The 72,089-nt window shown below is 42.1% G+C and overlaps 1 protein-coding gene and 1 pseudogene across 1 annotated transcript; both read right to left on the bottom strand.

Annotated features, from left to right (window-relative positions):
* Positions 1 to 23,595: 23,595 nt before the first annotated feature.
* On the bottom strand, positions 23,596 to 23,713 carry LOC124723651 (annotated as a pseudogene).
* Positions 23,714 to 30,090: 6,377 nt separating this feature from the next.
* Positions 30,091 to 68,560, bottom strand: LOC124777088 (innexin inx7). The gene is made up of 3 exons (XM_047252370.1): positions 68,066 to 68,560; positions 53,172 to 53,423; positions 30,091 to 30,901 (listed from the first exon to the last, which is right to left on the bottom strand). Exons 1-3 carry the CDS (start codon positions 68,558 to 68,560, stop codon positions 30,416 to 30,418), a joined length of 1,233 nt encoding a protein of 410 aa, XP_047108326.1. The 3' UTR covers positions 30,091 to 30,415.
* Positions 68,561 to 72,089: the final 3,529 nt, after the last annotated feature.

The following is a 72,089-nucleotide window of genomic DNA, read 5'->3' as shown; positions in this document are numbered from 1 at the left end:
GATGGAAGGTCTTCTTGGTAACCAGGCAGGAATGCTGACCATTACACCACCGCAGCACTATGGCTAATGTTGCTGCATCGACTGTTGAGGAGAGCACTGGACGTGGGTAATCCGAGCAGCAATGTTAGCCATGGTGCTGCCAGCGTTCCTGCCTAGTAAACAAGGAGACCCAGGTTCAAGTTCCAGCTGCGGCATAAGTCTTAAATCATTTCTTCACATTCCCTCTTTATCGTATATATGTATTATTATTTAAGGAATATAAGAACATATAAAAGACTCACGTGAAAGAGTACTCAGCTGCAAGCTAATATTCTACATATTCTGTAAAGAATCGAGAGGTCCTCTTCTTTTGCTTGTGCGTTTGTCCCGCATCGGGGCGGTGTCGGCAGGACTATTTACGAATTTGGCATTGTTAACATAAAGGGTGGCTAGTGCCCTTCCTGTCGTCACCTTGCTGCCCCTCAGGACCGAGTAAGTGTGTCCCATATACCTGTGTACCCCAATTGTCTTCCCACGGAGTTAACGCGTCCGACGGTCTCCATCCGGGGCTGGCACTCCAACTCCCCGTCACGGAAGCGGCGCCTTAGCACGCACAGGCATCCGGACAGGTTAACGACTGCAGAGTTGCTTCACGGAGTAAGCAGTTTCCATAAGCTGTTTCAGGTTTCAGCAGGGATATCATAGTTATCAGCGTAAGTAAGAGCACGCTTATCGATGAGTTCACACGCTTTCGAGTTCACATGCTTTCCTGCCTGTACTTAACTGTTGCCTATACGAATTCCCAGAGCGATAAAGTGAGCGTGCAGTGGGAAAACAGTTCGAAGTTGGGCTCTCACGTCAGAACGAGAAAATACATTGCATTCTGCAATTTTATTAGATAAACTAAGTAATTAGTTGTGCCGAAACATGTAAATGAGATGGTTTTTTTTGTGAGACACGGGTTACTAAATCACGCCGACTGAGCTAAAATTTTGCAGGAATGTAATTTGCCCGGGTCAAACACAGGCCTACTGGTGTGTTCAGACTATCCATCACTCGACGATGGCGGTCATTCATATGATGTCACAATTGAGAACGTTTCAATTTTCTTTCAAGAAGACTGTTAGAAGGCTGTATGACTGGATAGTACGTGATCCTCAAAATAAATTCAATGCGATATACAGTATATGCAAGGACGATTCATATTATGAAATTATAGTAACGAAATTCAAGAAAAATTAAGGAATGATGACAAATCATACTTCTGAAAAGTAACATTATATGCTTAAGAAGCGTGTGGTGAGTCACCAAATAATTAAAAAAAGTGTATCTTACATGCTTCCTGTTTACGTCGTCTCAGCATTTACTGATGCAGAATATTAGATGACTGTAAACAAGTGGGAAGAGAGATCCAGAGTTTAAAGACATTTAAACAAAAAAGTGGTTTTTCATTTATTTAAGTATAAGTTTATAATCTATAATCAGTTACTACGCTTTGTAAACCAACCAAAACTCCATATATAATGCTAGAAGTCCGAAATTGGTATTTAATAAATACAGATTCTATCAATGCTTCATTTTAGAAATTCGTTCATCTTATAGGCGCTGTACAGGGATTATATATGAGTAACAAAACACAAATAAAAATAGTAGGCAGCGGACATAAAGTGGCTGAAATAAACCGAGGAGTTAGACAAGGGTGTCCCGTCTCATCCACTCTTTTCAGTATGTATATCGACGATGGAACCAAAACTTGGGTACAGACAATAGAACACTTTAAAATTAACGATGTCGATGTTAGTAGACTACTTTTAGCTGACGACCAAGCAGTTGTTAGAATGAAAATGACTTACAAAAAGCTGTCTTTGATTTAAGTAAAATAGCCAAAGAATGCAATCTGAAAGTCTCCATCACAAAGAGAAAATCAGTGATATTTTTAGGACCCCAGCCCATGCCAGTTAAAATTTTAACTTGCAAGCAGAGCATAGAGCAAGGTAATACATTTCAGTATTTATGGTGTATTATTACAAACAGAGCAAAACAATGAAATACCAAGTAAGTTATACCTGTATAACTGTTTCTATCGGACTTTACGCATAACACTGGGGAATAACGTCCACATAGATACACACGTTCTGTTATGTTATGGCTATACCAGCATTGCTCTATGGTTGGGTAAACTGCACGTTCAAGAAGAGAGATGAAAAGAGAACAGAAGCATGTGTAATGAATTTCCTTAGGTACGTGGCTGGATATACGTAATTTTATGTTTAAAAGAGAAATGATGACATCTGAGCTGAACTGAATATGCAAAACATAATTGACATAATAAAACAATATCAGTTAAGAGAGAAATAACATACACAGGGTGAGTCACTAATTATTACCACGTAGAATAACTGCGTAATTATGACAGGAGCTGAGAAGTTTGTGACACAAAAGTTGTATGGGACAAGGGGGGGCCATAATATGATGCTGGTTTTTTGTTGCTAGGTGGGGTCGTGTCAGAGATATTAAAGTCAACTTTGTTTTTTTAAATGGGATGCTATAGTTTGGTACATACACTCCTGGAAATTGAAATAAGAACACCGTGAATTCATTGTCCCAGGTAGGGGAAACTTTATTGACACATTCCTGGGGTCAGATACATCACATGATCATACTGACAGAACCACAGGCACATAGACACAGGCAACAGAGCATGCACAATATCGGCACTAGTACAGTGTATATCCACCTTTCGCAGCAATGCAGGCTGCTATTCCCCCATGGAGACGATCGTAGAGATGCTGGATGTAGTCCTGTGGAACGGTTTGCCATGCCATTTCCACCTGGCGCCTCAGTTGGACCAGCGTTCGTGCTGGACGTGCAGACCGCGTGAGACGACGCTTCATCCAGTCCCAAACATGCTCAATGGGGGACAGATCCGGAGATCTTGCTGGCCAGGGTAGTTGACTTACACCTTCTAGAGCACGTTGGGTGGCACGGGATACATGCGGACGTGCATTGTCCTGTTGGAACAGCAAGTTCCCTTGCCGGTCTAGGAATGGTAGAACAATGGATTCGATGACGGTTTGGATGTATCGTGCACTATTCAGTGTCCCCTCGACGATCACCAGTGGTGTACGGCCAGTGTAGGAGATCGCTCCCCACACCATGATGCCGGATGTTGGCCCTGTGTGCCTCGGTCGTATGCAGTCCTGATTGTAGCGCTCACCTGCACGGCGCCAAACACGCGTACGACCATCATTGGCACCAAGGCAGAAGCGACTCTCATCGCTGAAGACGACACGTCTCCATTCGTCCCTCCATTCACGCCTGTCGCGACACCACTGGAGGCGGGCTGCACGATGTTGGGGCGTGAGCGGAAGACGGCCCAACGGTGTGCGGGACCGTAGCCCAGCTTCATGGAGACGGTTGCGAATGGTCCTCGCCGATACCCCAGGAGTAACAGTGTCCCTAATTTGCTGGGAAGTGGTGGTGCGGTCCCCTACGGCACTGCGTAGGATCCTACAGTCTTGGAGTGCATCCGTGCGTCGCTGCAGTCCGGTCCCAGGTCGACGGGCACGTGCACCTTCCGCCGACCACTGGCGACAACATCGATGTACTGTGGAGACCTCACGCCCCACGTGTTGAGCAATTCGGCGGTACGTCCACCCGGCCTCCCGCATGCCCACTATACGCCCTCGCTCAAAGTCCGTCAACTGCACATTCGGTTCACGTCCACGCTGTCGCGGCATGCTACCAGTGTTAAAGACTGCGATGGAGCTCCGTATGCCACGGCAAACTGGCTGACACTGACGGCGGCGGTGCACAAATGCTGCGCAGCTAGCGCCATTCGACGGCCAACACCGCGGTTCCTGGTGTGTCCGCTGTGCCGTGCGTGTGATCATTGCTTGTACAGCCCTCTCGCAGTGTCCGGAGCAAGTATGGTGGGTCTGACACACCGGTGTCAATGTGTTCTTTTTTCCATTTCCAGGAGTGTATAATAAACACATAACAGAGACTGTAGTTATCAATAATATATTTTTCCTCACTATGGAACAGTCTGCCAACGATGGGATAACCTTTTCGATTCCGTGACTGTAGAAATCACGTCGTTTTGAGGCGAAGAACTCGTCAAGCCCTGTTCGGAGCGCATTTTCACTCGGAAAGGAAGTTCCTTGATGAGAAAGGTGAAAATCTGAGAGCGCAAGATCAGCTCAATAAGGTGACTGAGGGATGACTTCCCACCCAAACTCCTGTATAATGTCTTTTGTTAAGTCTAGTTTACACGACGACATTGGGTTGCGCCACTCCTTGCGTGGAATGAGTTGCACGTAAGTGGTTTCATACATGACTGTAAACACGGCGACACCAGTATACACTTCAGTTTCGTCGTTTTGTGGGTCCCGAGTCGTGTCTGAAATGAAAGTTTTGGTAGCTGCACATCGCACGAGTTGAGATGGAGTTAAAGTTTGTTGCGTGGAATCGCTGAATAAGAAAAAAATAAGAAACGTATTTAGATTCGTGACTGGATGTAGAAAAGACATCTGCTCGGTTGCTCAGAATCCTTGCTGAAATAATTTATAACGGAAGATCCCAGAAGTTCTTTTAATTATCTTAGAATGTCACCAGAAATGTTCACGTTTCTTCTAAATAGAGTTAACTATACGAATAAAGGTACTGTAATGCATGAAGCACTGTCGCCAGAACTGAAATTAAATATCATATTACGTGCATTACAATCGAGAACACTCGCCATGCTTTAAGGTACCAATAATTATTAACATTAACAGTAATAATTATTAACATTAGCAGCAATAATTATTCGAAACAGGCCGCATTAAGAAGAGAACGGTTTGCAGACTACTGTCTTGAAGAGAGATCTTTGCAGTGGCAATATTTCAAAATTCTAACATATGTGAATGGGGAGCACTGCAACGAAGTTTTAAATACACTAATATTGAATCAGCTTCTTGAATTTGCATAGCCTTGCCTCCTGTCAACAATTTTCCTTAAGAAAGAGTTGGCCAATTCGAACGATGGGATTTCAGTCTTGTAGACGAGATCATTACCACAGCTAGAACTACACTTGCTTGCATTTTTCTTAATTCAGTTGTATATGTGCTCCTAACTCAATAAATTTTGCCCTGCAGCTCAGATATTGTTAAGCCATCTATGTTGTCAGCGGCAGCAATATGTTGTTTATTTTTGTAATCAGCATTACTGAAATCCCACAAACACCTATGCAAAACATAGATATCCAAAACGCGAATGTTATTCTCCATTCCCCACTTCATATTTCAGTTTGTCTACACTCTACGAACACACATAACCTCAAAACTCATGCAACTAGTGTCGCTAAAGTTGGAACACGCCGAAAGTGTTTAGCTTCACCAACGAGGTGCGCAAACGCGCGGCGCGCATGCGCAGTGGCCGGTAGCGCAGTTGCCTGCAACCTAGTGTCGCCGAGTAAACTAGGCTTAGTGTAGCAGAATGCGGGCGGGCGTTATCATGGAGTACAATTACTTCATGCAGTCTTCCCAGTCGTTGTTCTTGGACAGCGACTGCAAGACGTCTGAGTTTTTTAGAATAAATGTCAGCATTTATGGTCATACCCCGGGGAAACAACATAAAGTCGCTGCCCCACCGGATGTATGACGTGGTTGATACGTGCAGGTCATTGTACAGGGGTTTCTGCTTTGTTTGGGATCAACCAATACTTTCGTTTTCTTATGTTAGTATAAGGACACCATTTCTCGTCACCAGTAAAGATACACAATGTGAATGGTCGGTGTGGACCACGAGCCAGTTGATGACGAGCAAGCAATAATTCACATATTGCCACCCACTGACTTTTGTGACTTTAGCTTAGAGTGTGCAGTTCCCATACACCCCATTTCCGAACTTTACCAATGCATGAAAATGTCGCACAGTGGTGGAGTGATCGCAGATTTCGAGTACAATGACGTGGATCGGGTTGTGGATTAATGCATCTAAACGATCTTCACCAATCTCTGAACGAGAAGAGTCACTAAGGTCAAAACGAGCCTTCTTAAATTGAGAAAATCATTTTCTTGACGTTCTCTGTCCAATTCCATTATTCCTACATATTGTTTAAGTGTATTTGGCTGCATCTGCTGCTTTCATCCCTATATTGAACTCAAATAGAAGAATATGTCGAAGATGGTCCGATTTCTCCATTTGGCACTCCATTTAATAGCGTCTACAGTTCCACTCATTATCTCCAAAGGGCAAAATAACAATGTGATAACTGAAATAGCAACAGTGAACTACAAATAAAAAATGGCGATCAATAAATAAATCCGTAACGTCCGCAAAACAGAAATGCTAAGAACTTATGCACCAACCTAATACGTCTTGATGATGTGTGTGTGCTGACGCCGCCCTTATTGCAAGGTGCCGTGTTCAAACAGCTCCACGTAAATTATTTGACGAAAACTCAGGCACCTGTCGCACCTCAACCGACCAGCTAAATCACCCGATCTTCTTGCCTTAGAGAACGCGTGGGTCTGGGTGGAACAGCGGATGAAAAGTAGCAATACACACCTCCGCAGTTTGATAGTTCAAGTGACTTGAGTTGTGTACGACATACCCGATGAAACCTTGTACTCTCCCTCCTCTCCGCGTCGAGGTTATCATCACTGTGGGCTGGTATGTCATACGATGTTACCGTGACAGATTTTTTCCAAGTTAATCATATTCTTTGTTTGCTCGTCATAACCACAGAGAGTCTAGTGCAATACAATCCCCTCTGTGTCAAAAAAGTAAAATCGTATTTGAAAGAAAGGAAAGAAAGTCAGAGTTACCGTTCCAGTGACGTTGAGATACCAGAATCTGAGCACTTGTTCAGTTGGACAACAGAGAGAGAAGACATGAGCCGTGATCATTATAGAAGGGTCAACCACGTTGCAATTGATTTATGAGATAAGTGGAATGTTTTAATCAGTCGCCCTGAAACTTAAAAACCTGTTTGAATTTATTTTATTTGTTTGAGATTCTGAGTCCTGTCAAACTACTGGTATGTGGTGGGGGCGTAAAGTAGCTAGAAGTAGACAAAGGAAATCTAACTGCGAAATAACAGAAGTACAACGTTGGTGTTTGTCAGGAAGTGTCTCTTCTGATGAATGAAGCGTCCAGAGAGATGTAAAGTTCTGAATAAAATTCATAACTGATAGAAAACAGCAAACTCATTCTTTGAATAAGAACAACGCAACTCTAATTTCCCTGTGTAGTAGTGAGGCTCAACACAGAATTATTAAATCTGCATAAATACCCCTCAAGCCACCGTACGGCGTGTGGCGGCGCGTACCTTTTACCACTATGTCATTTCCTTTCCTGTTCCACTCTCAAATAGAGAGGGGGGAACGAGACTGTTTATATTCCCCCTTATGATCCCTAATTTCTCTTGTCTTAATGATCCTTAAGCGAAATGTCCATTTAGGGTAATAGAATCGTTCTACAGTTAGCTTCAAACTCCTGTTCTCTAAATTTTCGCAACATTGTTCACCGAAAAGAACAAAGGCTTCCCTCCAGGGATCCTAATTTGAATTTCCGAAGCATCTCTGTAATACTTACGTGTTGTTCAAACCTACCGATAACAAATCTAGTAGAGCGTATCTAAACCCCTTTGATGTCTTCTTTTAATGTGAGCTATTGCGGAGTCCAAACATTCTAGCAGTGTCAAAGAATAGGTCGCACTAGCGTTCTACAAAATTCTTCCAATAAACTAAAGTCGACCATTCGCCTTCCCTCCTGCAATCGTCGCATGTGAAAGGGGGCTGTACAATTTGAAATGACGATTTTCAGTAAGTTTTGGCCATAAATGTGAAGGAAGGCGCGAATTTGATAAATGTACTCGTTGTTGTTGTTGTGGTCTTCAGTCCTGAGACTGGTTTGATGCAGCTCTCCATGCTACTCTATCCTGTGCAAGCTTCTTCATCTCCCAGTACCTACTGCAACCTATATCCTTCTGAATCTGCTTAGTGTATTCATCTCTTGGTCTACCTCTACGAATTTTACCCTCCACGCTGCCCTCCAATACTAAACTGGTGATCCCTTGATGCCTCAGAACATGTCCTACCAACCGATCCCTTCTTCTAGTCAAGTTGTGCCACAAACTCCTCCCCAGTTCTATTCAATACCTCCTCATTAGTTATGTGATCTACCCATCTAATTTTCAGCATTCTCCTGTAGCACCGCATCTCGAAAGCTTCTATTCACTTCTTGTCCAAACTATCTATCGTCCATGTTTCACTTCCATACATGACTACACTCCATACAAATACTTTCAGACACGACTTCCTGATACTTAAATCTATACTCGACGTTAACAATTTTCTCTTCTTCAGAAACGCTTTCCTTGACATTGCCAGTCTACATTTTATATCCTCTCTACTTCGACCATCATCAGTTATTTTGCTCCCCAAATAGCAAAACCCCTTTACTACTTTAAGTGTCTCATTTCCTAATCTAATTCCCTCAGCATCACCCGACTTAATTCGACTAGATTCCATTATCCTCGTTTTGCTTTCGTTGATGTTCATCTGATACCATCCTTTCAAGACAGTGTCCATTCCGTTCAACTGCTCTTCCAAGTCCTTTACTGTCTCTGACATAATTACAATGTCATCGGCGAACCTCAAAGTTTTTATTTCTTCTCCATGGATTTTAATACCTACTTCGAACTTTTCTTTTGTTTCTTTTATTGCTTGCTCAATATATAGATTGAATAACATTGGGGATAGGCTACAACCCTGTCTCACTCCCTTCCCAACCAATGCTTCCCTTTCATACCCCTCGACTCTTATAAATGCCATCTGCTTTCTGTAAAAATTGTAAATAGCCTTTCGCTCCCTGTATTTTACCCCTGCCACCTTCGGAATTTGAAAAGAGAGTATTCCAATCAACATTGTTCAAAGCTTTCTCTAAGTCTACAAACGCTAGAAACGTAGGTTTGCCTTTCCTTAATCTTTCTTCTAAGATAAGTCGCAGGGTCAGTATTGCCTCACGTGTTCCAACATTTCTACGGAATCCAAACTGATCTTCCCCGAGGTCGGCTTCTATCAGTTTTTCCATTCGTCTGTAAAGAATTCGCGTTAGTATTTTGCAGCTGTGGCTTATTAAACTGATAGTTCGGTAATTTTCACATCTGTCAACTCCTTGTCCACAAGAACATCGTCCTTGTATAGACCCTCTATATACTCCTTCCACCTTTCTGCTTTCCCTTCTTTGCTTAGAACTGGGTTTCCATCTGAGCTCTTGATATTCATGCAAGTGGTTCTCTTTTCTCCAAAGCTCTCTTTAATTTTCCTGTAGGCAGTAACTATCTCACACCTAGTGATATGCACCTCTACATCTATAAATCTGTCCTCTAGCCCTCCCTGCTTATCTATTTTGCACTCCCTGTCGACCCCATTTTTGAGACGTTTGTATTCCTTTTTGCCTGCTTCATTTACTGCACTTTTTATATTTTCTCCTTTCATCAATTAAATTCAATATCTCTTCTGTTGCCCAAGCATTTATATTAGATCTCGTCTTTTTACCTACTTTACCCTCTGCTACCTTCACTATTCCATCTCTCAAAGCTACCCATTCTTCTTCTACTGTATTTCTTTCCCCCATACTTGTCAATCGTTCCCTAATGCTCTCCCTGTAGCTCTCTACAACCTCTGGTTCTTTCAGTTTATCCAAGTCCCATCTCCTCAAATTCCCACCTTTTTGCAGTTTCTTCAGTATACAGTTCATAACAGTGGTCATACAGTGGTCAGAGTCCACATCTGCTCCTGGAAATGTCTTACAATTTAAAACCTGGTTCCTGAATCTCTGTCTTACCATTACATAATCTATCTGAGACCTTCCAGTATCTCCAGGGTTGTTTCATGTATACAACCTTCTTTCATGATTCTTGAACCAAGTGTTAGCTACGATTAAGTTATGCTCTGTGCAAAGTTCTACCAGGCAGCTTCCACTTTCATTCCTTACTCCCATTCCATATTCACCTACTACGTTTCCTTCTCTCCCTTTTCCTACTCTCGAATTCCAGTCACCCATGACTATTAAACTTTCGTCTGTCTTCACTACCTGAATAATTTCTTTTATCTCATCATACATTTCATAAATTTCTTCGTCATCTGCAGAGCTAGTTGGCATATAAACTTGTACTACTGTAGTAGGCGTGGGCTTCGTGTCTATCTACGCTGTTTGTAGTAGCTTACCCGCACTCCTATTTTTTTATTCATTATTAAACCTACTCCTGCATTACCCCTATTTGATTTTTTTTATAACCCTGTATTCACCTGACCAAAAGTCTTGTTACTCCTGCCACCGAACGTCACCAATTCCCACTATATCTAACTTTAACCTAGCCACTTCCCTTTTTAAATTTTTTAAGCCACCAGCCCCATTAAGGGATGTGACATTCCACGCTCCGATCCGTAGAACGCCAGTTTTATTTCTTCTGATAACAACGTCCTCCTGAGTAGTCCCCGCCCAGAGATCCGAATGGGAGACTATTTTACCTCCAGAATATTTTACCCAAGAAGACGCCATCATCATTTAACCATACAGTAAAACTGCATGCCCTTGGGAAAAATCACGGCTGTAGTTTCCCCTTGCTTTCAGCCGTTCGCAGTACCAGCACAGCAAGGCTGCTTTGGTTAGTGTTACAAGGCCAGATCAGTCAATCATCCAGACTGTTGCCCCTGCAACTACTGAAAAGGCTGCTTCAGGAACCACACGTTTGTCTGGCCTCTCAACAGATACCTTTCCGTTGTGGTTGCACCTACAGTACGGCTATCTGTATCGCTGAGGCACGCAAGCCTCCCCACCAACTGCAAGGTCCGTGTTTCATATATACACAGTTTAAGCGAATGTGAAATATAAACTTTCTTCTCTTTTACCTTGCTTGTGAGCAGAGCTCCTTATGGCTACAATGAGCCCCGCATTATTAATTTGTAATGTCGGCTACTAAACATCGCTTACATTTCACACTAATAAGAATAGAGACTACGTACAGATCCTGTTATGCTGCAGCTGTATTGCAGTCGCTGTGACTTTCTAGAACGAAGATGACGAAACGCGGAACAGTGCAGGTCAGACAGACGGGCCCTGATTGCTTTCTGCGAACACCGGCGGTGATAGTGAAAGTGTTGGCGGGCGCGGCTTTGTGTGTCCTCGGTCTCGGAGCCTAGGTCATATTAGCGCAGAGAGAAACCACACTCAAGGCTGCCGCGTTTAACGCTTGGAAGTTGGCGCGCATGCCGTTCATTCTAGCGATGTGTTTACTCCATTAGTGCCTTCCTTGCAGATTACTTCACATGCTCATCTCCCTTTGTATCAATGCACTTGTTGCCATCTTGATTAGTGAAATCAGTGACGAATCATTGCGTTATTGATTATTGTGGGAGCACTAGCGTTCGGACTGCTGCGGTCCGACAATAGGGTCTGTCAAAACCACGTATTCACTGCCATTGTCAGTTTCGCAGTTGAGGTACGGGCGCAGCGTCTGTAGTAATCGGCTATGGAATTTGTCGCGTCCACAAAGTGTCCTTCTAAGGCTAACTGCAACTTTTGGGTCGCTTCTAACAGATACCTTTTCAGTTACACTGAACATTTCTCTCGTAGACATTAGGGCCAGTTATATACAGACGTTTTACGGAAATGAATCACGACAAATTCTAGAGTCTCACGGATGTCAAATTACCGGTAAGACACTGCTAAAACATATTGTAATCTGATTGTAAACGCATAAATGATGACCGATTTTACACCTCTGTCGCACAGCAGATAAAAAGTTAAACTTTAGTTTTTACTTTTTCTTAGGTTTGTTTTCTCACTTGTCTAGATATTCTGTATAATACTTTCAAAAGTGTAATATACTGGGTGGCCCACTTAAACGTTTCAGCTCAGATATCTCTGGAACAACACTACATAGTGGAAAACGACTTCCACCGGTATGAATTTAAGACAGGGGCTCATGAAAATAAATAGTATGAGATATTCTAAAATGTAAGCAGATATTATTTTCAACACAAACTTATGTTTTTTAAATGGACACCTCGCATTATTTCTTACACAATAAATAACGTGAAAAATAACAAAAATAATGGCGTCGGTTACATCTACATACGTCAATTACATCCCGAGAAATTGCACAGCAAAGCTGACGCTTGAAATAAACGAAACGCTCTGCTATTGCACAGCCCAAGATGCAAGTGCGAACCCCACGTTGCTCGTAATTGTGGTACGACTGACGTACTATGATGCAACAAACGCTGTACTTATTGCTGTTTATTCTTTTTTTCAGTAGACTGGAAACAATGCAGATGTTCAGTCACACACAATGGAAAATAAGGAAATGGTTTACTCGCTCGTGCTCTATTGATCTTTACTATAGCACTGGAATAGACGTAACGGTAACGAAAAACCGAGTACCACTGGCCAGGGTAAACAAAATTAATGGCTGGCCAAGGATCTAACAGAGGGGTAAATGGTAGCTGTACGTAGTTGTGTAACTGGACATAACTACAGCATTTGTTGCATCGTAGTACGTCATCGCACTTACTAGCAACGTGGGGCTCGCACTTGCATCTCGCAACGAGCAATAGCGGCGCGTTTCGCTTCTTTCAAGCGTAAACTTCAGTTTGCATTTTCTCGGGATGTAATTGATAAATTATGGTGTAACCAACGGCATTCTTTTAGTGATTTTACATTTTATTGATAGTATGAGAAATGACATGTGGTATCTATTTAAAAAAAACATAAGTTTGTGTTGAAAGTAATATCTGTTTACTTGTTAGAATGTCTCATAGTATTCATTTCATGAGCCTCTGCCTTACATTCATTCCTATGAAAGTCGTTTTCCAATGTCTATTGCTGTTCCATAGATATCTGGGCTGCTGTTCCATAGATACCTGGGCTGAGACATTTAAGTGGACCACCCTGTATGTTTGGAGAACAAACTTACATTATAAATAACTACAAAACATGTTATGCTGTTTTCGATGCTACTACATATTTTTTTCAGTATTCTCAATAACAGCTTTGATGAAAAGAAACGACATTTTGAACTATGTGGAAATCGTTACAGATTGAATACATGCGCACATTTGTAAGGTAATGTATATTGTTTTCTGAGAGTACATGACAAGCATATTTCTGATTTCATTTGTTGAAAACATAGTACAGTGAAAAATCTCCTGATACGTAAGCTGTAATTTAGGGTCAATAAATGCACTTTTTTCGAGTTAGTCTCCGTTTAGGCCATTGATATTGGTCTAATATGTTTGCATCGAGCATATTCCTTCCTCAAACTGCATTTCTTGAAAGTTTACAAAATAAACTTCTTCCTCATTGGAACCAAAATTTCCAGCCAGAAATTGCTTTCAGGCTTTGAAACAGATAGAAAACAGCGGGTGACATGGCAGGTACACAATATCTGATCCTTTTGTCACGTCACTGTGAAAGTCACTGTAGTTGTCATCACGAAAATTTCATATTTTTAATATTGCTTTTAACTTCTGAAATCAAAGCTTCTTTCGTCTCTTCTCACATAGTGTACTTCCTCTTGACCTAGATGTCTTAAGTGATATTCACCAGTAATTGCTGACTGTTTATAGGCGTCCGTTAGCTTGATATTAAATTATAATGGTAATAAACAACCAAGAATTTCAACGTAATTTATTAGCTTTGGTTTAAATTATAATGGTAATAAACAATCAAGAATTTTATCGTGGAACTCCGTTTTAGGTTATTCATTTTATAAAAAACACACGACTAGACTATAATAAAAAGACATAAACAATATTATTCCGCATATTAAGTTTCCACCTAATTTACGTTGATGCCAGTAACGTTTCATTATAAAAAAAAACTAACTTTGATTGTCACGAAATCAACTCAGAACCACGTCTCATACCTCAAAATGTCAGTACGCGGATCTGAATGTCGGTCTTGTGATACAGCAATCCAGTGTCCTAACTATTACGCCACCTCGCTGGAAATGAACTCTTCTATAGTTGTTGCCTTGTTTACGGAATGTACACTTTTTTCTTCCGTGGTCTCCATTTCTCGCGAGTAATATGGCAACTGCTATATGGGAGTCCCTGTAACACGCATATAACGAAAATTCTCGGTGTTTCATTTAAAATTCAACAATCATTAGTCGCAGCTCCCTACTCTGCAGTATCAAGGACGCCTCTAATTACCTTCGACTGAGAGTCCTTGAAAGGCAGACGTATACCATCACCTTTATGTTTTAAAGCTCTAACAACAGACCTGTCTGTAGATTAAATTATGAGACTGCAGGTGCACCATTTACGCAGATAGCTATTCATTTTTATGTGCAATCGTATTGCATCGCTTTGTGCCATCATCAGTGTGTAGTTTTATTCAGGTCTGTAAAGTGTAAACATACTTAACTCTTTCAGACCTGATTTTTTTCTGGAGGAAGGAACATTTTCTTTATGCTGCAGTGCTCTTAGGCGATTTTTCAATGGTTTTATATGAAAGATTTATACAAAAATATGTACCTGTTTTCAAAATATACTTTGTACTCTTGGTTTAGTTTTACAGACTAAACTAATTTTTGAAATATTCACTGTTTTAATAAATAAACTGATCATTCAATAATTACCATGTGTATAACAGTAATAATAATATTCATTCATACAGTGGAATATAACTAACCAACCACTTCCGCGTATTCTGGCCGTCACAAGCTGCTGCGCACTCCTACATTGACTTGTTGATTTTTTTACAGTGAAGCTCAACAGTTGGCAGCAATTGTACGTGGTTAAAGGATCGAACATTCCCAAATGTGTACATGAGGTTTCCACTGGGAAAATAATTTCTCTTCCAACTAAGAGACAGTAAAATTTAATATACACAGTTGTAGCCAGAGGGTATGCAAGGACTGAGTAAGAGTAGTTGTAAACCAAAATTGTGCCCAAACCATCTCATGTATGTTGTGATAATTCTTTTACCCTTTACAATGTTAGGTTCTGTGGGATCTGAAACGAAATGAGTTACTGTGAGATTGCAGATGGGAATCTCTATAACAAAGCAAGAAAGGCCTACTGAACTTATACGTCCTGAAAACGTATCTTGGATCCCGCAGAAGCTTTCACTTTCCTCCTAGACGGTATGTGCCAACGCAACAGTAATGTAGAGTGCCTTCTCGATCCTGTTACAGTTCTTCCTTACAGGTTGCCTGTTAGATGACTGTTCCAGCAGCCCGTGCCGTTCATTGAATCCGGTTAGGAGAAAGAATGCAAGTAAAATGTCCTTGCATGTCACTGCGTGACCGAGTATTCGGCGAGACAGCAGCTGCCTGTGGCGAAATAGCCTGCAGGGCGTGATTCAGCGACGGAGGCGGGCAGCCTTATGAACACTCGCAGAAATGCCCGCTGCTAGAGCCGAGCTGCACGGTCTTCAGCGTGAATCAGTTGGTTTTGGTGAGCTGTCCTTGAACATACCGGAGAACGCTTTCTCCGTTTCGCTAAACTGTTCTTAAGAGACTACTTCCTTACCCCGCCAGGGCCACATTCAAGACACCTCTACAGTGCCATATAAGGAAGCAAAATCCCCAAGAAATCGGAGCTCGCAAGGAAAGATTTAAGTGCTGGTTCTTCCAGAATGCTTTACGAAAGTGGAACGGCAGAGAAGTAGCTTCAAGGTAGTTTGATGAACCCTCTGCCAGACACTTAACTGCGAATTGCAGAGTAATCACGTAGACGTAGACGTAAATGTAAGCAGACTGGACAAAAGTTTTCATCATCCTGTAGACCACACGCTAATACCGTGTAACATCGTATCTGACTTTCGTAATGGCCTCAGTTTGTTGAGGAAGTGAGCTCACAAGACCGTTCATGTATTCCATATGCAGGTGAAAAAACTCATTGATGATAAGATCCCGTAGAGCTGAGCTGTCAGATTGCGGGGATGTTGGTTACTACTTTTCACTTGCTGTTGCAAGTTGTCCCAGAAATTTTATGTGGATTTAAGTTCAGACGATTTAGCGGGCTAGCCAAGTTACGACGGAGTGCCTGAACGTCAGCAGACAAGAAACGTATGCATGCAGCCCTGTAAACATGGATTTTCTGGGAAGACTTCAATGTCCACAAAATATTCATTATGAATACACAGGAGAAAGGGAAACATTCAGTCACCGAGAATGTTGGAATAAACATACTGAACCATATTCACAACAGACTGAAGTGGCGCAAGCTCAAGACAACAGTTAAAAATCCTGGCCGACCATCCAGATTTAGGTTTCCTCCAATATCTCCAAATCGCTTAAGGCAAACGCTAAGATGGTCTCTTTGATAAGGGCATGGCCGACTTCCTTCCCCAATCCGAGTTAGTGTTCGTCTCTAATGACCTCGTCGTCGACGGAACATTAAGCTCTAATTTTCTTTCCTTCTTTTCCGAATGAGTGGCCCAAGACATAATAAGAAGAACACCCTCAAAACATGATAGAACCACCTCCGGCTTCAGCTACATGCTCCCGCACTGCTGATTAAACGCCTGAGGGACAATGGCCACCAGGGCTGGTTTAAGGAATTTTCGGGCCCCTGCTAAGCCTCAGTAACTTCGTTTACACTTTGTACGATTTTCGTAATATTGTTAAGAATATGGGTGTGTTTGCAGCTCAGACAGTTTCGATGAAATTTACGGACTGAGGATTTTTTAAAGCTGTGTACAAAATGGCCAGGAGATTACTAAGTAGTAGCTTACCCGCGACCTCACATGGGAAGTCCATAAGAAGAGGAGGGTAAACTAGTACTTGTACCTAAAAACACATTCAGCTATATTTTATATGGAGTGTAGCGTGTTAACCTCGAGTTGTAAGAATATAAGGTAGCGTAGATTTCACAATAACTCCGCCCATAATTTTTTTATTGTAAACAGACACTGCTTCTGCCCAAGCTAAGTCGCCAGCTGGCTTTGTTGTGTTAGACGTAAGCACTTACGCGTTAAAATAGCCACAAAAATATCCAAAATATACACTAAAAGGAGGAAAATATGCACCAAAATTATGTTAATATGCATTTAAAATGAACGAACCTTTTCATGAACGGCTTTAACGACTGAGTTTTTCATCACAAAGTTTACGTTTTATCAAATAATAGTGGCTGATTCAACGCTGGGTTTCCACATTGCTTGGTTGTTGCACTTTTTCTACATTCAATACAAGCAGCCGGTGAGAGTCATTGTAGAAATAAAATGCATTTATATACATTCTTAAATTATTTTTCGTGGTCCTTTGTCACCGATGACCACACCATAGTACGAGGCGTGTTTTTTTAAGTAAGTACCGTTTTGAAATTTAAAAAAGACTTGCAAAGATATCTCAAAATTTTATTTTTAAATGAAAGCCTGTACCTTAATCTAAGCACTGACGCCATTACAGTCTGATTCTTCCTTGTTTACGTCGTGTACTGAGTGTTTAAGATGCCTCCGACAATCGTGAGTCCCGCCGACTGTGAAGTACGGGCTGTTATGAGATTTCTTAGTGCTAAAGGCCTAAAAGCGATCGATATTCATCGTGAGATCTGTGCAGTTTACGGAGAAAACATTATGAGTGATGGAATGGCAAGAAAGTGGGTGAGAGCATTTAAAGATGGCCGCACAAATGTGCATGATGAACAACGGAGTGGGTGTCCTTCAGTCGTTAATGAAAGTTTGGTGCAGGAAGTGGACAATAAGGTGAGAGGAAACAGACACTTTACGATTTCCTCCTTGCGAGATGACTTTCCTAATGTTTCTCGTAGTGTTTTGTATGGCATTGTGACCGAGCACTTGAATTACCGAAAATCGTGCGCACGTTGGGTACCGAAAATGTTGACGGATGTGCACAAAACCAAACGCTTAGACAGTGCATTGACTTTCCTTGAGCAGTACCACAACGACGGTGATGATTTCTTAAGTCAAATTGTTACGGTCGATGAAACATGGGTGGCCTACGTCACACCAGAATCAAAGCAACAGTTGGTTCAAATGGCTCTGAGCACTATGGGACTTAACATCTATGGTCATCAGTCCCCTAGAACTTAGAACTACTTAAACCTAAGTAACCTAAGGACATCACACACATCTATGCCCGAGGCAGGATTCGAACCTGCGACCGTAGTGGTCACGTGGTTCCAGACTGAACCGCCTAGAACCGCTCGACCACAAAACAGTGGTGATGCAGTGATTAACAAGTCAGGCGGCAGACTTCTATGAGGAGGGTATTCAAAAACTGGTACAACGTCATGACAAGCGCCTCAATATTGACGGAAATTATGTAGAGAAGTAGACTAAGGTACAGGCTTTCATGTAAAAATAAAATTATTGAGATATCTTAGCACGTCTTTTTTTTTTAATTTCAAAACGGTACTTACTTGAAAAACACGCCTCGTAATAGTTCACAACAGTTACGAGCGGAGGCCAGCTGACGTGGTAGTAATAACTTTTACATGCGCCGCTATAAAGCATGCAAAATTAGGCATATAATTTAATAGATTCTGTCCAACGGTGAAAAAGGGGAAAAGCCTACTAAATTGTAAAAACATTATTTTAAAAATTTCTCATCTAAATCTTCACTTTTCTTACATTTTGAGCAACGAAGAGCTTCACCAGGTTATCCGTGTCGAGCGAACGTGCAGTCTGCCTTTTTCACTGCCATTGTGGCTAGACCTTTTAACTACTCTCTGCTCATTGAAGATCCGAGACAGTTTTTAATGATCTTTAACGCGAAAAAGCTACGTTCCGCAGAAGCTCCAGACACTGAAATGCGCAAAAATATTCTTGACGCAATTGTTGCATTTGGTAAAACGTCTTGCAAGTTCATTTCGAAGAAGTACTGAAGTAATTCTAAGCATTTTCTCGCAGTTTGTGGAACCATAGGGGACAATTCGTTAGCAAGATGCTGTGGACTTGACTCCTGAATAAAATTTAGATTCTCTTAATGTTTCTCTGTTGAAATCACATTTCTTTGTTGCCAAGTTCTTAATGTCAAAGATAACACTGAACACGTCACAGCAGTTGCTGAGCTGCTGAAATCTTTCCTTAAAGACATAATAGCGATGTCTGCCATAACATACAAGAATTTTATCCTTCAGCGATTCTCTTCCCCTGAAATGGGTTCATCCTCATTTTCGTAAGAAAACTGCCTTTTAATAGTTGCAGAAGTGGATTCTATAAACTCAGTGACATTTCCTAAAGATGCAACTAAAGAAAATTAAATATTGAGATTTCTTTCAAAAGGGTAGATACTTTATTGAAACACACTGGATCATTTTTACATGTATTGTTTAACTCTATTAATGCAAGTATGTTCAGATCTCACAACCTGAACACGTTCACTCCTAGTCTTCCATCTTGTATCACACCGCGGCATCAGAGTCAGATTTACGCAATTCTTGAGTCCTTCCAAGAGCTTCACACAAGCAGAAAATAATGTGAACAATCTCTGAACTACGTCAAAAAAATGTTGTGCAGTTATAGATGAATTAACTGCATCACTAATAACCAAGTTCAAACTATGACTACAGCAAGGAATATAAGGATCTCTTGTATTTTCTTCGATTGCACGAGATGAATACCACTCTTTTGCCCTTCGTGTTGCTCCCGTTTTCATAAGATCGTCTTCTACAATCTGCAAGTGGACTGCGAAGGCTATGGAATGCGAAGGCTATGTAGTATGAAATAACAATTCTATAAGACATTTCCCGGTAGTATCATTGGCTTTTTTTTAAAAAAAAAAAAACTTCAGTTGCAACTAGTTTGGGTAACACATCTGCCACGCTTAAAACCACGATTAATTGTTCCTTGTGACTTAAATCTTGTGTACAGTCCAGTGTTAGTGAATAATATTCATTTTGAGTACAGTATCCTTCGTGATAGATAGAATCTTATCGGAAATTATGGTAACGATTTCATTTTGTATGTCCTTACTTAAGTACGTAAACAACCTTCCAGGTTAATCTACACGGTTAATATGATCATTTAACAAAGGATCCAAATTTTCCATTAATTATTCTTGCCGTAAAGAGCTTCCATTACCTGAACTTCCCAACATGTCATGGTCGGCTGTTAATGGAAGAAAGGAAACGTACTATAGAGAATAACTTTAGCAAAACCGATCTCCACCTATTTTCTTCCTAATCAGTTTGATCTTGAGTTGTCTTATCAATTAATTTTGAGTGTTTAATTCTCTGCGGTAGCTCTTTCCATTTGCACATTTGAGTAATATGATTGCAGAACAGTTAATGGTTAGGGAGAACTTTTGACATGCTTTGCCAGTATCTTAAACCATTTCTTGTGATACCACCAGCACTCGAACAACTTGCAACAAAAGCACAGCATCTTTTGTTCGAGTATAAACACTAAAACACCTTTTCTCACCATCCACACGAAATGTAACATTTTTTCAGAGTAATGTCTTGCAGTCTTCCTTAATTGTTTTCATCCAAAAATTATCGTTTATAATATCCGGCCATGTTCCTGGATCGCTAAGATCAACAACACAAAAGCCATTACCTTCGTTAGCTGATTTTCTTTCGTCTTGGAGATCTTGGCCTGCTCCGGTTCCTTCCACAGTGGCATTATTGTCAGGTAGGTCACCCAGTGCAACAGAGTCCTCAGCCGCTTGCTCTTGCTTGCACGAAACGTAATATTCTTCCGCATTGTCAACTGACGAAGCTTCAGTAGCACTACATTCTCTCACATCACTCCGAACATTCACTGAAACGCCGTCAATAAGCTTGAAAAGTATATCTAATGAATCCTTTTGCCGTAACTGCCTTTTAGGATGTCACACATTCTACACTCCAACATAAAACAAAATACAGGCTCACCGTAGCACCAGACACAGATCACAGACTGCCTTCGTACTTCACACCCGACTGAGTTGCTGAGCCAAGATACCGGAAACATGAGGGATCTTTACTCGAAAATGCCAGCCCGAGGACTAGCAGTGGAAATCCCAGACGGCTTGCTGCCCTAGACGGCGCAGTTTGCCTAGCAGGCAAGGTGTGTGTACCGCGCCGGTCAGCGACATCAAACGTTTCTGGCATTTCCGCCGCAAGCTGGTGACCGACAGGGACAAAATTGAAATCTATATTTTTGGCGGTTCACTGGCAGAATGACTGCAGCGGTGTTCTTCAAAGTTGTGCCGTTTAAGACAAAATAGAAAGATCAATAAAGGTGCTCTCGATAGTGGGACTAGCGTGATGGAGGCTGCTAACATTCTAAATTTGAATTCTTTAGTCGGCCGCGGTGGTCTAGCGGTTCTAGGCGCTCAGTCCGGAACCGCGCGACTGCTACGGTCGCAGGTTCGAATCCTGCCTCGGGCATAGATGTGTGTGATGTCCTTAGGTTAGTTAGGTTTAAGTACTTCTAAGTTCTAGGGGACTGATGACCACAGATGTTAAGTCCCATAGTGCTCAGAGCCATTTGAACCATATTTTTGAATTTTTTAAACAGGAGACCAGATTTTACTCAGTAATATTTACAGGGCTCATGATACGTCCACCAACGCCCCCCACCCCCCTACTGCTGTTATTGCAGTAGCCTTACACCGACCTAATGGAACACTCGATGCTGCGAGGTGAGAACTATAGGCAGGCCAAACTGTTTTTTCGGAGTATCGCTTATCACGGTTGTGGCTACTTTTTTATACCAGTTGCTCTTAACAGTTACTTATAACTGTCAGTTATTTTTAGTTCCGAATTCCGCAGAAGAGGACACAGTTAAGTCTGACCGCCCGCAAAATGACGTCCGGTTTCTTTAGGTAGCCAACTGGCAGTGCCTAATACGCTGCGGCCCAGTTGTGTGACGTCACAACTGGTTTTGAAAATCTTTGTTAATTATCATTTTTAAATTTTATTTTGTTTTATTGTGGTCCTACAGTCAAATATGCAAAACTTACTTTGAGATATTTAATAATTTTCGTTTGGTTTAGTACTTGTGCAAGTTGATCCTGGTGTGCAGTACCAGGCTAACAGGTACGGCATACAAGTTAACGGCAACTGCATGTCTGGCGGCATGCGGATTGTGTTAAGAGAAATGTGGGTCCAGTTATTTGTCAACTCCGCAGAACCCTCTGACGGTCAGTGGTTATTTCCGAAGAACTATGAAAATACTTGTTTCACTCGAATATCCATGCTCTCTGGAAATATCATCGCCTGCTATGACCTACAGCAGTTTGAGGCAATTACCAACTTCGAGTTTACATGGAACAGTAGCAACCCGCAATTCCCAGAGAACAGAAACCATGAGCGAATATTATAATGCCCACAGAAAAATAGCTGAAACTCATCTACTGATGGTTGTTTCCATAGTCGCATGACTTCGTTGTGATCACTGAAAGAAGTTAGATAGCACGAAATGAAAATACACATTTCCGTAAACAGATCACATGCAACTTCCTGGCAGATTAAAACTGTCTGCGGATCGAGACTCGAACTCGGGACCTTCTCCTTTCGCGAGCAAGTGCTCTACCAACTTTCTTTATCTCATTTTGTTCTATATTGTTCGTTGAATTTGTTGGCGGCGGACGTCCGATCACACCCATTTAGGTTCTTCGTTGATCCGTTCACTCAATTTTTTGTTACAGAGGGTAGCTAACTAGCTAACACTCTGACCGAACAAGCTGAGCTACCGTGCCGGCATCAGGAGCAACTATTATAATGGCCAACCAACTGAGCTACCCAAGCACGACTCACTACCCGCCCTCACAACTTCAATTCTGCCAGTATCTCGTCTCGTACTTCCCAAACTTGGTAGGGCACTTGCCCGCGAAAGGCATGGGTCCCGACTTCGAGTCTCAATCCGCCACACAGTTTTAATCTGGCAGGAAGTTTCATATCAGCGCACACTCCGCTGCCGAGTAGAGATCTCATTCTGGAGATCGCATGCAGTCTGACATAACTGCAACAAAAAAATAGCTTATACCCACCCACTGACGGCTATTTCCGTAGTCATACGAATTTCTTAAGGTCCATTTATGTAGTTAGATTGCATGAAACAGAGGTGCACACTTCGATAAACAGATGCCGCACATTTTATGTTATTTTTATGAACTATATAATATCTTATAGATGGTCCGGCCATCTGCTCTGTTCATTTATACGTGGTCAGAGCTCAGATGATGCGAAAGCATAATACGCGCTTCAGTGAACAGAAGCCGCCAAGCACTATTGGCAGTTATAAAAATAGCCGTAGTAACAGATGAGTGGCTATTACAGTCACTGCTGCTTCTCAGTAACCGTTTGTTAATCATTTATTTTTTGCCTCCTTTAGTAAGAGAAATTGTGAAGGGAGTCTCGGCCGGTCGGCTGTGCTAAGCGCGTGGCCGCACGCGCCATGTACCTTAAACGGCTATGTTGTATATTCTGACTTGTGAATATTAACTTAAACTAAACTCCTACCGAACAGGCCACGAAGGCCCAAAGGTACTGACCGGCCGCCGTGTCATCCTCAGCCTACAGGCGTCACTGGATGCGGATATGGAGGGGCGTGTGTGGTCAGCACACAGCTCTCCCGGCCGTATGTCAGTTTACGAGACCGGAGCCGCTACTTCTCAATCAAGAAGCTGCTCACTTTGCCTTACAAGGGCACCCCGTTCGCCAACAGCGCTCGGCAGACCGGATGGTCACCCATCCAAGTGCTAGCCCAGCCCGACAGCGCTAAACGTCGGTGATCTGACGAGAACCGGTATTACCACTGCGGCAAGGCCGTTGGCGAATATTATTAACGTAATGAGAATAAATTGACACTTCCGCCTCCGAACGCTAAAATATTCAGTTACTTTCGCTACATTCGCTAGGATACTGCTTGAAATGGACTTGAATTCACTGACAGTTGCAATTCATGACAAGTTTGACACCGACCGTTGTATATGAACAAAGTAAGAGCATATGGACTATCAGATGTGATTGGATTGAAGAGTTCCTAGATAACAGAACGCAGCATGTCATTCTTAATGGAGAGAAGTCATCCGAAGTAAGAGTGATTTCAGTTGTGCCGCAAGGGACTCTCATAGGACCGTTGCTATTCACAATATACATAAATGACCTTGTGGATGACATCATAAGTTCACTGAGGCTTTTTGCAGATGATGCTGCGGTGTATCGAGAGGTTGTAACAATGGAAAATTGTACTGAAATGCAGGAGGATCTGCAGCGAATTGACACATGGTGCAGGGAATGGCAATTGAATCTCAATGTAGACAAGTACAATGTGCTGCGAATACATAGAAAGATAGATCCCTTATCATTTAGCTACAAAATGGCAGGTCAGCAACTGGAAGCAGTTAATTCCATAAATTATATGGGAGTTCGCATTAGGAGTAATAGAAAATGGAATGATCATATAAAGTTGATCGTCGGTAAAGCAGATGCCAGTCTGAGATTCATTTGAAGAATCCTAAGGAAATGCAATCCGAAAACAAAGGAAGTAGGTTACAGTACGCTTGTTCGCCCACTGCTTGAATACTGCTCAGCAGTGTGGGATCCGTACCAGATAGGGTTGATAGAAGAGATATAGAAGACCCAACGGAGAGCAGCGCGCTTCGTTACAGGATCATTTAGTAATCGCGAAAGCGTTACGGAGATGATGGACAAACTCCAGTGGAAGACTCTGCAGGAGAGACGCTCAGTAGCTTGGTATGGGCTTTTGTTAAAGTTTCGAGAACATACCTTCACCGAAGAGTCAAGCAGTATATTGCTCCCTCCTACGTATATCTCGCGAAGAGACCATGAGGATAAAATCAGAGAGATTAGAGCCCACACAGAAGCATACCGACAATCCTTCTTTCCACGAACAATACGAGACTGGAATAGAAGGGAGAACCGATAGAGGTACTCAGGTGGCTTGCGGAGTATGGATGTAGATGTAGATGTAGACCGTCATTGCGAGGGCGTGACACTCGTCCCCGACTCCTGTCGGTTAGTATCTTGTTATGACCAGTATTCTTACGTCCAGTTACGCGACTGCGAGTGGCACAACATTCGTTGTAGGCACATCGGACAGTCCCCTTTGATACATCAACACAGGATACGGTGTGGTTACCGGCACGCCCAAACGCTTTGCCGTCACGTCTCCATGACGGCTCGTCTTATTGTATTAATTCCCAGCAACCGCCTGGCACACACACACACACACACACACACACACACACACACATACACACCACTTCACTGCCATGATTTACGGCAGCGGCTAACCGTCTCGTGAAGCCCTGAGACCAGTTCTGGGCCACCCACAGTACTCTAAAACAACCAGCGTGTTGCTTTAAAGGGAAGACTAATAGTTTGTACGGTGATCATATCTGCGTCCGAGATGAAAGATCAAAACGCTGTCAGAGTACACTGTCTTCAATCTTCCATGAGCTGAGTAGTTTTTAAGCCAAACATTCATCATCGGCAAATTACATTTCAAGGTGAATTGTAGAGCAGAAGCAAAGCCGCCAAAGAATGCAGATAACCGCCGCCTTATCATAGCGTTATGGATTTCTGCCCACCTTTGGGAAATGATGATAAAGGCAGACGAGCGCTTGTGGCTTACCATTTCACGTGATCACTTCGCCCTCCCCTCATTGTTTTTTTTTGTGTAGAAAGCGATTTCGGATTAATTACAGCTGTTCTCTCTCTGAATGCACTGCAAGGATCAAGAATTCTTCCTGGTTCAAGTTAGTGTCGAACAAAGTAATATTAGCTGACATTCTTTTCATTCCATCATCACCATCGTCTTTTCTCCCACAATATAGAGCAACGATACAGTGCCAGAGAACTAGTCTTATTTACTTCGTAATGCAATAGCCACAGAATATTTACTACAAATGTGGCGTGAAGGTCGTTTACCGGACATCGAGTCTTTCTAGGAAACAAATATCAGAGACCGATCTAGCTAAGTGTTTTCCTTCCGATGGGCGTAACTTTGGACTGGGAGCGTGCTTCATTAACATAAGAAATCAAAACTCCGCTTTTCCACAGTCGGAATCACGCCCCTGCGAATGAAGACGACCTGGCCACCCTGCATATGAAGTAATTCCAGAAAAAACTGTCGTCTTTCACGACGTAGACTTAAGTTCATTGAACTATAAAAGGTTGTCGAAATCCATCAGTTTTTAATATCTAAATATGACTTTTTTTATAAATTTTTAGAGTCCTGCCAAAAGGGAGTGACACTGCAATGAAAAATAAAAATTTCTCTAAAGAAAGAAATTGATAGCAAAATCTCTTTCCCTGAATGAGAAATTAATTAATAATCAGCATTTAGAATTTTATTCCGCATATAGTGAGAACTTAGTGTTATGACACCACCTTCGGTGTAGAAACTTACAGTGCACCGTAAACCATTTTTCTGAATCCTTACTGGTGGACTACGTATTGATATTCTGAGTCAGCAGCTCAATGTTTTACGTAAATTACGCGTTAGCTGAAATTCCGTGCACTTACCTGTCACTGAATTGCTTTTATAATAGAAAAAGACAGAGATAGTTACTGTGCCGTCACCTTTTCTGGCCGTGTGGTGTATCAGGACAGGAGATACAGTATCCCATCCCTCAAAGCATTACATTCACTCTCCATGATAGTAAACAGCAAAATGTGGGATACCCACAGTATCGCAGAAGATAATTCCTGAGAAGGCTCTAGTGGGAACAGTGTTAATCCAATAATATACAAATTTGTGGAAGTGCAATTCAAAGAGGATACTAGTGATCTGTTGTTTATGATTTAAATAATGAAAACTGCCCAAGTTACTTATTTTTTTAGGCTTAGCACAACGCGTTTCGAGAATTTTGCTGCAAGAAAGGCAGAAAATCAAACAGAATAAACCATAATAAATCAACCGTAACAAAAGAGTGTAAGCGTTACAAAAATGCAGCCTACGACTTCTTACTCCAGAGATTATAACAATGGAATCTCGTCTGGAATAACAGTTTCAAGAAATAGTAGTAGGTGTAAGAAATTTAAAAACATTGTCATAGTTACTTGTGCAAAGAAGACAACTTCAGTGGAGAACGATTTAGGTCCCATCGTTCGGGACCTAAACCCTGTATTTGCGGAGAGAGCACGTTGAGTATAATAGCTATTTTCTATGTAAATTATGAATTACGATGACACATGTTTGTAAACACAAGACGATTCTGCGCCATACCGGTTCTTAGGCATGAGTAAATATCCAAAGAAATTCTGCTTTACATTGTAGTAAATATGAAAGGAATCGAAAAAATGCTACAATAAGTATCTTTTGTTCGTCCTGATACATCAAGAACAGATGTCCACTCACTTGTTAAGACCTGTTACTGCTTTGTAAGTACGTCGCAAGTAAATTGCAATGATCGATATTCTTTTGTGCAGACCCTGTTCAAACACATTCTAAAATTATTAAATCGATCAGGAAGTGCTATCTAAATCACCGTGATTACTGCTTATGAAGGTTGACCTCGATGGCAGTCAGTTAAGATATTGTAAGAAAAATGTCCTGAGCGGTTCTGAAACAAAGAAGAAGAAGAAACTGCGGTGCACACAGAATTTCACGCCTTCTTCCTGTTGTGGACGAATCACTCATGATCAATGGCATGGGAATTCTGAAGTTAGTAGAAAGCATACACTGAAGATACAGAACGTGCACGCAGAAAAATGAAACCTTCCAAAAATAGTCTCACGTTTTCAGCTTCCTTAGTACGAAATGCCGAAACCTCAGATGGACGCTTGGTTGGAAAACTGCTCAAGAAAGTGTAGGTGGGAGAGCGAATGAGCTATTTTTTTTTAATTTTTTTAAATTTCTTTTTTGAGAACTGAAACGTCGGGAGCAATATGAACTGGGTAAAGGTATACCTGTCACGGCTTATTCTACTGAAATTCATAAAGTTGTATTTCATACCCTTACATCACCTCCCACATCCAGGCACCACACACTGCCATAAAAAGTAGTGTCGTAATTTTCTAGCACTGTTAGCTTGGTCAAATAAATTGTTGATAGACTAAGTTCTTGATATAGCCACCCACTGGTATAGTAATCTTCCGCGGTGGCTTACGGGGTAAATTCTGAGAGGAAACTGAGATCTGTTTTTCATTCTGTCCTGTGGCCTTGCAGCTCCTTCATCGTCCAGCATGCCGAGACACAGAGTTTATGTGGCTGGCAAGTAAGCACAGAAAAATGATGAACCTAGTTTGTTTTTATTATGTTTCCTAACGTTTTTTAGCCGTATAAATCTTAACCATATGATCAGTTTTTCAGTGTTGCTCAACTTGAGAAAGATCATCTCCCATTGTGTAAGGGGGAAAATCAATTTTCACTGACGCTTTCTACAGACTAAGGTGTCTTCCGTTCATATCTCGTGGTATAAATAGGACATATCCTGATGAAATATGTCTTTTGTGTACCTTATTTGTTCCTGCTTATTGAACATGTGGTCTAAATTCTAGGCCTACAGGCTACGTTTAACTGAGCTTTGCTCGTGTGTAAACTTTACGCTGGAAATGAAGTATTAAATTGCTCCGGTAGTCCTATTCTCACATGTATGCAGGGTGTTTCAGAAGTGGTGGTCAATATGAATGATCATTAGAAACAAAAAGTCAAGTAAACATGAGGTCTAAAACGCATACCTTAAGAGCTATGAGAAATTCTCGATCTTCGATACTGTGAAACAAATCTCTTCTACTGCAAGCTCTTTGCTTTCCATATTTTGGAAGTGGTAATATTGACCAAAACAAGAAAAAAATGTCCAGTAAACATGTGCTAGAAAATGCATACCTTAAAAGTTTAGAGCAATGGTTCATTAGAAGAGTTGTGTTTCAAAATAGCGAAGACGAACAAGTGCTCATGGTTCTTAAGTTATGCGTTTTAGGGCAAATGTTTACTGTTTGCAAAAAAAAATATTTAAATGAAGGTTTAGCATCACAATTCTTTAAAAATGTTATAACCAAAGTGCCGAAATGAAGTGCAAAAATTTGAATTGGAGATAAATGTCAATCACTACGTCATGTCAGACATTTTAATTGGTGCCTAGAGAGTCGTGAAGAGAAGGGAAAAGAATCAAGTTTCGTGCACGTGAAGAAAAGTTTCTGCACCATTATCAAATACTTAGTGAGCTTCAGAAATATTGAATGGTAACTTTAACTGAAGCAAAAGATTCTAAAAATGTGCAGGAGCCAGAGGAGTAGGAACTGAGGGACTTGTAATACGGTGCTATGAAATGGTAAATATAAATTAAGGAAACAAATGAAGTAGAAAATGAAGACTACATACAATGAGTAGACGGGGGAAGTAGTCCATGAAAAGCCACACAAAAATAAGGGACAGGTACTGAACCATCCATTCGGGTGACAGTAGAGGAGTAAAAGTTACAGGAGTACTCTTGGGTAATAACATGTAAAACATAATGTCATTGACGACAGGTGAAGCAAAGATAACATGATAGACATATGATGGAAAGAGACAGATTTAATCATTTGAATAGTTACTGTAGCTTCTACACAGAACTTGTTACTCTAATCGCACAGTTGGTCTGGAGCTTGATATTTTATACGGAACGTAACTTCCCGTGAGTGGGAACGTGTGGAGTCTCCTACTCTATGAGTAGAGGTTGCCTGATGATCCACAGCCTGGTATACTTCTTTCAGTTTATGAACTATGGGCTGTCTTTCTTAGTACGCACAAAAGGATCTGTCAAAGGAAAAGTTTAGATCACTTATTTTTTTAAAAATATTCTAGTTTACTATTTTCTCTTCATACAATCATCATGTACAGTGAGACTGAATTAAAACGCTCAAATTGTTAACCTAGGAAAAAACTGAGTAAAGGTTTATTATTTTCAGAAAAACATCGTTAATTAAATTTTGAATCTAAAAGACAGTCACTTACAGAATCATATTGAACCTGGCAGAAAAAAAAACATCTCTCGCAACTTAAAAGTAATATATTTCTCAAAAATAAAATATATAGAAAGAATTGGAAAACACCTTGAAAACGATACTCGTGTTTGTCACACAAGTATGTACATGTGTGCACATGCTCACGAGTGTGCACGGATGCCTGCAGATAATCACGTGTCCAAACACACACACTTAGAGAGACTAAGATGAAGAGGAGAGGCTTGGGAAGAATAGAAAGGGTAAAGGGTTTCGGTGGGGAGTTATATACAAGCAGTTACGTGACTAGTTTTTGATCGTTTCCTGAATATAGAAAATAAAGAAAATATTGCAAAGTGCAGCATTTGACAGAATATTAATATTGAAAGATATCCATTGCCAGCCCCGCAGCGTGTCGTGCAGCATCTAAATAAGTTGTACGACATTGACGTGAATAACGAGTTCCCGATTCCAAGTTTGGGAGGAGCAGTAAACGAATAGGTCGATTCGTTTCACAGCTGTCAGTCTTTGTATCCTCACAGCAGTTCCTGTGCAGGAGTAACTGCTGCTAGCGCACCGAAGACTCAAGAGTCTTTCTTCTCCTGAAGATGTTCCTTCTCCTCATCAGTGACAATAGTAGTAGCCTTTGAACTGGCGCCGTCGGCAAGATCCTCGAGCGCTTTGGTGTCGGCGTTGTCGAAATCTATGGCGAGGCCGACGAAGATGTCCTTGAAGACGAATCCGTCAAGGTTCTTGGCGAGGTAGTAGAGGAAGAGCCAGTCGGAGTAGTAGCACTTCCGGGTGACGGTGATCATCTCGTACGGCTCCAGTTGCTGGGGCGTGGCCAGCTTGAAGATGCGCCGGTTGAAGGCGTTGCTGCGCGAGTGGAAGACAAACGTGAAGAGACGCCAGAGGAGACCCAGCGCCGTGGCCACGGACAGGATGACGAACCAGAACCACAGGCACACGTAGATTTTCTCGTTGATGATGTTGAGCGCCATCACGCACAGCGCGTCGTGCTTTTGCAGGCTGCCCGACGGACCGTATTTGTGGAAGGTGCACTTCGTCACCTGCAATCACAAAGCGAGACTAGCATTAAACACAGCTAACGTTCTGTTGGTCTGACCTTTACTGATTGTACTTTGCTATGTTCGTATTTTAAACATAAGCAAATGAAAATACACTGCCGTTTGTGAGAAGTGCAACACCGAGAAGGAATTACCCGAATAGCGCCACACTAGTGTTGAGTTTGTATCTATTCTTGGGCGCCATGACCGACCTCATTTGGACTCTTCTGTCAAGAGAGTTAATTTGGAGCTGGAACGGCTGCTTATGTCGGGTTCAGGGTCACAAATTGGTGTGGTTCCTGTAGATTCTCTCAGTAGGTGGGATTATACTAGGCATGGCCTTCACCTCAAGGAAGGGGAAGAGTAAATTGGCTGGGGAAATAGCAGGAAAGTTAAAGGGGGGAGGCACTGTCGTGAGTGGTAAAATATCAGTAGTTATAGGGCTCAGAAAAGACCCTTTTTTAGGGTAGGGAGGACAGAAAGAAAGCAAATTTTAAGAGAGGTTAAAACTGAGACAAACCATCAGTTTCAGAAGGAAGCCAAAAAACATAATTCTAGCTTATTACATCAGCATAAACAGCTATTGGTTAAGAAATTTTCGACAGTCAGCAGATATTTTAACTCTACCCAATTTTAACGCCGTCAATGTGAAATGTCAGCTATCTTTATTGCATCAAAATATTTGAGGACTGAGAAAGTTAATGAATTAACTATCTGCATAGATGAATTAGAGTCTTCATACCCAGCTGACATAATCTGCCTCTCTGAACATCATGTGACCACTGGTATAGAACTTTTAAGTGTTACGGGGTTTAGGTTAGCATCTCACTTTTGTAGATCAGAAATGGAGAAAGAAGGAGTTGCCACATTCATGAGGAACTGTCATAAATTTGAGAACATCGACATTCATAAATTTTGCCTAGAACAGCATATGGAAGCATGTGCAACAGAAGTAGAATTTCACAAAAAATCCTTCATAATATTAAGTGTATATCGAGCACCTGCATGTAACTCTAATCTGTTTGTAAACCGCCTTGAAACTGTACTGGCCCATTTAACAACCAAACACAAAGAAATAGCTCAAATGGTTCAAATGGCTCTGAGCACTATGGGACTTAACATCTTAGGTCATCAGTCCCCTAGAACTTAGAACTACTTAAACCTAACTAACCTAAGAACATCACACACATCCATGCCCGAGGCAGGATTCGAACCTGCGACCGTAGCAGTCCCGCGGTTCCGGACTGCAGCGCCTAGAACCGCACGGCCACCGCGGCTGGCAAAGGTATAGTGGTTGCTGCTGATTTCAATGTAGATTTCCTTAAAGACTTTCCCAATAAGAACTTATTTGAGTTAGTAACACTATCATTCAATTTTTAATTCCCATTGTAAAGTTCCACACTAGGCTAGACAATTGCTCACAAACAGCCATTGATAATATCTTTATACAAAAGTCCAATTATCAAAATTATATTACAAAACCAATAGCCAATGGCCTCTCAGACCATGACATGCAGTTCCTTTTGTTAAATGTTAATACTGAACAGGATATAAAATCTGTTAAATCTGAGCTCAAGAGGGTAGTCAATAAGCCAAAAATTGATTATTTTAGGACACTCCTCAGAGACATTCACTGGACTAATGTTTACAGTGCTTATGGCATGAATGAAACATATAACACTTTTGCTAATAAAGTGCTTACCTTATTCGAACACTGTTTTCCCCCAAAACTTACCAAGGTTAGAGCAAAGTCTACTAAGAAGCCATGGATTACTCAAGGAATAGGGGTACCTTGTAAAACAAAAAGAAAGCTGTATCTGTCAATCTGAAACAGTTCCGATGTTGATGCTATAGCAAATTACAAGAAATACTGCAAAATATTAAAGACTGTACTACGAACGTCAAAGCAAATATATTACAAGGAGAACATGGTCATATCAGATAACAAAATAAAGACAATATGGGATATAGTGAAGGAGGAGACCGCTAGAACCAGACATGAAAAGGAACAAATAGCATGAAGAGTAAATGATACATTGGTGACAGATGTGTATAGTGTTGCAGAACTTTTTAACAAATATTTTATAACTGTTACTGAAAAGGTGGGGTTGACAGGTTTGGTAGATGCTGCTATGGAATACCTCAGACCAGATATTTCAAGTAACTTCCATAATATGAATTTGACCTCACTACCCCAGCAGAAATAATGTCCATCATAAAATCTTTAAAATCAAAAACATCTAGTGGGTATCAACAACCAAGTTAATTGAAGAATGTGATTCTGAGCTAAGTACCATATTAAGCTATCTGTGTAACCAGTCGTTTATCAGTGGAATATTTCCTGAATGGTTGAAATACGCTGAAGTTAAGCCACTGTTCAAGAAGGGAGATAAAGAAATTGCATCAAATTTCCGTCCAATTTCACTGTTGCCAGCATTCTCAAAAATTTTCGAAAAAGTAATGTACAGTCGGCTTTATAACCATCTTATCTCAAATAACATACTGTCAAAGTCACAGTTTGGATTTCTAAAGGGTTCTGATATTGAGAAGGCTATCTACACTTACAGTGAAAATGTGCTTAATTCATTAGACAAAAAATTGCAGGCAACTGGTATATTTTGTGATCTGTCAAAGACATTTGACTGTGTAAATCACAATATCCTTTTAAGTAAATTAAAATATTATAGTGTAACAGGAAATGCTGCAAAATGGTTCAAATCTTATATCTCTGGCAGGAAACAAAGGGTGTTATTAAAAAAGAGACATGTATCAAGGTATCAGGCATCATCATACTGGGAAATAATTACATGTGGGGTCCCAAAAGGTTCCATTTTGGCCCCTTAGTTTTTCTTGTGTATATCAGTGACCTTTCATCAGTAACATTACCAGAAGCCAAGTTCGTTTTGTTTGCCAATGATACAAACATTTCAATAAATAGCAAATCAAGTGTAGTCCTAGAAAGATCAGCTAATAAAATATTTGTGGACATTAATCACTGATTCCTAGCCAATATTTTGTCATTAAACTTTGAAAAAACGCACTACATGCAGTTCAGAACTTGTAAGGGGTGTCCCACGAGTATATGTCTAACATACCATGACAAGAAGATAGAAGAAGTGGCCAGTGTTAAATTCTTGGGAATACAGCTTGATAATAAATTCAACTGGGAAAAGCAAACCACAGAACTGCTGAAGCTTCTTAACAAATCTCTATTTGCAATGCGAATTGTGTCAGACATAGGGGATATAAAAATGAAAAAGCTGGCATACCATGCTTACTTCCATTCAGTAATGTCACAAGGGATTATGTTTGGGGTAATTCATCGAGCCAAGCAAAAGTTTTCCGGGCACAACAACGTGTAGTAAGAGTTATATGCGGTGTGAACTCAAGAACATCCTGCAGAAGCTTGTTTAGGGATCTAGGGATACTAACTACTGGTTCCCAATATATTTACTCCTTGATGAAATTTGTCATTAAAAATGTATCACTTTTTCAAACCAACAGCTCAGTTCATGGAATCAATACTAGAAATAAGAACAATCTTCACAAGGATTTAAAGTCACTTGGTCTTGTACAAAAAAAGTGTGCATTATTCAGGAACACACATTTTCAATAACTTGCCAGCAGCCATAAAAAGCTTAACAACCAATGAAATAATAAAATTCAGTTTAAGAGAAGCCTAAAAGATTTATTGGTGGCAAACTCCTTCTACTCCAATTATGAATTGCTCAGTAAAATCAACTGATTTGTATATATATATAACTTCTGCACAATTTCAGTGCAGTAAAGTGTTCATTGTAAATAAGTATCATAGTAGTTGTATTACAGGTTTATTACCTTATAAATAAATAAATAGACTTTTTTATTTTAAATTCACTGTATTAGTATTTGAAAAATGACCCTTTCACATAGTGTTCATTAAAAAATGACGATCATTCCACTTGGGATCTGTGGAATGGTACATTAGCTTATTTGTTTTAATTGTAAATATTTGTCATGTATTGTTGTTTTTCTGACATGTTCTTCATCCTGGAGGACCTCCTCACTACGGATCAATTGGAATGAAAGTAAATCTAATCTAATCTAATCTTGGTGGAAGTGGCAACGGGTGTGCCATCAATACGTAATACGTTTTGAAGCGAGATGGAGTACACGTAGGCCAAGAAGAGCCCTCTCGCGTCGGTCCGACAGGATCGGTATTGCGCCTAGTGTAGTCAGTGCAGAGCTGTCGCTCAAGATGGAAACAATACAGTGAGTGCCAGTATGCGTCGTCGACGTCAAAGGGAGCCATATGGGGGGCATGTGAGCGAGTTCGAACGGGGCAGAATGATCGATCTCCGGGAAGCATGGTTGTCATACCGTGACATTTCGGTTCGCACAGGGGATTCTGCTACGACAGTGATGCGTTGTGGAAGCAGTGGATAGAGGAAGATCATACGCGTCGACGAACGGGAATTGGACCACGGAACATGACCACAGTACGCGATGAGCGTGTTGTCTGGTTGGCCATTACGGTCCGTACAGCGTCATCCATAGTGTTTGCTCGTCGCTGGAGCACTGCAACAGGTGTGACCTTGTCTGCATCGGATGTTCTTCGCCGTCTGCTGCAGGTTGAACTGGTTGTACGCATACCATTACGTCGGCTTCCAGAAACCAGAAAGCACAAGCTCCTCCGACTCCAATGGGCACGTGAACACAGTCACTGGGGTGCTGAGTGGCAACATGTAATCTTTTCGGATGAGTCCCGCTTCAACATGTCCTACAGAGATAGCCGCATACGTGTCCGGCGGTACCGTAGTGAGTGCATCCTGGAGGGCTGCATTGTGGAGCAGCATAGCGGACAAACACCAGGTGTGATGCTTTGGGGCGCCATTGGTTACAACAAACGATCTCGTCTCGTACGTATTGCGGGCACTTTGAACAGCAACCGGTACCTAACGGAGGTTGCGGTGCCTCAGGTACTCCCCCTGCTTCAGGCATCTCGTCGGGCCACATTTCAATAGGACAATGCCCGGCCACATATTGAGAGGAATGTACAGGCATTCTTCGAAGTGTGACGGTTACCATTGCTTCCCTAGCCTGCACGTTCGCCAGACATGTCGCCCGTCGAACATGTCTGGGATATGGTTGGTCGGCACCTGGTGCGTCACGGTCCGCCAGTAACTGGTGTCACGGATTTGTGGGCTCGGATACAAACTGCGTGGAGGGAAATCCCTCAGGAACGGATTCAGAACCTTATTGATTCAATGCCACGGCGTATAGCAGCTCTAACTGCAGCGCATGGTGGCAACACGACATATTGAATAGTAGTGCTCAAAGAACATGTACAGATTTGAAAACGTAATCATTTGTTATTTGTTGTGTACCTAACCTGTGGTATTAAATTAATTGAATTCATGCGTTTTCTTCTTGGTGTTTCATTTTCCACAAACGGTAGTGTAACTTGCTGATACTTGTATCAAGCATACTGCTCGTAAATTACTGTCCTCAGTTGTACTGAAATGAATCTCATGCCTATAAGAAAAAATTTAAACACATGTAATTTAAACCCCAAACTGCCTTGAACTCACGAGGAGAACACGGCATGTGGCATAACCCCATTTCCCAGAAACTTCGCTCAGTGGAAGAGGGGTCAAAATAAGCGAAAATGTGTCACATATTATCCGTAGACTCAACCGTTTTGAGAATACGACAGTCAAATTAGTAGAGTTACTTTGCGTGTTTTTTAGCATTTGTTAAGTTCAGCTGAAGTGGTTGCATAGCAGCTAGCGTTGCGGACTGCCTCGTGTTCGAAACCAGATTATTGTTTTTATCTTACCTTTTTCCTTTTCCATTTATCTACCCTTATACGGTTACTACACGACTGTTCCTCATCAAGTTAGGGGATACAAGGGCGTTGTGTTAAATGTAAAATTACAATTGAGAGTCATAATTAGTTACCTACATTTATTATATTGAATATATGTGCTTGATCCATCGCTGTATATTTGCTTTGAGATCTAATTAGGGACTGATGTTTTTCCCTTACTGATTCCCTCAAGAGGACAAAACCAGCTGGGCAGCTAAGAACCGACTGAATACGGGACACTCCTTGCAGGCTGGAGGAATAAACAGGTGTACTTGCTGGCTGACCAAACCCCACATCTCGAGAACAAGCACGTAACACCATCAGTATTACTGACGAGTTACTAAACAGGAATTTCATTGAAAACAATCCTACACGAATATTTCTTGTCGAGTTAGGGGTTACAAGGGCATTCTATTATCTGTGTTATAATAGTTTTATTAATTGTAAGACTAAGCTGGGATTCACAATAAGTTACATATATTTATTATACATGTGTGTGATCCATTGCTGTCTATTAGCTCTGAGAGCTAATTCGAGACTGACGTGTTTCTCTTAGTGATTCCTTCAAGAGAACAAAACTACCTGGGCAGTTAGAATCGATTGAATACGAGACCCTCCTCGCAGGTTGCAGGAATAAACAGGTGTACCTGCTGGCCGACCAAAACCCATTTCTCGGGATCAAGCACGGAACACCACCAATACTACTGGCAAAATAAAAAAGAAGAATTTCACTGAAAAAAATGCAATTTTTTTCATTCCTTTATTGTTTTACACATTTGTGTACAGTCTTCCACCGACAAGCCTAGACACATTAAAAAAGAATTTGAAAAATGAACGAAAAGCAATAATCTGGTTTCGAGCACGCTGAACTAATTGCGTGCTAAAAGGCATGTAAAGTACCTCGAAAACTTTCACTTTCGTTTTCTCTGAAACGGTCGCCTATCTACTGCTAAGGAGAGACATGTGTTCACTTATTTCGAGCGCTTTTTCACTGAGCGACGCTTCTGGTAAATAGGGTTACGAAACTTACGTGCTCTCTGACAGCATTGACAGAATGCACCGAAATTCTTTGAAATAAATTGATTTTAAGATGAATTTACTGCCAGAATTATGCCCTGCAACTGCTGGTTTTTCTTATTAGAACTGTGACTGTGTGCAACGGACATAACCTTTGCTCTGTCTGTCCTGCATCTCGTAGACTAGTACAGTGTCAACCTTACCCCTTCCACTGCAAGTTTGTTTGTGTAATGTTGACAGTTCAGTCCGTTACCAAAAACCGAGATTGTGACCATGAGGAAGATAAGTAATGGGATGCACTTCGGTTAAAGGAACCGCTAAACGATGTAATATAAATCAATTTATATTGTAAATCATATTATAAAAGGCAAAGAGGTATCCAATTATGTACAGTTTGACTGTACATATCTCCAAACACTAAAGACGTACGATACGTGACATTGAGTTAGTGAAATTGCAATCGTTACAAAATCACACATTAACTGTAGTAACGAAAGGCACTGAACACACACAGAGAAAGTGCATAAGAGGCTATCAAGGAAGAATATGGGGAGCCAGAACTCATGCCGGCTACCAACTGGCTGTTACAACGTTAGGATTCAAGTACGCGACCCACGAAAACCAACTAATCGAAACTCAGCTACCGTAATACGCCCAGGACGAGGCTTTTAACTGGGGATTGAAACAAATTAGAGGGAGGAGCAAAGAACACTGCCTGTTAAAAAACTGAAGCTCCCGGAACGGCAGAACGGTTGAGAGCGTATGTGATATTATTGCAATGATTACAAAATCGAATCAAATTTTGAGTAACTCACCAGTATGGACCCGCTTGTCATTATACGGTTGCGCCGCCTCTGTCCTGTGGCCTGGATGCACGCACTGATTCTGATTGTATCCCCTCCTGAGGCAAACTGGCCTCCAACGTTTCCAGATGATCCCTGATGTTCTGGGCAGTGGAACTAGAAGAAGCTGACGTCCGAGCCGGTGTGAGGTTACAGCTGAGCAATCGACATACCCATGTGGATATCAGAATGACGTGTATCGTGCGACCTCACCAATAAACAGGTCGTTCCCCATAGGATCACGTGAATTTGATTACACGTGTCGAACAATGGACAACTTAGTGAATTAAATAGGAGTTGCCCTAACGTACATGAAACGTGGGTGCTGTAACTCGCAAGAATGATAACGGTAGGGAATTGATCTAAATATTAAATGAAACAATGGACACTATGAAAACCTATTTATTACAAATTACCGTAGACTTCAAGTTACACACAAGGTGCAAAAAAAAAAAAAAAAAATTGTTTCGTTCATGGAGTACCAATGCAGGTTGCAATGCAATTAAAATATCAACACTTTGTTTTTTTCATAAAATTTTATTGATTTATCTTCAATGTTTGTGTAGATAGTGGGCTGGTTTAATAGATCTCTTATGTGTTTGTTTGGGATATCTCTGCACCTGAGATGGTGTGGAAGGATTTCTTCTGGAGACGTTAGAGGTTTACGGAATGGTATGTTATGCCGAAGACCACACTTCCGAGCCATACAAGATGACTGCTGCCAGAGGAGCAACTTGGATTCCATGGTCAATCCTTCACCCTTTAAGAGAGGATACAAACGACACAAGGGAGCACAACCTTTATTCGTAGTTTCTGTAATTTATTTCCGCCATGTGAGGAGTTTGTCTATTTCGAGGCCCCGGTATGCCATTGAGTCAAGCCAAGGCTGGTCCCGTCCTTCGATCGTAAGTAGCTAGTTACGAAGATTAAGTTTTGTAGTTAAGTGTATGGCCTGGCATTTAGTGGGATTAATTTTCACCTTCCACATATAACACCATTGCGTGATCTGGTCTAGGTGTTGTCGCAGTTTACGTTGAATGAATAAAAGGGTGCTTGTACTCTTCTATATCACTGTATCATCGGCATGTAAGGCTATTTTACCAGCGACGTCGTTGGGTATGTCGTTGGTGTAGATGGTGTACAGGACAGGACCTAAGCCTGAACCTTACGGTTCTCCTGCCGCAGGCGGACGTGACTGGCTGGATCGCGTTCCATTTCTTACCAAAAACTTGTAAGAGGTTCACCACCCTGCTGGAGCAAACGTTATCTCGATGTATTGCTGATTTGCTAGAACGACAATAAACAGGAGCTTCCTGTGCATAAAATATCTTTGCCCCTGTTAAAACAGAGCTGCAATAGAATCGCAGGTCGGAGCAGTCTCTGCGGCATTTGCAGTCGCTCGTTGCTACAGTGTAAGTGTAGTCTGTCTCTGGTTCAGCGCAGTTTGTAGTTAGTAGCTGTTAAAGTCACAGTGCAGAACAAATTGTAAAATTTTATTATATGGAACTGAGTAATAATTGTGATCAGCCGCAGAGCTAAATGACACCATGGAATGAGATGATGATGATAAATGAATAATTGTTAATATCATGAAAAATCAACAGAGTAATTAAGTCAACGATCTATTTTAAGCTAAATTTTATTATTGACATGCGTGTAGCAAAGTAACTTGTCTGAGATGTTAATATGAATTTGTTTCAATATTTTCTTTTGTGATTCGTCAGCACCAGTCGACCCATATTTATAATATATTCAATTTTCCTGTGTAACGGATTGTAGATCTTTATCAATAACGTAAATAATTTTCAGAATATAATTGTTTTTACCAGTCAACTATGAAAGTATAATTTTCCCTTAAGTCACTGCCAGTCCCTAACCAGTCATTTATCTAAATTAAAATATTCCAGAATTTTTGTCAGGTTATAGTTATGTGTTCTTTAGCAATCAGACGACCAGCTGTGCAGCTGTGTCACTAAGTAAAGTCAGTTTTTCTCGTAATTCAGATCTCAGACAAATGTTATCCGGTATTAGAAGATAGGACAGCATTGCACTAAGCTGTGCCATGTACGAGCAGATATATAGACATAGTTATCTGGCGACACCATCACGAGGTAAGAATTTTCAGTTTATTTCTCACGGACAGATTCAGATTGATTTCACAGGGCCATGACGTATGCTTCTTATGCCAAAATTTATCAGTTTTTCATGAGTTAAGATTTATCAGTTTTCATACTCAGAATTTAATTATCCAAATTTAATTACTTTTATTTTTTATTTGCTGTTAGGAAAGGTCACACACATACATATATTTTTTTATTTATACGGGAAGGTTACACATGGTTTTTTGACTGGTAAAAACAATTATATTCTGAAAATTCTTTACGTTATTGATAAAGATCTACAATCGATTACACAGGAAAATTGAATATATTACAAATCTGGGTGAACCCCTTACAAACTGATGTCTCTTAAGAAAAGAATCGAAGATTCAGTTTAAATGATCTGTGCAGCGTAATTGATCAAGTTTGTAAATAAGGCCATCATGCCAGACGCGGTCAAACTCTTTCTCAATGTCAAGGAATACTGTTACTGTTGATTCTCTCTTTGCTCTGGCCAAATAGGTGTGCGCAGCCATGCGTAGGTATTGCAGGATGGTGGAGTGCTCAGGACGGAAGCCAAACTGCTCAGGCATGAGAATATTGTTTTCGGTTAGGAATTTGCTGAGGGGGTCAGAATTTTGCTGAGGCCGGTTAATAAGAAGATCTGTCTGTAGCTTTCTGGAAGGAGCCGATATCTTGGTATCCCCTGTTCTAAACTGTCAATCGCCATCATATCTCAGAATATGGGACTCTTGCAGGGCTCATCTCTTTTGAATTCTGCACGTCGTTTCGCTATTAGGTTGCGCGTAAAAGTCGCAATGCGCCCATGACCCTGTTAAAACAGTCTTTTAGTACTCAGCAGCCTCCCGTCACGTAGGATGGCAAACACTATTGACGTCTGAGGAAGCACAAACGCTATCTGTCCGGGTGGCGTCTGCTCACACCCAGTGCACTGGTCCTAGAAGCTTCCCACTGGTGTCTCCCTCGGCGGTGGAGGCACGTGCACTTTGAAAAGGAACTGTAGCCCCTTAGGAATAATGCCTTGACATTGGCCCGTCCATCTCTGCTCTGCGAGGCTTCTTCGCTCAACATGCATTCTATAGGACTCTCAACTACCCATTTAAGCACTCCTCCAGAAGAAATTAATACAGAAATTTTGTGGGTATACACTGCTGGCCACCGTAAATGCAACACCAAGAAAGACAAGAGGTAGCACAACAAAATTTATTTTGTAGATAACATGTTGACCAAGTATCAAATGATTACGTTTACAGACGTCTGTGACATATGGTTCCTGCCAGAATCAGTAGCCAGAGTAGCCGCCATTGTTGGAGATCACCGCTGCCACACGTCTCGGCATTGAGTCAAAGAGACGTTGGATGTGTTCCTGGGGTACAGCAGCCCAAGCAGCTTCCACACGTTGCCAAAGATCATCTGGTGTGGCAGCTGGGGATGTAATCTGGGTCACTCGTTGAGCAACCATGGACCACATGTTTTCTATCGGCGAAAGATCCGGAAAGCGAGCCGGCCAGGGAAGCAATTCAATCTGGTTATTGACGAAGAACCTTTGGACAATGCGTGCCACGTGTGGTCGCGCATTATCCTGTTGAAATATGGCTGTGGCCGAGCCCTGAAGGTAAGGAAGGACAACTGGCTCCAGCACCTCGGATATGTAGCGCCGGCTATTTAAAGTACCGGCAATGCGTACTAGAGGCGTGCGAGAGTAATATCCAATACCGCCCCATACCATAATACCCGGTGCAAGACCAGTGTGGCGGTGCATAATGCAGCTGTGCAGCATCCTCTCTCCACGGTGTCTCCACACTCGAATCTGACCATCGTGGTGCTGCAGACAGAAGCGTGCCTCGTCAGTAAAGACAACGTCATTCCATTCTGCCGTCCACATCCGTTTGTCATCACACCATTGGCGACGGAGACGTCTGTGGTTCTGTGTCAATGGTAGACGAAGCGATGGACGTCTTGCGGACAGACCACTCTGCTGTAAACGGCGTCGAATGGTACGCGCAGACACTGGACGATGCGTTACAGACGCAATGTGCTGTGCTATGGTTCGGGATGTCACTGAGCGATCCGTCACTGCCATGCGCACAATTTGCCTATCAGCACGTGCAGTGGTGCACCGATGTGAATGCGATCGACCACGTCGGTCCGTCGTACCCTCCTGCATCCAACGGTCACATATCCGCATTACAGTTGTTTGGTTTCGTCCAACACGACTAGCGATTTCTCTGTATGATAATCCACAATCTCGGTAAGCCACTATCCTTCCTCTGTCGAACTCGGATACTTGATCAAAAGATGTTCGCTGTTGTCTACGAGGCATAACTGATCGTCTTTGAAACAACCACAAGGTAAACACACGTGCCGAACGTACACTCGTCGAAATCGCCAAGCCTTAAATGGCGCTATGAGGTGGCGCCACAGGCGCGCGTGATGTGCGTCTGCGCTGAAATTCTAATCAGTTGCATATCTCATCGCTGCAAACCCATGGTGTAAATTTCACTTGATTCGGATGCTTCCTTCAGGGTGTTGCATTTGCGGTGGCCAGCAGTGTATATGACAGTCAGTGACGCTAACTGTATCAATACTTCTACTTCCATTTTTTGATGGGAATAGGTTTAGAAGAGATGGGTTTATCAATTTTTTGAGTTTTACTATGATATGCGGCACTTTTGATGAAAAACGGTCGCCTATCACTGGTCCCTATCAGGGACAGATCTGAGGAACTGCCGGCCGCGGTGGTCTCGCGGTTAAGGCGCTCAGTCCGGAACCGCGCGACTGCTATGGTCGCAGGTTCGAATCCTGCCTCGAGGATGGATGTGTGTGATGTCCTTAGGTTAGTTAGGTTTAAGTAGTTCTAAGTTCTAGGGGACTGATGACCACAGAAGTTAAGTCCCATAGTGCTCAGAGCCATTTGAACCATTTCTGAGGAACTTGATGGTCATGGGAGTTGCTCAGCGTCACGCTGATAGTTCATGGACACGTGCAGATAAGCAACGTTTTATTAAAAAATGCATCATAATATTATCACATGAATGGTAACACGTGAGGAAGCAGGATGTCTGTGATGTACCGCTGTGCCGTCAGAGTTTCCTCTATCACTATCAGCAGTGATGTGAAGTCAAGTCCGATTGCTCCCTACACCGAGACGTCAGGAGTAACACCACTGTGCTTCTCCAAAACAGTGGAAGAACGGAATCTCTTCCCAGATTGTCGCCATAGTCGTTGCAGATAGTCATTTGGGCTAGTGCAGAACACAACGTGACGCCATTTGCCAGCAGCAGTTCATCCTTCCTGATCACAGGACCACCCCAAACACAGCTATCTGCGTTGTGGTGTTAGCGAGCCAGTACATGGGACGGCAATTACGTACTTGGCTCCGATCAGTGGTGCAGTATGACACTGAATGTATCAGGTAGTCCGTAGCAAAATCAGATGAGAGGGGGTTACGATATGCTTGGTATTCAATACGGCGGTGCTCCCTCGCGGCGGCAAACACTGTCGACTGGAAACTTGACGATGATTATAGCTGCCCTAATGTTTCCATGCAGTCCAACGCTGGGGCACTGTCACATCCGAATGCTCCACAAATCTTGGCACCGCATGATTCGACCAGACGACCAAATGGAGACAAACAACGAGGCCCCTTTCAATCGCAGTCAGGTGCTGATAACGCTGTCTCGCACGAGTACGCAGCATCTCCATGTCCCTCACAGCGATCACTCAACATCTGACGCTGTTCATTCCCCCTATATCCCCTAGATGTCGTGATAACAATTCTAAATACGAACAAACTCTAATGCACCCTTGTGGCCGTTCTACCCGTCACACAGAACTGGCACTCTTTAACCATTTTCATATCCGTCGATGATGTGTATGCGTACGAAGCTACATTGAAGTCCAACGTTGTCTTCTAGGGATTCACTTTTTTTGTCAGGCAGTGACTAATAGTTTCACAACATAGCCCTGCATGCTTGCCATAAAGTTCTTTAACGACAAGTCTTTAGCAGTAATAGGTTTGTGTCGGTAGGAAACACTCTCTTCTCCTAAATAAGGAGTAGGCTGAAGGCCTTTCGAAAAGTGAACAAGAACTATGATTTTTGTTACCATCTCCACGGCTTGCAACACAGCCCATCTGGCGCAACCGAAACCAGTCTTCCGTCTCTCGTTCAGGAAACAAGTATGTCTGACTTTCCGGCAACGGATGTTCACATCAATGCCTGACCAACTTTCCAGAAGAAAATAAAGTAAGGCACGTGTGTCTCTAGCCCAGAGGCTTACCTGCTTCAAGTAGTCGCTAACACAGAGTATCTCTGCTTCGACAAAAAATTTCCTCTGCTGCAGGCTGACGTAGTAGTAGCAGCATGATAAGCTGGTGATGATCGTTTAATGTCGCTTACTCGTATGTATCCAGTTGAGCCAGTTTTCAACTGTTATCAGTATTTTCACTGCGTGTGGTACACACTTTAGAAAGTTACATACTGTGGTATGTCACAAGTTTATCTACGACTATAGCGGAGAAAGATTCTGTCCGACCCCACGTTGACGAAACTACTCCAAAATGCCTTTTCAGGCACTTTAGCGTGCTGTGCTACGTCGAGGAGACAGTGTAGGCAGGAAAATTAGTGCTACAATGTCATAGTGATACTTTCCTAAATGTTATTTGTAGTGACAGACTAACTTGTAGCTTAGCCCTAAGTCACCGTTAGATTGGAAGTTGACAATTTGGTTGTGAATCGGTGAAGAAAAAAAAATGTGAATGCGAAATAAGTGTTTTGGTAAAAGACTCATCTGTAGAATGCCCAGATCCTTCACGGACTTTCCCATATTTAAGGCACTTTTCAGGTTTATAAAATCTAAAATTCCAAGCTGTTTTAACATTATCCATTTTATGAAATAGAGTTACCAGTTTTGAAGTCGATGGTTATAACATTTAGCATGTAATAAACAAATATAAGTATTGTTATCCAGAGCTACTCGTTTCAGGACTCAAGCTCCCATTTTTGCCTCTACCCAACACAAGCAAGTACTGATTGCAATGAGCAACCCTATGTGTCTCTGGAATAGAGTGGAACAGTTGGCGACTCAGCAGTCACTTGGCGCCGTGTACTTTATGTTTATAAATGAAGCCAGTATACTGATAGACAGCTGGCATGGGAAACTGTAGAAAGGAGAACAACAAATAGCCTTCCATCAAAATTGGATAGTAACAGAAGAAAAGAAAGAAAAACATGTGAGAAAAAGATTGCGGAGGATGAATAAAACAGGAAGGGTATCGGAAGCAGAATGTATCAGGAGAATGTGTTCTTGAACAAGAGTTTTAATGGTATGAAATACTGATTTGGGACTGAGCAAGATGTTCTGAATGTCTGCATCAGAAGCACTGCAGGAAAGTGCAATATGGACTAAAGAAAAACAAGAAAAAAATAAATTGGGGTTATTAAAAATCTGTTTCCACAGAAGAATGTTACAAATTAAATGAGAAGATAGGGCACGGAATGGAGATGTGCTGGAAATAATAACAAGGCCAGCTTAGATTATAACCAGTAAACCACCGATTCTTTAGAGAATCGACCATCTATATGTGACATAGCTCTCCGTCATCAGGCCACTTGTGGCCCACCGGGACCATCCGACCGCCGTGTCATCCTCAACGAGGATGCGGACAGGAGGGGCGTGTGATCAGCACACCACTCTCCCGGTCGTTATGATGGCTTTCTTTGACCGGAGCCACTACTATTTGGTCGAGCAGCTCCTCAATTGGCATCACGAGGCTGAGTTCATTCCGAAAAATGGCAACAAGGCACGACAGCCTGGATGGTCACCCATCCAAGTGCCGGCCCCGCCCGACAGCGCTTAACTTCGGTGATCTGACGGGAACCGTTGTATCCACTGCGGCAAGGCCGTTGCCTATATGTGGCAGCTTGAAATTCATGATTTCAATTGAGATAATACGTTAAATATTTTGCATGAAACATATAAGCGAGAACATTTAGAAAAAGATTGAAATTACATTTGTTGGAAGTCCCTAAGTGCTCTCATTACCAAAGAATGGTTTAATATAGTCTGGGTGGTCTGAGCACCGTCTTCAGAAAACCTAGTTTCTCACGCGTGTCAGCGTTTATGATGTCATATCTCCAGAACTATGCGTCGTACAAGTACTTGACTTTGCAAGTAAATTCAGTTGTATAATGCATCCTGTGGGCAAAACATTCTGATAAAGAAGTAATCATTTAAAACGTCATGCCTGATGCTGCCTTATTACTGCATGTACAGGTCAAATTTAGCAAACGATGAACTTTTCTCCTTTCGTCATTTTGTGGACAGTGTAGGAGAAAAAATTAAGTGCGAAGTTTGTTGCGAGTCACTAAGTGCTCTCATCCTCAGTGAAATGAATCGGGAAACTAGATTTGGAGATGTATATGAAATTGTACGAGTTTTTGATTGTGCGCATATGTCCACAAATGTTGTGTATATACAGAGTGATTCACGAAGATATGCAAATATTTTAATATGTTATTCTACAAGTAAAACTAAAGAAAAATGTTCATATAAACATAGGTCCGCAATGGTTTGGTTACGGAATTATGGCTAGTAAAATATTTTGCCTGTAATTCAACAACTTCGCAAATATGAAGCCATCGCAAAACTACCAGCTTAAAGTGAAGCACGAGTTCCATTTACACTCCTGGAAATGGAAAAAAGAACACATTGACACAGGTGTGTCAGACCCACCATACTTGCTCCGGACACTGCGAGAGGGCTGTACAAGCAATGATCACACGCACGGCACAGCGGACACACCAGGAACCGCTGTGTTGGCCGTCGAATGGCGCTAGCTGCGCAGCATTTGTGCACCGCCGCCGTCAGTGTCAGCCAGTTTGCCGTGGCATACGGAGCTCCATCGCAGTCTTTAACACTGGTAGCATGCCGCGACAGCGTGGACGTGAACCGTATGTGCAGTTGACGGACTGTGAGCGAGGGCGTATAGTGGGCATGCGGGAGGCCGGGTGGACGTACCGCCGAATTGCTCAACACGTGGGGCGTGAGGTCTCCACAGTACATCGATGTTGTCGCCAGTGGTCGGCGGAAGGTGCACGTGCCCGTCGACCTGGGACCGGACCGCAGCGACGCACGGATGCACGCCAAGACCGTAGGATCCTACGCAGTGCCGTAGGGGACCGCACCGCCACTTCCCAGCAAATTAGGGACACTGTTGCTCCTGGGGTATCGGCGAGGACCATTCGCAACCGTCTCCATGAAGCTGGGCTACGGTCCCGCACACCGTTAGGCCGTCTTCCGCTCACGCCCCAACATCGTGCAGCCCGCCTCCAGTGGTGTCGCGACAGGCGTGAATGGAGGGACGAATGGAGACGTGTCGTCTTCAGCGATGAGAGTCGCATCTGCCTTGGTGCCAATGATGGTCGTATGCGTGTTTGGCGCCGTGCAGGTGAGCGCCACAATCAGGACTGCATACGACCGAGGCACACAGGGCCAACACCCGGCATCATGGTGTGGGGAGCGATCTCCTACACTGGCCGTACACCACTGGTGATCGTCGAGGGGACACTGAATAGTGCACGGTACATCCAAACCGTCATCGAACCCATCGTTCTACCATTCCTAGACCGGCAAGGGAACTTGCTGTTCCAACAGGACAATGCACGTCCGCATGTATCCCGTGCCACCCAACGTGCTCTAGAAGGTGTAAGTCAACTACCCTGGCCAGCAAGATCTCCGGATCTGTCCCCCATTGAGCATGTTTGGGACTGGATGAAGCGTCGTCTCACGCGGTCTGCACGTCCAGCACGAACGCTGGTCCAACTGCTGAGGCGCCAGGTGGAAATGGCATGGCAAGCCGTTCCACAGGACTACATCCAGCATCTCTACGATCGTCTCCATGGGAGAATAGCAGCCTGCATTGCTGCGAAAGGTGGATATACACTGTACTAGTGCCGACATTGTGCATGCTCTGTTGCCTGTGTCTATGTGCCTGTGGTTCTGTCAGTGTGATCATGTGATGTATCTGACCCCAGGAATGTGTCAATAAAGTTTCCCCTTCCTGGGACAATGAATTCACGGTGTTCTTATTTCAATTTCCAGGGGTGTATTTTGTTGTTATTGGTCTTTTGTTTACTTTCCATTAAGATTGTAGAACCTTTTATGTCACTGTTGGCAACCGCTTGTGAGTTATTTCAGTCGTTTCCTAACCTTGAAACGAGTTAGTTTTCTATACTGTTCAGTGAAAGAACATACACTATTTGGTCAAAAGTATACGGACACGTTGAAAGGTATGTGCTAAGGTCTGATCAGGGTAGCTCCAGAAAATAAAGTCGGTAGTTGCCAAACTTCAGCACGTAAATGAGAGAAGATATATAATGATTTCAAAATGGTTTTTGTTAGATAATGTTCAGAGCTAGGATTTGTATGCCCAAGGTTAGACACGGTAAGCATTTTGTAAAATTTTTTGTAACAGTTATCCGTGCTACAAAAATGTTGGAAATAGTGGGTTTTGTGTATGACTTAAAATTTTAACAATATATATATTAAGATCAATATTGTGTTTAAATCTAACAGCCTGAATCATAATCCACATCCCTTGCTTGTATTGAATATGAAAATGAGTAGTAAAGTAAAGTTACCCACCAATGAAAGAACGTAAAGAAAATGAGGCCTCTATGCAATATATATATGCGCAGTTCATAGTTTGAAATCGATTTTGGTATAACAAACATTATCAGAGCAAAGTTATTTCAAATAACTAATTTTATGCCATTGCGCAACTAGCATTATTCAAGTCAAGATATAATTTTATTAAGTAAACATCAGGGCCAAAAGTTAATTCTCCAGTACCATCTTAATGCCATTGCGCAAACGGCATTATTCTCTTAAACTTGATCGCTGAGTCAAATACATGATGCATTTCTGGCAAAATGGAGGAGTGCAAGAAACAAGTTCACAGACGCAGTCAGATGTAGGTTTGTTGAATAATTAATTTAGAACAATCTTATCAATGATACGTTCACAAATAAAAAAGGAAACAATTTTGGTTAGGCTAACCTTGAAACGAGTTAGTTTTCTACACTCCTGGAAATTGAAATAAGAACACCGTGAATTCATTGTCCCAGGAAGGGGAAACTTTATTGACACATTCCTGGGGTCAGATACATCACATGATCACACTGACAGAACCACAGGCACATAGACACAGGCAACAGAGCATGCACAATGTCGGCACTAGTACAGTGTATATCCACCTTTCGCAGCAATGCAGGCTGCTATTCTCCCATGGAGACGATCGTAGAGATGCTGGATGTAGTCCTGTCGAACGGCTTGCCATGCCATTTCCACCTGGCGCCTCAGTTGGACCAGAGTTCGTGCTGGACGTGCAGACCGTGTGAGACGACGCTTCATCCAGTCCCAAACATGCTCAATGGGGGACAGATCCGGAGATCTTGCTGGCCAGGGTAGTTGACTTACACCTTCTAGAGCACGTTGGGTGGCACGGGATACATGCGGACGTGCATTGTCCTGTTGGAACAGCAAGTTCCCTTGCCGGTCTAGGAATGGTAGAACGATGGGTTCGATGACGGTTTGGATGTACCGTGCACTATTCAGTGTCCCCTCGACGATCACCAGTGGTGTACGGCCAGTGTAGGAGATCGCTCCCCACACCATGATGCTGGGTGTTGGCCCTGTGTGCCTCGGTCGTATGCAGTCCTGATTGTGGCGCTCACCTGCACGGCGCCAAACACGCATACGACCATCATTGGCACCAAGGCAGAAGCGACTCTCATCGCTGAAGACGACACGTCTCCATTCGTCCCTCCATTCACGCCTGTCGCGACACCACTGGAGGCGGGCTGCACGATGTTGGGGCGTGAGCGGAAGACGGCCTAACGGTGTGCGGGACCGTAGCCCAGCTTCATGGAGACGGTTGCGAATGGTCCTCGCCGATACCCCAGGAGCAACAGTGTCCCTAATTTGCTGGGAAGTGGCGGTGCGGTCCCCTACGGCACTGCGTAGGATCCTACGGTCTTGGCGTGCATCCGTGCGTCGCTGCGGTCCGGTCCCAGGTCGACGGGCACGTGCACCTTCCGCCGACCACTGGCGACAACATCGGTGTACTGTGGAGACCTCACGCCCCACGTGTTGAGCAATTCGGCGGTACGTCCACCCGGCCTCCCGCATGCCCACTATACGCCCTCGCTCAAAGTCCGTCAACTGCACATACGGTTCACGTCCACGCCGTCGCGGCATGCTACCAGTGTTAAAGGCTGCGATGGAGCTCCGTATGCCACGGCAAACTGGCTGACACTGACGGCGGCGGTGCACAAATGCTGCGCAGCTAGCGCCATTCGACGGCCAACACCGCGGTTCCTGGTGTGTCCGCTGTGCCGTGCGTGTAATCATTGCTTGTACAGCCCTCTCGCAGTGTCCGGAGCAAGTACGGTGGGTCTGACACACCGGTGTCAATGTGTTCTTTTTTCCATTTCCAGGAGTGTATATTGTTCAGTGAAAGAACATACACTATTTGGTCAGAAGTATCCGGACACCTGGCTGAAAATGACTTACAAGTTCGTGGCGCCCTCCATCGGTAAAGCTGGAAATCAATATGGTGTTGGCCCACCCTTAGCCTTCATGACAGCTTCCACTCTAGCAGGCACACGTTCAATCAGGTCCTGGAACGTTTCTTGGGGAATGGCAGCCCATTCTTCACGGATTACTGCACTGAGGAGACGTACCGATGACAGTCGGTGAAGCCTGGCACGAAGTCGGCGTTCCAAAACATCCCAAAGGTGTTCTATAGGATTCAGGTCAGGACTCTGTGCAGGCCAGTCCATTACAGGGATGTTATTGTCGTGTGACCACGCCTCCACAGGCCGTGCATCATGAGCAGGTAGTACTCGATCGTATTGATAGATGCAATCGCCATCCCCTAATTGCTCTTCAACAGTTGGAAGCAAGAAGGTGCTTAAAACATCAATGTAGGCCTGTTCTGTGACAGTGCCAAGCAAAACAACAAGAGGTGCAAACCCCCTCCATGAAAAACACCACCAAAACATAACATCACCGCCTCCGAATTTTACTGTTGGCACTAAACATGCTGGCAGATGGCATTCACAGGGCATTCGATATCGGATCGCCACAATGTGTACCATGATTCGTCACTCCACACAACGTTTTTTTACTGTTCAATAGTCCAATGTTTACGCTCCTTAAACCAAGCGAGGTGTCGTTTATTTACCGGCGTGATGTGGGTCTTAGGAGCAGCCGCTCGACCATGAAATACAAGTTTTCTAACCTCCTGCCTAACTGTCGTAGTACTTGTAGTGGATCCTAATGCAGTTTGGAAATCCTGTGTGATAGTCTGGGTAGATGTCTGCCTATTACACATTACGACTCTCTTCAACTGCCGGCGGTCTCTGTCAGTCAACAGACGAAGTCGGCCTGTACGCTTTTGTGCAGTATGAGTCCCTTCACTTTTCCACTTCACTATCACATCGGAAACAGTGGACCTAGAGATCTTTAGGAGTGTGGAAATGCCGCGTACAGACGTATGACACAAGTGACCACCAAATCACCCGACCACGTTCAAAGTCCGTGAGTTCCGCGGAGCTCCCCATTCTGCTCTCTCACGTTGTCTAATGACTACTGAGGTCGCTTATATGTAGTATCTGGCAGTAGGTGGCAGCATTATGCACATAATATGAAAAACGTATATTTTTGGGAGCGTCCGAATACTTTTGATCACACAGTGTAACAACAACAGTTTATTTAAGTGAAACCGCATAGTAACTGTTGTAGTTTGTAGATCATTTATGAAATTGGGATGCCTTTTAAATTTACGACAGAGGAATACGCCGATATGGCGTTTATTTATGGCAGCAGTTTGCGAATATCGCGTACGTTATCCAACTAGGAGGATTCCGAATGCACGAACCATTAGTGAAGTATTTCGAATGTTACGGGAGACAGGTTCTCTGCCTAGCGTTCATAATCAGTTCTGGAAAACTACTGCAGATACACGTCTGGGACATGTTTTATTTGATCCATCAGACCAATAACAATAAAATAAATGGAAATCGTGCTTTACTTACACCTCTTACAGTTTTGCGATGGCTTCATATTAGCGATGTTCCTAAATTTCAGGCAAAATCTTTTATTAGCCATAATTCCGTAGCTAAACATTTGCGGACCTATGTTTATATGAACTTTTTTCTTTAGTTTTACTTGTCGAATAACATATTAATATATTTGCGCATCTTCATGAATCACCCTGTATATATATATATATATATATATATATATATATATATATATATATATATATATATATGTTTTTTATGGTTCGATACATGTGACGTTTTGGCTCATCAGCGTGTTTATAACTATCAGTGACAATCATCCACTCTGCTGTTAGTTGCGCTATGTCTAGAGCGTACCTTGGGAAATACGATGTCTAGGATGTCAGCGTCATCGCCACTGGTCTCGACGACCTTAGGCCCGAGCGAGAAGAACTGCCCACCCAGGAAGGCGTTGGTGAGTGCGAACTGCGCCACCAAGTTGACCGCGTTGAGCACTTCGCAGAACACCATCCACATCGCCCACGGCCGGTTCAGGTGCAGACGCTCCAGGAACGCCTTCCTCACCACAGCTATGTTCTCTTCCCGTGCCTTTCGGGACGGTATCTTCTTCTGCAAGGAGACAAAAATGAATTTATCATTCACTTTGCAGTGGAAGGTGCGGTGTTTTGGAGAATTTCCTGACGGATTTAAATTGTATGCCGGACTGGGATTCGAACCCGGGACCATGACACTCACGGATAGTGCTCTTATCGAGCGAGCTATCCGGGCACGACTCACTAAGTGCATTCTCTGCTTTATTTATATCACAGTTTTACTTGTGGGAACAATGCCGTAGGCACTGGCAATGCCATTTGTTCGCAATATCGTTTCCTTCAGGAGTGTTGGTCCTGCGAGGGATACAGGGGGACATTTATGACGTTTGTGTAGCAGGAGAGAGGGTCTGGAAGAAGTAAAGCTGTTAAGGTGTGTCTTGAGTCATATCTAGATAACTTAGGGTGTAAGAGCATAGGCCACGGAAGGCAACATTTCGGGTTGAGTCCCAGTCCAGCAAACATTTGAAATCTTCCAGGCAGTTTAATACAGAACAGCCCTTGTCAAAACCCACACCAAGCTACTGTCTTTAAGACACGAATCAACCTTCTCCATGTGCTGCATTGCTCAATATCTAAATAAAAAAAATAAAGTTTGTAGATGGAAATGTTATATTTGAGTCCAATGTAGAAAAAATTGTGTAGCCTGCTGTGAGACGTTAATAACATATAAGCTGTCAGCTGTGCATCGTCATGTTTTCGCGGAGTAAAGATTGTTCCATAAAATTTCGGGCTTGCAACCGCATAAATTCAGCTTTTTCTTCTAATATTTCGGCTGAACACCGTCCAGCCATGTTCAGAATGAGCCGAGGTGACTAACGCTCCAGCACTTGCTCCGTCCTTTTTCACCCGAGGATCCACCCAGCGGTAGTCACCTCGGATCACTCTGAACATGGCTGGACGAAATTCAGCCAAAATATTAGAAGAAGAAGCTGAATTTATGCTGCTGCGCGCCCTAAATTTTATGGAATAAGCTGTCAGCTATTCATCTACACTCTCTGTGTCCTTCTCATTGTCTACTTTTTACAGTGGCAATTTCCCAAAACGCCATTATATACGGTGTTGTCAAATCAGTTTACTAAAAGGAAGATAAGACAACAAGCAATCTCATTTGTTCCAGCAATTCCCAGAAGACCATGTACAGCAGAAATAGTAAACACTTAAAATTTTTTTTTAAAAATCTACGTGCAAATCATTTAGATTTCAAACAGCTGTTAACTGAAGAGTTCGTATTCCTCTTGCGATAAGATTAGGTATCATAGGCTTAGAATGAAAACCTTACATCTAAAAAAATACATAAAATAAATACTTTTATTGAGTTATCAGGTATAAAGCCTCGTATCTCACCTTATGAGATATGAAGTTTTCATTACAAGCCGACAACATATTTTTTGTTCCACAGATACGTAGTGAGGAGGTCCTCAAGGACGTAGAACATGTCGAAAATACAAGAAGACGTAATACACATCCAGAAAAAAGGAGTATACTAGTGTCGCTTCCACAGAATGAAAGTAGAAAGGTCTTCGTGGCTATGGAATAATTGAGAATAATCTTAAACATATTTTCATGTAAGAGGTACTAACAGACACATCACCATACACGCAAATGTACAAAACACTGAGGGCCATATGTTTATTATCGGGATGCGTAGCCACGTATCATCAAGGAGAAGAGATAATATAACGAAGTCAGTTAATCAGAAATTATTACCGTTGGAAATATTTCGTTAATTAGCTAAGGATTTTGAATGTGTGAAAAATTATATTCTCTTGAATAAGCTACAATATTATGGAATAGTAGACACAGTAGCTTCGTGGTTTTCGTCTCAACTGAATAACATGAGACATTGTGTATCAGTTCCATATCGAAGAAATAGCAGTAAATACTCTTAATTTTAAATAATTGGTATATTAAATGGTTCCACTGAATCGTTCGTTATTTCTAATACACATAAACAATTACCACTTGCATTATCAAAAACTGTGCATACTGTCCCTTTTGTAGATGATAACAAGTATAGGAATGGAGAACAGTGTGTTTCTCTTACTGTAAAGGCCAGGGAAAGAAATATTTAGGAACATCCAAAGATGGTTCTACACAATTGTTTTACCGTTAATTATTGAAATGACTCAATACCTATCATGATACAAATAGTCCATTCAAAAATGTAAGGCAAGAACTCATAGTGGACCACAATATTGTTGCACCTGGGCGTAGGGCGCTTCGGTGGCTTCTCATGAGCCAGAGCATAATCGTGGCTGATAGTATACGCACAGCTGACCTGAAAGACTTGACAATGTGATTTGTTTTCCTTAGTCCCCACTGTACTTGTTAACAGTAACGTCACCGCATATTTTCGATGACGGCTGTGTGCAATAATATCGTGGTTGAGTGATAGACAGTTTTCAGTTTCTTTAATTACGTACAGATCACAAACAACCATAATTACAAAATACGAACATCTTAGAATTAATAAAGCATGATGAGAATCAGTTAACGTAAGTTTCCTGTATATAGTGTCGCGCCAGATTGTAAAAATAACTGTGACTGAATGAAACCGATGTTTCCTTCGCAGATGTAGTGGCCCTCCTCTGGGTCTCTGATCCGTTTTATTCAGTGACAGTTCTTTTTACAATATTTCGTAGTATCACAAACAGAAAATTTTTGTATTAAAAGCGCTATTGTTCACCTACAAATTTTGACAATGTTAGCTAGAATGCACTGTTTCAAATTCTGAAGTTAGCAACGGTAAAATACTCGGAGCGAAAGGTTGTATACAACTTGTGTAGAAATCATACGGCAGTTGTAAAAGTCGGACATGAAAGAAACACAGTAGTTGAGAAGGGAGTGAGACAGGGTCCTAGCCTATCCACGACGTTACTCAGTCTGTAAAATGAGCAAGCAGTAAGAGACCAAAGAAATATATGGAGAAGGAATTAGAATTCAGGAAAAAGAGATAAAAACTTTGAAGTTTGCCGACGATATTGTACTCGTAATTCTGTCAGCGACAGCAAAGAATTGGGATGTGCAGTTGAACGGAATGGACAGTGTTTTTAAAGGAAGATTTAAGACGAACATTAAAAAAAAACAGAACAAGGGTAATGGAATGTAGTACAATTAAATTAGGCGATGTTGAAGGAATTAGATTAGGAAACGAGACAGTGTAAGCAGAAAATTATTTTTCGTATTTGGGCCACAAATTATCATATATGATGGTCGAAGTAGAGAGGATGTTCAGTGCAGACTGGCAATGGCGAGAATAGTACTTCTGCTAAAGAGCCCAAGTGAAAAGGAGTTTTCGTTAGAGGTACTTCTCTGGAACGGCAGGCCGTTGTGGACGAGCGGTTCTAGGCACTTCAGTCCGGAACAGCGCTGCTGCTACGGTCGCAGGTTCGAATTCTGCCTCGGGCATGGATGTGTATGATGTCCTTAGGTTAAACAGGTTTAAGTAGTTTCTAAGTCTATGGGATTGATGGCCTCAGATGTTAAGTCCCATAGTGCTTAGAGCCATTTGAACCATTTTGAATCATCCTTGAACGGATGTGAAACGTGGACCACAAATAGTTTAGTCTAGAAGGGCTTTTGAAATGTGCTGTTATAGAATTATACTGCTATACTAATTAACTAATGACGAGATGAGATAGAACAGAAACTAATATTTAGCAGTCACAGGCTCTGCATAGCACGTGCTGCTTCCACAATCTGCCTCCATTTCTTTCTGTTTTGTGCTCGGTTCCTCCAGGTGTCTTCAATCTCCAGGACTGGCAGGTCCTTCACTACGTCGTCCATCCAGCGCTGCCTTGGTCGTCCTACGGGGAGTCTGGTGTTTGGTTTCCCCTCAAATGTTTCTTCGGCTGTCTTTCTTCTGGCATACGGGCTATATGGTCTGCCTTCCGGATTTTTTTGCTCTTCAGCTTCCGTAGTATTGCTGGTTGTTGCATCAAGAGGTATGTTTTCTCACATCTCCTCCTGTTCCACTCTCCTTGATCTAAGATCGGTCCCCATATCTGCCTCATTACTTTCCTTTCCAATATTAATAGTTTATCCATTTCACGTTTTGTTACGCTCCAGATTTCCGAACCGTACATGACTGCTGGTCATGTCACAGCGTAATAGATTCTCATCTTAGTATCTGCTGATACAGATTTTAAGCTGAGCGTCTCCCTCGGGGAACATGTGCATTTCATTCCCACTTTTTCCCCTTGATATCCATTTGTTGTTGTTGTTGCTGGTCACCCAAGATCCCAAGTTCAAATGGTTCAAATTGCTCTGAGCACTATGGGACTTAACACCTGAGGTCATCAGTCCCCTAGAACTTAGAACTATTTAAACCTAACTAACCTAAGGACATCACACACATCCATGCCCGAGGCAGGATTCGAACCTACGACCGTAGCGGTCGCGCGGTTCCAGACTGAAGCGCATAGAACTGCTCGGCCAAAGCGGCCGGCCAAGATCCCAAGAATTTGAACTGGTGAACTCTGTTGAACCTCATGCCATCTGTCTCAAGAAATTCTTGCAGCTCTTGTCTTCATCCTAATTGCAGGAACTCCAATTTGTCTGGATCCACCTTAAGCCCAACCTCCTGTGCTTAGTTGTCCATTTTGTGGTACATTCCTTTCAACTCACGGATCGATTCACTTAGCAGTACTGTATCATCTGACGAGATACTGAACCGAAATGGAGAAAAAAGAAGTTTGTGGCATAACGTCACTAAAAGCAGAGATCATTTGATAGGACACATTCTGAGACGTCAAGGAATCGTCAATTTAATGTTGGAGGTAAGTGTGAGGGAGGGGGGTGGGGTTAAAATTGCTGAGGGAGACCAAGAAGCAAGTACAGTAAGCGCGTTCAGATTGGTAAGGCTTGTACGGGATACAGCAGCGTGAAGAGCAACATCAAACCAGTCTTCGGAATGAAGACCTTTACTGTACGCACCATTATAGCTACCTGTGATTTAAAAGTGGACGAATTACTCATTCTCCGCATTTCCATTCATTAATGGTTTACTTAATTATTGTTTGGAGAAGCAACTAATAGGGATAATATTTCTCGGTTCTATGGAGTATTTCTGTACCTTAAAAATTCTGAAATTTATAGGTAATTCACTTGCTGCTTTCCTCTTAGTAATCATCGATATGTGATTGGTCTTTGCTTTCTAACTACAGCTGTGCCTTGGTATTCACAGTTCAATATTTTCACATTCGCTCTAAAATATTTCATCCTTTTTCGGAGCTGATGAAGATACATATCAAATCTAAATTTTTGAGACCATTTACGCTGAAATTAGGCTTTACGTTTCAAAACCGTGTTCCTCCATTTGGCTGGCACTGCCCATTGACTGAATGATAAATTTCTGTTGTGGATATTTCCTAAAATCACATCTATTCATCGTCATCTATCAATACATTATGTCGATTATGGAAAAAATTTGTATTTGCAATATCATCATATTTATCTTTCGTCACCCACTTTTTAATTTTATCCGTTGTAGGTAATTCATTCTAAGGGCTGCAGTTATGTACGACTTTAGCTAAACGTTCGTATGAGCTCTAATTTCTCTGATTTTCTCGTCGTGGTCATTTAGTGAGACATACGTGGGAGGAAGTAATGTGTTGCTCGACTCTTCTTGGATCGTAAGCTCTCGAAAGTCCAACAGCAAACCTCACCGTAAAAAACAACGCCGCTCTTGTATTAGTCGACAAAATATTATATGAGTAACGGCATTTCGGTTGGCTTATCGTGCGTTTTTATCGTGATATCTCACGAGGACAGGCTGAGCGACTTTATACACAAAAATATCTTGGAATCAAAATTCTCTGTTTTTCCCTTAGTGGCCACTGCACTTGTTTACTGTAACGTTAGCGCGTGTTTCCTTAGTGGCCACTGCACTTGTTTATTGTAACGTTAGCGCGTCTTTCCGATAGTGGTGACGGGAGGGCAGGTGCAGTATTATCTCCGTAACGTTCTCACGCTTACCACGCAATTCCGTGACGAAACGTGGCGCTCTTCGTCCGACCTGCTCTATTCGTTCTATTAATATAAACTGGTAAGGGTCCCAGATGGATATGCAGTACTGAAGAACTGGTCGAAGTAGCGGTTTGTAAGTAAATTTTTTTTGTAGATGAATTAAATTTCCTTAATATGTTACTAATGAATCTACCTGGAATCTTCTACTTTATGCATTCATTATATTTTAGGTCTCTCTGGGCAATAATTCCTAGGTCTTCTGCGGTTGGCATTCCACTGAAACTGTTTCCAACAATTCATCACCAGTTTTTGTGCAATGTGATACATCACATAAACTGAACTAAATGAGAGCAACACTGGCCGACAATGAAACATTAACTAAATAATCTTATGGGGAGACAGTTTTTTATCAGTCTTTTTATAATTTTGCTCCCTGTTTGAAATACGATCTGTTACGCAGTCAAGCGTTTGTGAGCTGTGATGGGCTCACATAAATTTTAGTGAGCACTTACAGAGGGATGTGGACGAGAAACTAGTATCTCGCAACAATGTTATCGGTGTGTCTACAGTCAATATGTGACGACCTGTTTATCGGTGTGATTGTTCTCGGGGCGACGACTGCGAACGGATACGAAGAGCTCTCTGCATATTTAGCATTTATAGAGGCTATTACTGTTTGTATTTATTTAGTGTAAACAGATGAACAGTCAAAATGAGGAGTATATGCAGCATACATTCTGACGAGAAAATATTTTCGAAAAATTTATCAAATGAAATTCAAAAATTGCTGTCAGGTAATGAGGAATTGTTCTTTCAAATCTAGACGTCATTACGACACAAATTCCATCATCTTTCGTAATCTCCATCTTTCATTACCATTTCGTCAATCATTTCCTTCTTGCACCGCTACTATCACGTTATCGTTCACGTATTCTTCGAATTTTGCCTTATCCGCACATCGAACGTCAGCAACCAAGTTTGTAAACGCTTCTTTATTATCTCCATTTGGGAACATTAAGCTGATACCACAGTCATGCAGATTTTGTACCTGTGGCTTATTTTTCCCGAAAATCTCCGATTGTTTTCTGTCTTTACTTTTACATCATGGTTATGAGCTGCATATCAAAATGTTTCAACGCGGGAGAAATGTGGGAGTAATTCATTCTTGCATGTTTTAAGCTCTTCATCCTCATTTGACCCAACAGAAAAAACTGTACTCTGCATCGTTTTATGTCTTAGCTGTCACTTTCACCTGTACATTAAAGAGTTCTCTCATCCTCTTACTCACCTTCATGGTGCGTTATATAACGTACAGTCTTCAGAATATAGGTGTTTATTAACCAGGGGTCTTGACAATGGTCTTGACAAACCACAGCAGCAATCTTATATGACCTCTCACATCACTAGTCAATGCTTACCAGGCAGAAGCATGTAGAAGACATGTGGCTCATGTACGAAAGAATAGTCCACCATGCACTGGCCGGAAATGTACCCAGTAGAACAGCAATTCATGATGAGACGGACTGTCCAGATGTACGAACATTGTGAAGAAATTTCTAAAGAAATAACGACTAGTAGACAAGAGGCGTAAAACAAAGCATTGGGCTGTAGATGGAGTGATTCTCAATGTCAAGATGACGATGTGTTAAGTATTCAATGACTGACAAAGCAGAATCTTATAGAAAGGTGTCTCACGAAACGCAAGGAAATTCTTGTCATACTTAAAGGCTGTCGGTGCCACCAAGGTTATACATGATGGATGATGCCCGGATCGGAAATGAGGGAAACATACGAAACGCAAAAATTCTGAATTCCGTTTTCAAATGTTATTTTATCAAGGAAGCTTCGAAAGTATTGCTCCGGTTTATTTTTCTCGCCTCCGAATAACCTAGATATTACTGTCAATGCCGTTGAGAAACAGCTGGAATCAAAGGTGAACAGGGCTTCAGAGCCTGATGCAATCCCGGTCAGATTCTATACAAAATTTGCAGCTGAGTTAGCTCCCATTCCAAATATAATAAACTATAGACCCCTCGAACAAAAAACTGTGCCTGGTGATTGGAAGAAAACACAGCTCACTCCCGTCTATAGGAAAGGTAGCAGAAGTGACTCACAAAAAATACCCTTTCAACTCACTAACATCCATCTGTTGCGGAATCCTAGACCATATTCTGAGCTCAAACAGTATATGGTGTTTCGAATAGAATGGCCGCCTAAGTGCCAACCAACATGAATATTCGAAACATCGATCATGCGAAATCCGACTTATGTTTTTCTCACATGACATCCTGAAATCCATAGATCAAGCAGTTCAAGGCAATCAGATGATTCAGTATGTCTCGACTTTTGAAAACTATATGGCATGGTAACAAACCAACGATTATTAAGAAAATTACTCTCTTGTGAGGTATCAAAAAAATTGTGATTGGATTGAGGGATTCTTCGTAGGCAGGATCCAGCATATTATCCTTGATGTAGTTTCATCAACAGCAGTCGAAGTAACTTGATGTATATACCATGGATGTGTGCTGGAACCCTTGTTGTTTATGAGGTTACTGACCTGGTAACTTCAGAATTTTCACAGGTGATACAATTAGCTACAGTGAAATACTGTCTGAAAAAGTTGCAGAAAAGTTTATTCAGATAGGATTTCAAAGAGGCACAAAGATGGTAACTTCATTTAAACGTACAGAAATGTAAAATTACGGATATTAAAAAAACCTGGAAAGTGCGAGGAGGACTCGGGGGCTGAGAATTCCGTACAAACTTAATTGTGTATGTTAACTGTTCATCTATAGGTTTTGATGAGTAACTTTGCGAGTATCAGAATATGTGACATAAATGCCTGAGACTCTTGTTTGCATTGACTTACAACCTTGAACTTTTTACACCGCCAAGGGACAGGAGCCCGTGTTATTACCTGTGAAAAAGGTGTCTTAACACACAGACGGGTGACAAATGGCAAAAAAATATGTGACAGCCTACGATTAGATGTTAACAGTTATCGAGTTTTTTTCCTATACTTGTACTGTGAAAACTTGCTTCTCGCCAAATGATCCTAGGTTAAAGTACCCCAAAGGTTTTGATGAGTGAGTTCGCGAATATCAAAATATGTGACATAATTAGTCGTATCGTTTGATTACATTGCCTTATAAGCGTAAATTTTGCACACCGCCAAGTGACCGTAGACCTTAGCGTTTGGTACAAATTTCGACTTGATACCTCTACCCACTTTTAGGAAAAAGAGATCTTAACAGATGGACAGCCAGATGGACAACTAAGTTATCCGATAAGGGTTCCGTTTTTACCGGCTGGAGTACGGAACGTTAAAAACGAAACAACTGGTATCCTATGACTACAATATCAATAATTCACACCTAGAATAAGCACACATTCAGATACCTGGATTTAACAATTTGTGGTGATATGAAATGTAATTATCACATACGGTCAGTTGTATGTAAGGCAGGTGACAGATTTCGGTTCGTTGACAGGATGCTTTGAAAATTTAGTCAGTCTGCAAAGGAAATTGTTTACATATCCGTCTTGCGTCTCATCCTAAAACACTGTTCGAGAGTATGGTGGCCATAAGAAATAGAGGATATTGCACATAATAAAGCAGAGTGGCACGAATGTTTGACTCACGGAAGATGGGTTGTTGTTGTTGTTGTGGTCTTCAGTCCTGAGACTGGTTTGATGCAGCTCTCCATGCTACTCTATCCTGTGCAAGCTTCTTCATCTCCCAGTACTTACTGCAACCTACATCCTTCTGAATCTGCTTAGTGTATTGGAAGATGGGTATGGAGATGAAAAATGGCTGGTTTTTGAAGAGTGAAAGAAATTTTCCCACTAAAGGCTACTTACAGAATTTCAATAACCAGTATAAGTGGAGAACGTAGAGTGTTCTCCGGCTCCCTGTGTATATCTCCCGCAAGGGCCGAGCAGATAAAATTGAACTAATTACAGCACGCACAGAAGCATTTAAGAAGTAATTGTTCCTGATCTCCATACGTGACTGAAACGGGAAGAAATCGCATTACGTTGTACCACGATGAGTACCCTGCGCCATGCACCTCACAGTAGTTTGCAGAGTATGTATGTAGATATAGATGTAACTTACTACACCCTGCTGTACCGAATACATTCTCTAAGTTGATAAACGCAGATAACTTCCAGGTAGTCATTGCCCTGCACAGATTCAGATACACTCTTATGGATATGGGTATAGAAATGTACAGAACTTTAGTTTGTCTTCAAATTTACTAAATATTCTTGAGAGTATCACTTTCCACAAATTCCGGAATCGTTACTGGTGTTTTTATATTTTGACTTCGTAGGGATTTATTTTTTAGTTTGATTACAATTATTCTTTCCCTAGGTCATATACTTTTGTCGCATGTCATTTGATTCTGTTGCTATTAGGGTTGGCTTTACACCATATCTCTCTACCTGGATTTTCTATTGTTACGCGAATTTCATAACAGTAATTTTTGTTTATATTTTTTATGTAATATTCTTACATGCATCAGGTTTAAGATTTTACCTAAGTTCCACTCGTGTTTCTTGATTTGCAGTACTGTTGTATAAGTCACTATATTAATTCATTACGTTTTTAAGTTTCGTTTTGATGGAGATTAACAAATATTTACTATATAATTTAGCGTCTGTAAGCTGTAAAGGAACGTATTAAATTCAAGACACTTCCGTCCAATCTATGCGTTAAAAATGGGGACATGCAAAACAGAAGATGTTAATAGTGTTTAAATGTTTCAGATTAAAACTCAGTGATAAATTCGGTTGGAAGAAGCATACAATAGGACTGCGGAAGCGCTTAAATACATCTTTGTTACCAATGTGTATGCTGCCAGTCACTGGTGACGAAAAAATAAACAAAATCTGTCATACTTCATTTAATTTCTTTTCATAATGTCCCATGATATAACTGGGGTAACTCATGAAGTCAAACTACACCTTATGGGTCAAAAATTGTGTAATATGTATATCTATAGCGTAAACTCACGCAAGTGATAGATCTCTCTTTCAAATCAAATGCTCAGTTCACGGAATCAATATGGAGTAAGAACATTCCTCATAACGTCTTGCCCGTCTCTCAGAAAGGTGTCCAGTGTATAGGAACGTAAATATTCAACAGCTTGTTCACTCATTATGTCACGTAGTGAATAACAAGTACATCTTAAAAAATTGATCAGTGACATAAGGAGTGAACAAACTGTTGAATATTTACGTTCCTATACACTGGACACCTTTCTGAGAGATGGGCAAGACGTTATGAGGAATGTTCTTATTCCATATTGATTCCGTGAACTGAGCATTTGATCTGAAAGAGTGATCTATCACTTACGTGAATTTACGCTACAGATTTACATATTATACTATTTTTGACCCATAAGGTTCGTTTTGTCGTTTTTCATGAGTTACCCAATATATATATATATATATATATATATATATATATATATATATATGTGGACATTAACAAATATTTACTATATAATTTAGCGTCTGTAAGCAGTAAAAGAACGTCTTAAATTCAAGACACTTCCGTCCAACCTAGGAGGTAATTTTAACTAGACTCCAGATAGGGCACTGTCTTTTTAGCCATCGACATCTTTTAAGTGGTGATCCTCCCCCACTCTGTCCCCACTGCTCTCCCCACTGCTCTCAGCTGTGGTCGGTAAGACACCTTTTACTTGAGTGCCCCTATTTTACTCCGTTACGCGTCCGTGTACAGCTGTCATCTGATATATCTTCCATTTTAGCAGATGACACGCGCTCAGCCGATCGCGTTCTCGAGTTTATTAGTGCCAGTGAGATGACTTCAGTCATTTGAAGCTCTTTTTGGGGACAACGACCCTCTTGTATAGCGGTTTTTTAAGCTTTCCTTCTATTTTTAGTTTCTCCAATTTTTTGAGTTTCGTTCCCATTTCTGCCTTTTCCTAAGTCACAGACCGTAGCAGTTTTGCGCCCTAAAACCATAACAAAAAACAAAAAAAATCGCTCGCAACAGAATCACCACCACCGTTGTCTCCACCCCTGGCGCACTGTCTCCGCAGCTGTAGGCCAAGTTATTTTGTGTGCTCTGTGACATGAAGAATCTGGCACAGAGTAAGAAACAGTAATAGGCCACATCAAACCATTTAGAATGCTGATCGAAAAAGAGACCTTGCCTCGCTCCAAACTTTGAACCAAACGGTAGAGCCATTATTTATAGGTGTATTCAGACATCAACTACAAATCCGAGTTAGATGCGATACTTCTTTTCTCAGCACACAAAGCAATGCCAAAAATGGAAGTGAATAAGATCTTACTACACAGAATCGAACCTCGAATATTTCAGAGATTTTGTCACCTACTACACTATTGATACACCAAAGTATGTCTTTGGGACCTAAAAGGAAAGAAAATGTTCTAGCTTGTCTACATTTACAGCTATACATTGCAAAGTACTGTGAAGTGCATGGCACCCATTGTGTCAGTTATTACGCATTATCTCGTTCCATTCGCGTAAGGTGTGAGGGAAGAACTGTGGTTTAAATGCCTCCCTGCGTCATAACTACCCCTACGCAAACGATATGTAGGGGGTTGTAGCAGATTCCTAGGCATTATTTAAAGCCAGTTCTTGAAACGTTATAAGCATGTTTTCTGGGGATACTTTACGTCTATTATCGAAAGTCTGCCAGTTCAGTTTCTTCAGCATATCTATGACATTCTCTGACGGATCAAACAAACCTGTCACCATTCGTGCTGTCCTTCTCTGTGCACTTTCAATACCTCCCGTTAGTCCTATTTGGTACATTTCTCACACACTTGAGCAATATTCTAGAATTGGACGCACGACTGATTTTCCAGCAATCTGCTTGTAGACTGATTGAATTTGTCCAGCACTCTAGCAATAAACCGAAGTCTGTCACCTGCTTTATCCACGACTGAATGTATGTGATCATTCAATTTCATACCCCCACAAAGTATTACACTCAGCCGGCCGCGGAGGCCAAGCGGTTCTAGGGGCTTCAGTCCGGAACCGCGCGACTGCTACGGTCGCAGGTTCATATCCTGCCTCGGGCATGGATGTGTGTGATGTCCTTAGGTTAGTTAGGATTAAGTAGTTCTAAGTTCTAGGGGACTGATGACCTCAGATGTTAAGTCCCATAGCGCTCAGAGCCATTTGAACCATTTTTTGTTACACTCAGATGTTGTGTGAGTTGACAGATTCCAACTGTAACTCACTGGTATTATGATCATAGGGTACTATGTTTTTCGTTTCATGAAATGCGCAATTTTACGGTTGTGATCATTTGAAGCAACTTCTCAGTGAAACTTCCTGGCAGATTAAAATTGTGTGCCGGACCGAGACTCGAACTCGGAACCTTTGCCTTTCGCGGGCAAGTGCTCTACCAACTGAGCTACCCAAGCCCGACTCACGCCCGGTCTTCACACAGTTTTAATCTGGCAGGAAGTTTCATATCAGCGCATACTCCGCTGCAGAGTGAAAATCTCATTCTGGCTACTTGTCAATCTTTGCACCACTTCGAAACCCTATCAGGGTCTAAATATTTCAGAGAGTACCTCATTAAAGATAACTGTATCATTACCGACAAGTCTGAGGTTACTATTAATAATGTCGTCAAGGTGATTAACAACAGCATGAATATTAAGGGGCACACCTGAAGTAACTTCTACATCTCTTGATGACCCTCCATCCGAGACGACTTGCTGTATCTTCCTCCCAAAAAATCATCAATCCAGTCATACATATCACTTGATACCCCAAAACATAATTTAATAATAAGCGTAGACCTAGTTTTGGTACTGAGGCAAATGCTTTTCGGATATCGAGAACTACTGCATCTACCCAATCAGCTAATCTAAGAGAAACAGTACATCCACACATATCAGCTAATCTGTTACCACTTAAAAACATAACGTTATACTCCAGAATGAGATTTTCACTCTGCAGCGGAGTGTGCGCTTATATGAAACTTCCTGGCAGATTAAAACTGTGTGCCCGACCGAGACTCGGACTCGGGACCTTTGCCTTTCGCGGGCAAGTGCCCGCAGGAGAGCTTCTGTAAGGTTTGGAGGGTAGTAAAGCTGTGAGAACGGGGCGTGCGTCGTGTTGGGTAGCTCAGATGGTGCAGCACTTGCTCGCGGAAGGCAAAGGTCCCGAGTTCGAGTCTCGGTCTGGCATACAGTTTTAATATACCAGGAAGTTTCATATCAGCGCATTCTGGAAACATCCCCCAGGCTGCGGCTAAGCCATGTCTCCGCAAATCCTTTCTTCCAGGAGTGCTAGTTCTGCAAGGTTCGCTGGAGAGCCTCTCAAGTTTGGAAGGTAGGAGACGAGGTACTGGCAGAAGTAAAGCTGTGAAGACCGGGCGTGAGTCGGGCTTGGGTAGCTCAGTTGGTAGAGCACTTGCCCGCGAAAGGCAAAGGTCCCGAGTTCGAGTCTCGGTCCGGCACACAGTTTTAATCCGCCAGGAAGTTTCATATCAGCGCACACTCCGCTGCAGAGTGAAAATCTCATTCTGATAACATTGTACTGATTGGCAGTGCAACCTGGATTTCACAACACGACCCAGAACTTTGTCAAACGACTTACCTAGCACCGCGACCCACAGAAGACAGATACAACACGCTGCTGCTGAACATATACCGCTGGCTGGTACGTACATTGTTGACAGTGATGTCTTCGTCAGAGCTGACGAGCGCGGCGTACTCGAACATGTTGACGATCACTTTGAGGCGACCGCCCTCCTTGTTGCGCCATATCCAGTGCGGGATGTAGAAGGAGAGCGCCTGCAGGAACAAAACGAACGGCACCCACTGGTAGTAGGCGTGTCTCACAACTGGTTCTCCTTCCACGTAGGGCCCCACCCCCGGTAGCATGCCGCCACCGCTCAGCACGGCCGAGGGGTCCAGGTGGCGGACCACGGTGTACGTGCTCGTGAAGAAGCAGAACGTCTCGATCACGTTGTTGGGGACACCATTGTCGTTGATGCATCGGATGTGCTCGCCGATGTACTGGCGGCTCGTCACCAGGATCGTGCACACCAGCAGCAGGATGAAGGTGACGCGGTAGTGCAACTTGAAGACGAGGTTGTCGATGCTCACAAGCTTCACCTTGAACTTGATGTTCTTGCTGAACTCCTCGAACGTTTTGAGCATGGTGTGGCCGAGATGTGCGTCTTTCAGTCGAGGAAAAGAGAAACACAGTGCCTTCGAGGCCTGCCTGACATAAACTGATAAGGAGAGATAGGGTCAACGTGAGTTTAATCTAATCTTTAGGATCCATACTGCTTAGAGGCTACTCTTTTTCGAGGAGATATGATGTTTCATCATTTTCTTTATTCATGTCCCCTTTAACACAAGGGTACGTTTCACTACTACGTCTTGTTACATTACAACAAATGGTTCAAATGGCTCTGAGCACTATGGGACTTAACAGCGGTGGTCATCAGTCCCCTAGAACTTAGAACTACTTAAACCTAACTAACCTAAAGACATCACACACACCCATGACCGAGGCAGGATTCGAACCTGCGACCGTAGCAGTCGCGCAGTTCCGGACTGCGCGCCTAGAACCGCGAGACCACCGCGGCGCGGCACATTACAACATTTTAATACTATATGTATGTATTGTGTGTGTTTGTGAGCGCTCGCGCATGTGTGTGTGGAGTGCAGCGCAACCTTTGTGTTGTATGTTGTTACACGCCCTCACTTCATAACACACTGCGGAGAGTTTTAGTATTTAAATCAGAACGTTGGCGTAAAGTCTGGTGACCAGAAACATTACGCCACCACCTCTATTCCCCCTGCAGGGGAAATATTGGCAGTGACAGTTTTTTTCACCACCAGGATTCGCGCGTTAGCGTCCTGCCTTTTTTTTGTGTGGTCGTAGCGGACGTCACATGACATCCGTTGAAGTCCGTTGTTGATCCCTTCACTCAGTTCTGTGTATTACAGAAACTAGCCAGCTCTCTGACCGAACACCTTGAGCTACAGGGCCGGCTTCTCGACTATGCATTTATAAAGCGTAATTTAATTTATAAGAAATAGAGCATGTGTTCTAAATTTTGCATTGTTTCTTGTGAATAACAAGTGGCTTGTATCTTCTCTTATAATGTTTGTTTATCTGAGAGACGGTACTCAATTGTTTGCTGAAGATGACCCAATAAGCTGAAAAATAGTTTGAAATAAACAATAATCAGTAGAACAGAAACAATGTACCTGTTATTCAACCTTAAATATGGAAATGTTTCAACCAAGAAGTGACGGAAATATTCATAAATAAGAACAATAGAAGTTAATAGTAACTACAGCTCCTCTCAGATTCAAACAAGAATGATTCTGTTAAGTATCTTTATCGAATCCATGCGGCTTTGTCTTCTCTTTGTGAAAATTTTTTTTTTTTTGCTTGGACACCTACAGATGGATGAATAACGAAAGAAAAATCAAATAAAAATTTGATTTCTAATACAGATGTCACTAACAACGGATATCAAAATAGTATTCAAGACAAATGACATCCAGAAATTCACATTTTGTATCGCTTATTTATAGAAGGACAGTTTACAACCTAGGTTACATTACTATAATCCGGTAAACTTTATTTGAGGGAATCTCATGTACGACTTTCCATTGTTTTACAACATTACATCGTACAGTAACTATTAATCTCGTTTGATGTGCAATTCGTCACATTGTTTGCCCGTAAGGTATTGAAGAATACGGAAGAAGGTTGGGATTTAACTTCCCGTCAGTCGTGGTGTAGTTAGAGACGGAATTTAAGCTTACGATGTGTGAGGAATCTATACCGTGCTTTCCAAAGGAATCATCCTAGCATTCGAGACTTAATCTATCTACAGATACCACGGAAAATCTAAACGTGGATGCCAGTTGGGGGCGTAGAATCGTCCCATTATGCAAGTCCAGCACTGCTCCACCTTAACCCGACTTACGATATTGAATATAAAGTTTTATGGATATTGTAATAATTATGAGAAATCTTTGCTATTATCCCTCAGTGAATCGAAATGTTCAGACTTACAATATTCGGCTATCCACCAGTCACTCCCGCAGCAACGAATAACTTAATTACTCTCTACTAGTTACAAAGTTATGCACATCGCATACGTATCGTACACAGTTACATTGTAGGAGGAAGTTTTGTGTTCAGCTGAAATTGTAATTACATAAGAAGTACATGTACTTGTGCAGCACATAATTAAGCAAGCTAAACATGACTTAAGTGGATGGTATCATGCCATTTGCTTTAAGTCTGTATGTCGGAAATGTATATCGCACTGTTGGTACGTTTTCGGTAAAATACAGTTAGAACATCCTGACTGAACCACAGTGCAATAGTCTCAGATATCTGTATCTGACGATAAGATCTAAAAAAGTCTCCACACGTAGCGCATAACTCTGATAATATGGTGCGGCACAGTTTGTCACACTGACAGGTTATGTACAGGTTCAGTTTTCTTTCCGTTTTTACATGGGCGTCTTCATATGGTTCATACATTTCTCGTAGTCTTGTTGAGATGATGATTTCTAAGCCAGACGTTCAAAGAATACTCTAGGAGTATCAAATACTAATACTTATTGTATCAATTATTCTCGCCATTCTAAATTCAAGCCAGTTGGTTAATCACAGATGCTAAATTCACATGTCTTGCGCAAACCTATCGCAGAGTAGAAACAAGCAAACGTTGTTAAGAAATCATTTTTTATTAACGAGGCACTGTTCGCTATTCTGTCTGTTGTCAGTTTTTAGCAATTTTGCTAAGTAATATAGGATAGTTCACGAATTACTTCTCCACCTACACTATCTGATCAAAACTACCGGGACATCCCTATGCAATGCAGAACTGACCAGCAGATGTTACGAGCGGGTGACCCTCCAATACATAAGAGGGCGGGAAGTATTGTTTTGTCAGTAGACAAGCAACAGAATGGGTCACTCAGGAAAGCTCAGTGACTTCTGCATCTACATCTGCATCAAGCTACCTGGCGATGTGCGGCGGAGCTTACCTCTAGTACTGCCAAGGAAGAATGATTGTCAGTAAGCCTCTGGATTAGCTATAATTTCTCGAATTTTTCGTTGTGGTCATTTCGCGAGACGTATGTTGGAGGACGCAATATGTTGCTCGACTCTTCCCGGAAAACATTCTCCCGAAATTTCAATAGCAAACCACTCCGTGTGATGCACAACGCCTCTGTTGTAGCGTTTGCCAATGGAGCTTGTTGAGCATCTCTGTAACGATTCAGCGACGAAACACGCTCTCTTCGGTTGATCTTCTCTGTCTCTTCTGTCAGTTCCACCTAGTAAGGGTCCCAGATTGATGAACAATTCTCAAGAATAGGTCAGACAGGCATCTTGTAAGCCACTTGTTTAGCGGATAAATTAGATTTTCTTAAGATCCTCCCTTCGAACAAGCACAGATCAATGAATGACACTTGAGCAGGAAATCCATCAGAGATATTTCTATCCTTTTTAAACCAGCCCAGCTCATAGTGAATTTTTAATGTAAACGCGAAGGCAAACCTAATATACTGACGGAAAGGAACTGTTAAGCACTGCATACTATCAGCGGAAGAAATAACTCGTGAATTCCAAATCTGCTACCAGCCGTCCAACTTCCTCAATGACTGAGGTGTAAAAAGCAACGCCACTGGACAATGAATGGCCTGA

Source organism: Schistocerca piceifrons, chromosome 1 (genome assembly GCF_021461385.2).
Source record: "Schistocerca piceifrons isolate TAMUIC-IGC-003096 chromosome 1, iqSchPice1.1, whole genome shotgun sequence".
Taxonomy (NCBI): Eukaryota; Metazoa; Arthropoda; class Insecta; order Orthoptera; family Acrididae; genus Schistocerca; species Schistocerca piceifrons.
This window is presented reverse-complemented; position numbering and strand designations above follow the sequence as displayed.

Bases quoted from the DNA above. Each gene is read 5' to 3' on its own strand.
- LOC124777088 (XM_047252370.1), bottom strand. From the start codon at position 68,560: ATGCTCAAAACGTTCGAGGAGTTCAGCAAGAACATCAAGTTCAAGGTG. The intron at 53,424-68,065 runs GTACGTACCAGC...GTCTCCTTGCAG, and splicing joins AAGACATCACTGTCAACAAT to AAGAAGATACCGTCCCGAAA. The intron at 30,902-53,171 runs GTACGCTCTAGA...TTGTGATTGCAG, and splicing joins TAGACATCGTATTTCCCAAG to GTGACGAAGTGCACCTTCCA.